The sequence below is a fragment of the Aphelocoma coerulescens genome, chromosome 11 (assembly GCF_041296385.1).
Source record: "Aphelocoma coerulescens isolate FSJ_1873_10779 chromosome 11, UR_Acoe_1.0, whole genome shotgun sequence".
Taxonomy (NCBI): domain Eukaryota; kingdom Metazoa; phylum Chordata; class Aves; order Passeriformes; family Corvidae; genus Aphelocoma; species Aphelocoma coerulescens.
In genome coordinates this window covers 9,784,889-9,850,503 of record NC_091025.1, presented here as the reverse complement: position 1 = coordinate 9,850,503, position 65,615 = coordinate 9,784,889, and the positions used below count along the sequence as shown (strand labels likewise).

General features: G+C 40.5%; 2 protein-coding genes across 2 annotated transcripts; both read left to right on the top strand.

The window, feature by feature from the left end:
* The first annotated feature begins 24,240 nt into the window (after positions 1 to 24,240).
* On the top strand, positions 24,241 to 54,166 carry LPCAT2 (lysophosphatidylcholine acyltransferase 2). Its single transcript, XM_069026736.1, has 14 exons — positions 24,241 to 24,394; positions 29,065 to 29,204; positions 30,232 to 30,449; positions 31,670 to 31,782; positions 34,403 to 34,463; positions 35,480 to 35,538; positions 36,723 to 36,757; positions 38,618 to 38,672; positions 41,841 to 41,923; positions 42,461 to 42,586; positions 43,702 to 43,855; positions 50,284 to 50,382; positions 52,114 to 52,255; positions 52,537 to 54,166. The coding sequence occupies exons 1-14, from the start codon at positions 24,275 to 24,277 to the stop codon at positions 52,779 to 52,781; spliced, it is 1,650 nt and encodes a 549-aa protein (XP_068882837.1). The 5' UTR covers positions 24,241 to 24,274; the 3' UTR covers positions 52,782 to 54,166.
* CAPNS2 (calpain small subunit 2) lies at positions 43,872 to 48,301 on the top strand. The gene has a single exon (XM_069026737.1). It carries the CDS (start codon positions 45,165 to 45,167, stop codon positions 46,032 to 46,034), a length of 870 nt encoding a protein of 289 aa, XP_068882838.1. The 5' UTR covers positions 43,872 to 45,164; the 3' UTR covers positions 46,035 to 48,301.
* Positions 54,167 to 65,615: the final 11,449 nt, after the last annotated feature.

The window sequence follows — 65,615 nt, the reverse complement described above, 5'->3', positions numbered from 1 at the left end:
CACTACCCTCCCTGAACAGTTTACACTCCTAAGCAGAGGTTTTCTTACTGTGATATTCTGAAAATATACTTCTTCTAAAATGGCTGCACTTGCCAAATCACCTTTCAATTGCAACCATCCAGATATAACTCCACTTTAGGAAGCTGTCAATTGCTACAGACAATCCTCACCTAGATAGGCCAGCACTATTTTTACTTATGCCAAAAGAAAAGATGGCTTATCTCCTCCTCAGAATACTCATTCTCTTTAGAAATCATTAATCGCCCTCACAATTACTCTTGCACCAGACCTAACAAAATAAAGCACAAAACAAAGTAGCTGCAATTGCAAAATGTTAGTGTTGCAGATTTTACAAACACCTGGCAACCTTCCCACCATAGCAGGATCCATTTCAGGGATGTATGATCTGTCCTGATCATAAACATCTTCCTGCACTAGTGCTGAAAATATTCTCTGGCTTTAATGACTGCCAGGCATTCATTTTGAGCGCTGCAATAATTTAAGCTCTGTTTTAAGAATCCCCAATAACCATCCCCTGAAGATTTTTATGGTTTTATGTCAGTACTGCCCCAGCATGCCTACTCTAGCATCTGTATTTAATATGGAAGGGGTTTGAAACATAGATATAGTAGAACATTTGCAATGGGCCTTCCAGCTCTGAACTTGCTAAATCACATTTCTACTGATTACTGAAATAGTTTCCTTTTCCTCTGCAACTTACGCATGTTTTGCAACATTGGCAAATCTACCATCTTACGTTCTGTAGTAATAACACCATAATCCTACAAAACTCTGCACATCTGGTGGGTTTAAGGAGTTCTGCTCAGATTCTCCTTTTGTTCTTGCCTATGTAAACCCATTCTCCAATGACTAAATCACTGGCAGAAAACCAGAAATAAATTTTCTATCCTTATACCAATGCTCACTCCTTTCAGTTCAGTTTCAGACTGGCGACTTTAAGATTAACACGGGTCATTTATAAACACATCTGTTTCTGTTCATCAACTGTAACATTTGCCAGGTTATCACTTACATACGTCAGACAAGCTGGAGGAGTACACTGACCTTCTCATTAGCCTTTCACATCTGACCTGGGAAACACTAAGTTACAAAATGTGTCCTGAAAATGTCTTTGGGTCTAATTCCACTTATTGAGAGCCACTTCTAAAACCTCCCTCTTCTTTCCTGTTTGTAATGAGTTAACCATGAGATGGAAAGTCCTGCAGTTCAGCATATACCTGGCCATGTCCCATGCAAATCTGTCCCACTTGCTTCCCTGTTTAGATCTGTCCCAACACTATGGACTTTTTTGATGATCCCTAGACCCTTGGCTGAACTGGATTACCTTTCCCAAGCTTCTCTTTTCACCTCTCTTTGGCACTTTGAGACTGTGCCCTTGTCAAAAAGGACACCACCCTTGCCTTTCCTGCCCTCAACACATTTCTCCCAAGACATTTTCAGAACAGAACCAAAAGTTTTTACCTACCTTCTTTAAAGAGGAAGAAACAAAGGGGAAAAGCATAAGAGTTTATCTCAAAGCCATACAAACCCCAGTACAAATCAAACCTTTATTGAGCTTGTTTTACTTCTTTACTTTTATTAAACTGAAGTCTGGTTCACAGGGGAGTTTTTGGTGTCAGGGTAGAGTTGCACACATGCTGCACTGGAGCTTGTTGCAACATGGAGACAGTTCAGACAATCTTGCTCCTTGAGTTGAAGGAAATCTTCTACCAGTTATGAGCAGGATGGGCTGCAGGCCCCCAGCAGGGCAGCTCCAGTCCAGTAGGGCAAAGGGCAGTGGTTTAGCAACTGCTCCATCACAATACATAAAAAGCAGCCTGAACTGTGAATCATGCTCAACAGTTTGTGTTTCACTAACACTTTGTATTTGCTAAAAATACATTTTCTTCCTGCTACTCTGTCTTGATTTTACAAAGCGGCAGTTACTCAAACTTATGCAATTGATTGTAACTGTGCTGTTCTTAAAATCGGGAAGAAGTAGGTCCTTTGGGTCCATTTTGGACAAATTATTTCTATTCACAAACTTGGACATGCATGTTTTTAGCAGCAAAGACTAAGTGAATGAACATACTTCTGCTTTGGGGAGAGCTGAAGTCAGCAAACAAGGAGGCATTGGGCTCTGTGGAATCACAGAGATGGATATGTGCAAGGAGAAACACTTGTTACAGACCGGTTATGTAAAACACTCAAGTATTAAGGTATTTCCAGGTAGGGAACTGCAGTAAGAACAAAAACAAAATCAGAAAAAAACCCTCAAAACAACAACAAAGCCAACAACTACGTCTTCAGAACAAGACTCCTTGCTTTTTCAGAGAATATCCTTCATCAGACGTTATTTCTGGTGTTTTTTGGGAAAACAAATTCCCAGTCTGGACTAAGTGGGGAATGGATTAAGCAAACCAATAGTCTCTTCTAGGCTAGAACTGCCTTAGGCCATGAAATTATTTTATATAATTTAAGAAGTATATATAACAGCTTTTTTCTAAATTACATATTAAATATATGCCTGTATGTGTACATGCAAATGCACACACACAAAAATAGCTCAAGGCTATATTAGAATATTTTATGTAATATAGATGTCAGAATAGAATATTTGGGCTTTAAGGGACCTATGACAATCATCTAGTCCAAGTGTCTGAAGACTAATTGGCCTAAACCTGCTTAGCACATAACACCATTTGTTTCCTTCTCCAGAAAAGATATCACAGTCTGAGCAAAGGAAAACACAGTGAAATAAAATACAAGTGTTCAAGCCTGCAGTGGTGTTCTTCCCTGGTAGCCCTACTGGAGATAACAGCCAAGAAATCCAAGATTATCAGTAGTTCATTTGTTTTATTGCTCAAGCACTTTCTCCATAGCTGCAATAGCTTCATGAGGCCACACCAGCACTTGCAGGTTGGTCAGCCTAACCAACACTGGGAAAGCTGTATCCACACTGCCTGCTTATGTTATCGCTGGATCATTCTTTCACCTCATTTTGCAAATCCCCAAACTCCCAGGATGCCTCTAAAGTTCAGCTTCAGCCAGATTCCCCATACTCATGCTCAGAATCTTCCAGACAACCAACGAGCCAGCCTGGAAGAGGGACACAAGAATAAAAGGCCTCGTGACACTACAGGTCTGCATTTCCCTTGCAAACCCTGCTGCACATGCTCTGCACAATGAGCCAGGGTGACAAACAGAATCTGTTGAAATTTCAGCTGTCTTTTACAGTCCTTTCCTCTGGGACTTCTCAGAAAAACTCCCAAACGACTGACTGACTTACTTTGCTGTTAAGAATTTGTTAGCATTGCCAAAATAAACTAAAGCTGTAAGAGGATAATTGTTTTAATTTAGATTAGCCTGGAGTTTGGCAGTCTGTCTCTGGAATTATGTGGAGGTGGTCTTAGGAATTCACAATATTAAGCTATCCAAGTGGGCTTATTTTCCACGTCTCTTACCACTGCTTCAACCTTGGACTGCTTCATACCTTTATTCTGCCTTGCCTATGCCTATTACAGCACAATACTGCTGCCAAAAGGGCTGAAGCTTGAAAGCAGCTTCACACTCTGCAGTTGGGTGCCAAGCAACGATGCCGAACCAGCACCTCTGCTGTGCAAATTTTCTAATCACCACTAGCCAAGGAATTGGGAAATTCAACCACAGGTCTCCCATCCAGTGTCACATCATACAGTTACTTCAGCCATGGAGACATTTCTACTGTGGTTGCACCTAAACAATTCCAGCCACGGCCTCTCTCCACTGCTCTCCTTTTCAACTCCCTGAATCTGACTTAGTGGAACCCCCCCACAGCAGAGTTCACTGCCTCAGGACAGCAGCAGAGGAATGAATAGGGCAAACCAAGTAGAAGCACTTTACCAGAGGCAACTCCTGCATGCAAAAGGAAGACAAGGGCTCTGCTTCCTCTCTGTGGTCAATGCACTGACTGTTGAACCCAGGCCTCGAAAGAAAGAAAGTGATTTCTCACTAGCTGAAGACAGGGCAAGGCTCATTAAATCCTAGCATTTTCATGCTTTTCTTTTCCATTAAGAAAATGTACTTTTCAAGGCCACTAACAATTCTATTCCTCAGCAGCTCAAAAGAATGGAGTAGGAAGACCTACACTGAAAATCCTTTTGCTGTTGTTTCCCATATTGTCGAAGGGGCTTCTAAAATCCTCATTTGTGGGACTTTCATCCTTTCTTACATCTAGATGCCTTCCTGTGTAGCACTGCACAGCATTGTCTCAGTCCTCAAGCTCTTGTCTTGTATCACTAGTTATGTGTGTAGAATTATGGCTTGATGCTCAGATAGGTAAATTCCAGTTCCTCTCACTTTCATGCAGTATTCTTCAAACTGTGAACATCTTGAAGTTAAAAGGGAGTAAGTATCCAACCCAAAAGGTAGGGCACCTGCCTACACAGATCTTCAGCTTTTATGTTTTGCTTTGGCTTTTGCTTCAGGCAAGTCCTTTGAGAAAATGCATAATATATCAAAGCACTCATGGCCTTTACAGGTTTGTCTCGGTTTCAACTCCACTTTTATCACCTCTTCTCTCGTTTGTTCTTTCAGCTTTGTTTTTTACATAAACAACTAGACACTTGGATCAAAACAAAAGAAATCAGCAGAGAGGAGTTAGTCATCACCTGTAAAGGGTCAGGTCAAAACTATTCCAGGAAACAAGAACTTTCCCCCTTCAAATATTTTTTCTATAGAAACTCTTCATTTTTTCATGCAAATTCTGTACTATGGACAGAAAAATTGGGAAATATCAGACACCAGAAGTTTCAAACAGATCCTGTACTTATTGTGGTTTTCTTAGTGAAACCATGAGCTTAAATAGAGCTTTTCCATTTAAATCACAGCATCTCCTTGGCAGTTACACATCTGCTACACAGACTTTTCATTTCTACTTTTGATTTCAAGTTTAGAAGAAGCTTAAAAATACTAATGTCCCAGCATACTTTACACAGGGGTGACCAAATCCACTGGAGACACTGTGTTACAGACAATGTTCAATAAAAAAATACTTGCACCCTCTAAGTAAGTTCAGAGAACTTATTTGCAGTAATTGACAGAATGGATGACTCCAGCCGGGATTCAGTCAGGGAAAAATCCCATAACTAGATTCACAAATGTGAGAAGTACCCAAAAACACAGGAAAGAATACTGCTAAAATTGAAATCTGTGTGGATGCTGAAACCTCACAGGGCCTCTGGGTGTGAAAAATTAAAATATTGTTTTTAATTATTCTAGTCCATGAAAAATTCTGCTCCATAAATTCTAGCTAAGCAAAACTCAGTGTGGTCTCTGAAAATTAAAACTAATATCACATAAATATTGCTAACCTATACTCAGTTTCTACGGCACACTGGCAGCTTTAAGTATTCCTGAAAAATTTGTGTCTATTCAAAGGTTATTACATGCTGGTAGTGAAGTCCTGAATTTATGGGGAATTTTTCTTTTATGAAGTTGAAGTGGTCTAATGTCAAGGGAACACATCCTTTCTCATATTTTTTAACTTTACAGGTAAACACCAAGCTCAATTCATCTTCTTCATCTCCCTTGGGAATATTTCATTCCTCCTCATTAGTATTTTAATCACTCCTGGCAAAGGCTATGCTCTATGGAACCTCAAGGGCTTAAGAACACAAATTACAACATCCATTTAGTTGCTCATTTTTGAAATTAACTTGAGCTTTCTTCATGTGTTGAACTGGCCTTGGTTTCTCTACTGACAAAATTAAAGATAATGATTGGCATTTTGTCTGCAACTGTACCATGAATCCTAACTACATATTTTGTTATGTAAGTGCCAATATCTCTCAAAGCCATAAAAGAATCCAAACCCCCAATTCTAAATGCCCTCTTCAGCACACCACAGCCCCATAGGAGAACCTACCTTCCTACATTTCCCAATCAAAATTTTATGAGACTATAGGCCCTCTTGGGTTTCACACTCTTTGTGGGAATACATTTGAGTTTTTCAAAAGTGAAAAATCACACAAAATGGACCAATGGGAAATGCACTGTTGGTTTTGGGTATATCTGGAATGTTATGATTAGCAAATTATTCAGAATTTCTATTCCATTTTCTTGGAGAGAGATACGATAAAATTAACTGCAGCAGAGAAAGCTCCCTGAAACAAAAACCAGTGTTTCAATACCTCTATCTCCATGTAAGACTGTTTGCCAAAGCTAAAATTCTTAGGAATAATATTTAAATAATGGAGTATAATCTGAATAACTGTGACATGAGCTGAGCTGATGTAGACACTACAGGGCACACTGTGAAAAGGCAAAAGGACTCTCTGCAAAAATTATGGTGGAATAATACAGCCAAAGTTCGTGAGCCTTACTTTCTCCTAAGTCTGGAATTAGGCTCACTAGCCCTACATACAATCCCAAAGTAGGCTAATTCAGAAGAACATTCATGAAATGTGGATGTAAACTAGAACCATTCCTGGAGTTCAAGGGGATAAAAGCCTCTGAGCCAAGTGGCTTTACAATAACTGAAGGCTTTAAGGCAAACCGAGGGAGAGTTATTGCCGTTGACACAGCATTGCTTCCAGTTGGATTTTCCTTCCAGACTCAGCAGGAACACTGGGGAGCTCTTGCGAAGCTCCCCGCTGTCGGTGCGTTCCGCGCTGCCCGGGCTCAGAGCGGCCCCTGCGGGCAGCGCGGCCGCACCGCACCCGCCCCGCGGAGCGCCGGCCCCGGACCGCGACAAGGCTTCCCCGAGCCCAAAGACGCTCGCTCCGCCCTCCCAGCACGGCCCCAAAACAGCCCCTGCACCAAAGGCAGCACAGAAAACAGCTGCTTCCTTCTGCGTCCTCGATGCACTGTAAGAGACTGCCAAGCAGGAGGCTTGAAGGATTTTGTTCTCTTTATGCCCATAATTTTGGGGTAGTACCAAGCTATTAAAAAGATAAAGGGTGTTTAAACATCAAAAGGAAAGCATATTTTGTTGGGAATAAGTGTGAAAATTCTTTTACAGAAGCATTTCTGTAAAGAGAGGGAGAACTGTTGTATCATGTCCCACACCTCTCATACCCGCTGCCATATATACACTCCGTATTCCTTTAGGGGAAGCTTTTTCCCTGAGTTTGTCTGTCTCTCCCTCCTCATGACCCTCAGGCTCGGCATTTTAGTCACCATCCCTTAAAGCCAAAGGAGGAAAGTCATCCAAAGCCACACAGCCTTCAGCCAGGACAGGGCAGGAAACGACTGAGCCAGGTTCAAGGAATTTCCTCATTGAAGGAGGTAAGTCCCCCACAGCAATTCCTGCCAGTCTGAAGAGCAAATATTGTCTTTAGAGCAGCACAATGTGCTGCCAGTAGACCTCTAGCCACGTCTCAGCACTATCTCAGCCACACACTATGGGTATTCCAACCTATTATCTATATTTTTTCCAGACTTGTTAAAGTCTTTGTTCTTTAAACCGATACCACCTGAACGTAATTTTAACAGGTCACCTTAGTGCAGTTCTCTGGTATAATTCAACACCTGAAATGGTTTATTTAACTCTAAAATTTTCTTTAAAAAGTAATTTTTTTGAGCTCTTGGCATGTGACAAGTACATCAACTTCCCCGCTCAGAGAATGGAAAATTAGGCAGGCCTTGCCTCTACAGATAAAAGGTATGGCACAACTATGGTGTCACAGTGAAAATATAGCCTGAAATATCTTGGTGTCCTTGAGAACACAGGAGATGAGTGAGAAACCTTGCTAATTAGGAGTGATGACTGCTGCACACTAACACCCCTAACACACAGCTTTGGGAGAGTGAACAAGGAGGATGGGCAGTGCCACCCAGTCTCACATTAACAGTGCAGATACAGAGCTACCAGCCAGTAACTCCACAGGATTAACCCAAATGTGAGAATGGCCACAGCAAAAGAGCAAGGGAAGTGGTAAATGAGTAGGTAAGTAGCCACATGGTTCATCTTCACAGAGATTATGGCTCTGTTTCACCCTTGGGAAGCCAGCACTGGCCTCACCTCCGCTGTGCCATACCACCTGAACATCACTCAGCACTCACTCTTGGAGAGGCAGCAACACAAAGCTACACTCTGAGTCCAAAAATTATTCTTCTTAACCAGACAGCTGTTACAGCTGCTACTGCTCTTAGGCAGATACCAAAACTTCAGGCATCATGGAAATATTAATGATGTATTGCCAGTACAAAATAAATATGCAAGCAGCTCAAAACTCTGAGATGAACTACCTTGTCATTAGAGAAGCAAAGCAGAGGTCTTCCTTCTGCTATTATTTACAGGGGGGAAGGGGAGGGATCACCAGAAGAGGAATAATCATAAGCAAGGTAACAGATAAATTATTACTAAAGACAGAACTACTGAATTTCATTCCAGCACCTGGGCATGTTTCACACAACTATGGAGAGTTATCAGTATATAAAATCAATTCAAAACATAGACCATGCTCCTGGCAGGCTCTTTACTGCAGCAGATGTCTGTCAATAAACAGAAATTTAACTGTACCTCGATGGCATTTCATTATCTGGAGCTGAAGAATACTACTAAATACTTCACATTTATACAGATTAATCTATTCTCACTTACTGTCTATTATCCATCACAATCTAATCTATGTTGGCAAGACCTCTTCATTTCCCTGATGGGATGGGTGTGTACCACTAACATGAACAGGTTTTATCTGTATCATAGTACTGATGGCTATTGGTAAACACACTTTCAGTTTATCAAAACATGAGGAGTAGTAGTAGTACTAGTAGCAAAAAACATTGACCTGGAGATAAACACAACAGCTTTGTATTGTGGATAAAGAAGGAATGTTCTTTTCTTCCTATTTGCAAGGCACTTTAAAATAACTCAGCATTCATGCTATTTGGGGAAGGGAGGGTTAAAGTGAAGGCCCCTCCTCCCCGCTCAGAGTGTTTTAAAATAGTAGATACTCTTTTCAACATAAACATGGTACCTAAAATTCTGATTTTTCATGTGCTCAGTAGTGCTTTTGTAGCTTTTACTTTTGAAGGAGCATTGTGATAATTTAGCCTCTTCTCCTTAAATGTCCCCTCAGATTTCAACCACTGATTACTACATTGATCCCCATCACTTTTACCCTTGATTTAAGGGCTATAAACAACAGAAAATTTACCACATTCAATGACTGTCTCCTTAAGTAGTTCCGTTTCCACAATGCCATGAATGACAGCTTATTTTTCATCCAACATGAAGGATATGAGGAAACCACAGGACATGACTGGGATCCAAATCATGCTGTTTACAAACTACGTGCAAACATACAAACCCTGGTATCCAAGTGTCTCTCCAAAGCCCTGTATCAGACCTCCAGAGCCCAGGAATGGCACTGTTTATACATATGCACCAGAATTTCATATCCAGTATAGAATATGCTTTCAACAAATTTGTCCATAACACTCTTTACTCTTCAAGATTATTGACTGCAGATGTGTTTTTGAAAACATGCTTCAGGTTTGTTCATTGATGGAAACTTTGTTTTATAATATTCACTAACTCAGGCTAACCCTGGTGCCCTAAGCAGAAGCTAGAACTACTTGGTCCTAGAAGCAAAGTATTTAAGAAGGTTAAATTCCCATTTTCAGAAGTTAAATTAGAATAAATTAAGTAACACAGCTATTAATTTTTTTTTTTTTAAGTGTATCCATGATATTACTGTGTCCATCTTTTCAGGACATGTTTGTGGTCTGGACTTGTTAAGTTCCAGTAAGACTCAGAGCCAATTAAAGGACTCCTCATTAGAGGGAGAAGGAAAAAGCTCTTGTTTTCATCAACTTGAAGTGTTGCATGTGATCCACAGACAGTGAAATGCAGAACTTTAAAACAGACAGACAATCAATTACTCCATAGTAACACATGTTCATTTTACCAGTTACATCATTTGCCCACAGCAAAAACTACTTCTAACCTGTCCAAGGCTTCTGACACAAAGCAACGCAATAAATGAGAAATAATACACCTTACATATAAGTTGATTTATACTTCCTTTTTCTTAGAATTATTTGTGAAGACAGCAGAATTTTTTTTCCAAAGTTTCTGTACCACATTTACTCTAAAAAACAACAAAAACCGTTTTCATTAAGCACATTATAGCCAAGCAACAGAGACAGACAAGGAATTTCCTGAAGAGCTAAGCAAAAATACAAATACAGCCTATTGGCACAGGCTTCCTCAGTCTAAATATTTTCAGTCAAAGCAGCGCTGTATGCAATTAAAAGTAAAATCAGAATAAATCTAAATATTTTAATGTCAGGCAACTTCCATTCTAAATTTTTTAAAAAATATTTTAAAATTTTATGTTCTTAAAAGTCAACTGAATGGTAACAGGAAGCCATTAAGAAAAAGTCACTGGAATTGAGAAAATGGGATTATTATTCTCAGGATACACATTTTTTGCAATTAAAACTCTTCTATCTCTTTATCAAGAGGTTGTTCAAGAGTTTTGAGTAATAATAACAACACTTTCTACATCAAGATATGCTATACACATGAACTAGTTAACCTATGGGACACTTCTGTAAGCTGAGGAGTTTGTTGTGGAGCTGGGGAGTCAGCTGGCACAGGAAGAGGCACCAGATCCAGAACGTCACCTTCTCTGAAGAACTGCAGAGCAACCACAGGCATCTGCTAATCCCTCCCCTTTGGAAGATTTGTATGGCCAACAACAGGCAGGGCAGAGTAAAAGAAAGCATGACTGTACTCATAATTATGGAGCTTCTTCATTTTGGTGTAATTATGGACTGCTAGTGGTACACTCCTAGTGCCAGCCCAAAAGCCAGCAGCACCAAAGAATCTCACTGGGGTCCTGACTGCCTTTGTAGGAGGTGTAGGAATAACAGAATACAGCCTCCCTTTCAGAAAGACAAGATCAGAGTACCCCGTATACAGCATTATTGATAGAAATTACTCAATTATTTATGGGACTTCTGTCCAGAAAACATGATAAGAACTTCTGCACCTGTGGCAGTATGTTTTACCCTGTTACATAAGGCATTCCCAAATGGGTAAGTCAATCAACCCAGAGTGCAACTGTGCGGCCCAAAACAGCAATTAGCTTTTTCTGGATTTCAGTAAGACTTCAGCACTTGCTGTACCAAGGCTCTGCCCAGTGGCATTTGATTAGACCATGTCACAGGACATCAGTAATCCTTTACATTGCTTTAATGAAGCACAACAAGCTCCATGCACAACTGTGCATGCTAAAATCCCCAGCCTTTTATCTCAAAGTTCTTTAAACATGTTTATTCTCCCCTCAGGTACTTTTAAACTCAGCCACAAACTTTGTGCTCAACCATGCTATGACATAGTCTGTTTGTTTTAAGCTATCTAAGGATATTCAGAGGCCTTGACATCCAATTCAGTTTACTCGTGCAAAGACAGAACATTTACTTTGGGACAGAGAACAGGAAGATAAACTCTCAAAAAACCCAAAGAGTTCTCCAATGTTTCCATTCTTCCACCATTAAACTACTTTCTCCCATGACATTATCTCCATGGGAGATGTGCCCTAGCTCTGTGTTAAAGCAAGCAACTTTGCTTTCATGGGTAGGCATTTCAGTTTCAGCCAGAGAGAAATGTACCTAAACCAGCTTGAGAACCAATCCAACCTCACCAAAAAAAACGTAAGTAGATTTAAGAACACTGCAACTCCAGCCTTCTTCTAGTGCATGCAAAGCTGAACAATCACATCACTTAATGTAATTCAGGTAGCACTACTGTTATTGTACAAGTCCCTTACAGCGATCCTCTTGAGAAAAAAGGAGAAGAGAAAGAGAGAGCTTTGCATGACAGATAACAGTTCTCTTGCCTGAAAAAACTACACAAAAGCTCTCCAGTGATATGTGGAAAAGAGTAGTACAAAAGCATAAGCAGAATATAAAACTGGAGACTCTGCCTTTCATTCTGAAAATAGTCAAGTGATATTTCTGCATAGGATGGAGTCACAAACCAGTCCTGTTACAATCTACCCTTTTCACTTGCTTCCTGCTTGGTTCCTAAACTGGCCCCTAAGAGATGCAAAGGAAACTTGCTGAAATGACTACTCAGGAAAATCAGTTATATTTGCAGACATTTGTAAAAACAGTTAGAGATACATCTTCAAACTTTCAAGACTTAAAGCCTGACATCTTAGGAAACTAAAAGTGGTGACTGGGAGAGTTGGTAGAATTACTGAGGAAGACTTCAGTCAAGGACAGTGCTGGTCTGGCATTTAGGTAAGGAAGTCCTTTGACACAAGAGACAGCAGCTCTGAAACACAACTGCCAGCAAAGCATTAACACCTCCAGCAGCCAACTTTAATGCATTAATGGTTACACTAACCCCTGCCAACCTCTGAGCAGCCTTCTAAGGTATACCTCAGGGTAAAGTAAGTGGATAAAAATGCTATCAAGGAAGATACAACTAGAAAGCATTCTTATGGAAAAACGTAAATGCTTTCTACTAAAGAGTGATAAGTGCTCAGAAATAAATCCTGTGCCATACCATCTCTGTTGAGAGTGAAGCTATAAAATCAGGGGCAAGGCATAAAACAATGAAGAGGCAAAATGAGCTTATTAGCACCCTTTCATGGATTTTGGCTTCCTCCCTTCTCTCTTATTTTCAAAACTTGAATATACATAAAAACATAGTGAAAATCAGTTCTCTAAGGCACTCTTGCTGTATGGCCACAACTGGCAACCCAGTAAGCACAGAGAGAGGTTTCAGAGATTTTATTCCGTATCTCATGGCCTAAACTGTGTTTTAGTTTGCTTGTAGGATTTACTACTGCAGTGGAAAACAGTTTTTAAAGAAAAGGCAAACACTGCTATTTACATAGAAAACACATTTCTCTGCCTACTGAAGCACAAGCTCTTAAGAAAGGTGTTTATTGAAATTTAAATACAATAAAAGCAGTGGTTCAGTAGATTTCAGATATTCATGGCAGTACATTTTCTTTCAGAGGTTCTTGGTTTTGCTTTATCATTCCTGACATTTCATACAGCATGTTATAAGCTTTTGCAGGGGAACAACACTTTTATCAGAGCAGCAAATTGCACGGGTGGAAGAGGTTGATGCTAAACATTATTAAAAGAACTTCCTTTCCAAAACAAGAAATGAATGCAAAAGCATAAAATCATGTGGGAGCACAAATTCTTTAGAAAAACATCAGAAATAAATATGGGATATTCTGGTTTTTAATAAGAAAGTCACCTGTGCATCTGCCTGTTAACTCTGCTTACTATACATGTCTTCAATGGTCAGATGAAACACTGCACTGTGATTTAACAAGACATTACATGTAGTTTAGAAAACTTCCCAGATTTTCCAGAATTTATATGTCAAAAGACTCCAACTGACATAGCTACAGCATAATTTTCTAAGACCATTTCCAAGGAGTTTTAAGGCCCCATAATAAAATCAAAATCAGATTTTATTTAAAATACAGACATTAATATTCACTTTTGTAACAACACTGAGATTACCACTACTTCTAAATTCTGATAATGGCAGTTTCTGGAAATGATTTGTTGTTCTGCCTCTCCAGCCCATTTGGTGACTGCTTTGATATATAAATTGTTTGCAGAACTATACATACTGAAATTCTTCAGAGAAAATGCCATCCTTCTTGTTCAAGTTCATAACTGTCACAGGCATTTCCCAAATATCAATACATTTTCAATTAGATTTACATTGGGGTAAATCTCCACAAGGTTTTTTTTTAATTTGTGTTTGTGGAGATTTTTCTATTTCTTTTTCTGTTGGTTTCTCCCCATCTATTGTAACTCTTCAGTTTCCACAACAGTGGTGCACTATGTTTATTTCTATTTCTTTCTTGGGCTATATGAACCATTTTAATGGCACACATCCTTTTGAATTACTGTCCTCTGTTAAATTAACACATTTTATGTTCACTTTCTGCCAAAATGCCCAGGGTATACAAACCTTCTTCACTCTACATGTTTTCTTTGCAGACAGCAATGAAGCTAGCAGTCTCCTTAAAATTTCAAGTTAATAAATCTCTGAATAATTAATTGACAAAATGTCTTCACTATACAATTGGACTACCAAGGCGAGGACTGGCACTGCACAATTTAGCCTTCCAAAAATCCCAGATCCTTAGTCTTGGAAAGCCTTGTGTTTACCTAATGCCTCTTGATAAAGCAGCCTGATCCTCTTCCTGCTGAAATCAGTGATGGACTTGCCAGTGACCTCAATAAGAACAAGGTTCCAACACCACTACCCCAAGGCTTTATTATTTCCAATTGTCTCGGTACACATCACAGGCATTAAGAAATGTGTCTCCACCTCAAAAGTAAATCCTTTGGGTGTGCAGCAGTAGATAAAGCCACTTTGCACTGAGATAGCACTTTCTGTTTCAATACATTTTACAACTGATTATGCCTTTCAATCCCTTCAGTAAGATAACCACTTCATATTACAGACTGGAAAACCAGCACAGAGTTGCTGTCGTTTGCCCAGTGAAGCATGGGTGAAATTCCAACACCCAGCCCCTTCGGGTCCATGCCACTCTGCTGCTACGAAGGAAGCTCTGTAACTAATCACCATTTCTCTTTATGAGAACTGAGCTACAGCTCCATAATCCTTTGTTAACATCCACATCTGTGATCTGAATCCACAGAAGAAAAAGAGGTTATTTTTACTGTTTAAGGGCCCATCTCAGTTTGTTGAACCTGTCTCACATAACAGTGTCCAAAAGCTTCTCCAAGCCAGCTGTGTAGAGCTTAGGCAGTGTTTCTAACCCCACAGCACATTTCCAGACTCAAACCTTCTTTGAAATATGGAATGAAAAGCTTGGGCAAAGCACCTGCAATCAGCATCTGAAATGTCCCTGTTACACGCACACACTTCCTCAGAGTTTCCTCTGCCTTTTGGCTGGCCACAGACTTTGGCTACAGTCAGCAGAAAAAGCAGAATGTTTATTCTTCAGGCACAACTAGCAGCACATCTCTGAAAACTGCCAAGTTATAGTATTCACTCTTTTTTTTTTTTTGCAAGACTCATTGTTTCCACCCTTCCTGCCCTTTTTCTCTAGAAAAATATCTCTTTTAACCTGTACTCCAAAGCTCATAATAGATCTCTGCTTTGGGTATCATAGCAAATTTCTAGGCTGGTCTCTATGTCAGATCAACCTTATTTTATGTGTACCTGTGCAGAAGAGACACTGCTGTGGTCTTCAAGGGTCCTGACTGCTAAACAGCAGGAATACTTGGTCTTGCTTTAAATTACCCAGTATCCTCACCTTCAACATTTGAAAATGCAGTGGGGCTCAGGGCAGATTATATTAGCATTAACTGAGCTCACACACCTGAATTTTCCTGTTCTCTTTAACAATCTTGCAGCCACACCTGTCATATTAATAGCATTGGGATGGCTTCAGTGTTAGCACTTAAAAAGGCAGAAACAGATTTGAGTGAAGCACATACCTGCTAACACTACAGAAGGAATAGGTAGGAGAACTCTTCCTCCAGTTGCTAAATAAAAAAGGTTTATGGCATGCCTTCCACTCCCCCCTTAATTCTAGTTACCAAGTTCTTACTCTCATCAGATACCTCAGTTGAGTCACAGTTAGTGGGTTGGTTGGAAATGCCTCATTTAGTCTTGCTTGTTCACTCTCAACCCCTCTTTATTTCTTGAAATTATATAAAAAGAATTGACCTATCTGCATACTTACTCTCCTGCTATTGTGGTGTACTTAAAACTTTAAATAATATGACAAAATATGACTTAAGTATCTTTCTGACATATGGATGGAGTTCTGGAGGGCACATTTTTGTGGTAAGAAGAGTTTGTTTTCCTTAGCTGGAAACACACGAGTTATACATTAGCGTAAGGCAGATGATATTTACAATTGAATGTGCCCTATTAAGATTCTCATACCCCCAGATGCACAGCAGAGCCAGGGCTGCATCTGCCAAAGCAGTCAGGAGACACTAATGAAGCACACAGAACTCTGCTGCTGTCCGGAGGAAAGCTGATAGTAAACCAACAGACACAGTCACATGGGCTTGTTATATAATTTTGGTCTTTACTAAAATAGCCAAAATGCCTGGCTGTACTGAGAGAATCTCTGTGAAGGAGCTTGTGTTTACAATGGCACTCCCAACCTGGGAACTACTGACTGTAAGACACCCATTAAAACACCCTGGTTTTGGAGTTGATTTAAAAAAACAGTGAAGAGGCCATAGACCTCATCTGGTGATTAGGAAAGGGACGGGGCAGACTCTTAATTTCTTAAACAAGGCAAATTTTTCTTGCCAAAGCTCCTATCTGCATCTCTCCTCAGCTGTGCCTGTTGCCCAGTCCTGCTCCTGTTTGCATCACAGTTGCCAGAGCACACAACCAGTGCTGTGCTCAAGGACAGCTCTGCCCTTGTGCTGGTGCAGCCCCTGCAGGCACCGCTGGAGGAGAGGTGGAGGTGAATTGTGAAGGTTGCTACAGGCAAGATAATATCAAAACAAATAAGCTATCAGTAGCCCTGATTTCTAACAGCTCCCTCGTACTGCAGGCCTGAGGTAATCAACAACTGGGCAAGTGGCCAGGCAAGACTGAGTCTCTGCAACCAAAGACAGCTGAAGTTTTTGAAAGACAATATAAAGGTGTTTTTGTCTCAGGTATCTGAGACAGCCCCAGAACTCCACTGAGATTGCAGAAGGAACCTCAGGAGTCATGGACTTGTCTTATTATTTGAGGAAGTCACAGTAGTTGACGCTCTTAAACTCAGTTGGATGCTGTACTAACACACTGAGCAAATGCCTCAGTGTGTTACTAGAGACTTCTAGCATTTATTTATTTTTCATATTAAGATACAGAGTGAAAGCATTCTTCAGAGGCCATACTACCCTGTAAATTATTAAGAATTTGTTCTAATACTGACAGCTTAAAAATTGCATGGGCTGGGTCATGGAGCTTTAGAGCCGAAAGAAATCCAGTTCCTTCAAACACAGGAGCTGGAATGAACTCAGATAACATCAAGAGAGACATAAAATTTAGTACACTAAACCAGTTGTTCTTTTTTATTTCTCTTACTCCTTATTCCGTGTAAGACTCCTGAAATCATTCTTATTCTACAGTGTGAAACAGAAAATATTTAAAAGAGATAGTGGATATGAAAGTGAATAAATATAAATATTGGAAATGTAACAGCATGTTAATAAACTACAAAACTGTCAACACAAATAGAGAAATCGCAGTTCTTACGGCAGCTCTCCATAGTGATATTAGCACCACAAAAAGGCTTGTATTTAGAGGAAATAACATTTTATTTAAAGGGGAGGTTCAAGACAATAGATAGTTCAAGAGAAAGATTAACGTTAAGAAATGGAAGGTTCTGGTTACCAAAGAAAGTTTCACTATGAGGAAGAAATAAACATACAGAATGTTTAGGCTATGGGAAATTCTCCTGAATGCTGTGTTCAAAATCACTTTTTTATTATGTGCTTGACATTTGTCTGAATTTAATACCTGTATGTGTACCATGAAGAAAATACTTGTGGGGCAGGGTGGGGGGGTGGAGGGACGGGAGGGGGGAGATATTATAAATAACTTTTCCACATCTAGTTTCTACTCATGGTAGGATCTGCAGTGGCATGAAATAAACAGAGCATAGCTTAAACTTCCCATAAACCAAAACAAAAGACATCACAATATTTTATACAGATCATATACATATATATCAGTTTTCTGACAGCAAGCTGGTCTTTATGACATTTTGCAGTGAGGTACTGAACGCTTACTAGAGGCTGCATAAAGATGACTGGGGATTTATCGCCCTCTTGTGAATAGAGGAAAAGTTACAATCTTCCTGAAAGTGAACGTGCAGTTGTTGCTGCTACTAAAGAATCCTGTAGTAAAAACAAATCTGTATAAGTAGTAAACAGAAATTCAGATTACTAAAAAGATAGGACCGCTGGTTACTGCAATAATGTATAATAATTTTATCAGAAAAGGATAAATTGCAAAATTAAAAATAATTCTAATTCAAATCAGAACAAGCAAGATATTTTTCTATGTAAGCAGGAAGACAGTAATCTAAATTCCACAAAATCACTGCCTAAAGCACTGATGTCAGATGCACAGACTAGCTCAAAGGTGTGTTAACGCTCCCTGATTGCAACCCCAAAACATCCTTCCATTTCAAATGGAGCAGGAGGATGAAAACACCTATTTTTGCCATGCAGAAGATGTGGCCTTTTAACTACAAAGAATAACCGTGGGTGTAAATCCAAATTTGTTTGCAGAGGCCAGTGATGTGTGCAGTCAGGAGCAGGTGTGTTTTGGTCCAGCACTCCACAGCAGCTCCAAAGGAAACAGGCTAACTCAACGTTGGGAAGCCATCACACTTCTACTGAGTTATTTTTACAGAACTTCCTCTTTGTGGTACTCCTTTCTTCCCTGTTGCTCTGCACCCACTCAGGGTGTCACTGCTCCTCTCCTTCTTCCTCTCTGTCTACTGTCCCTCTCCTTTCCCAAGAGACCATTGCAATCATGGCAAAAGCCATAAAACATTCAGGGAAAGTCACTCCCCTGCCCTCATCTGACAAAACTCCAAAGCCAAGGAGCTGCTGGACACTAGGGTTTCCATTTCACACCCTGCCCTAAGTATGGGCAGCTACATCATCCCTTCCTTCTACCCTTCCCTTCTTCACGCACCCTTCACTAACTACATGCTCCAAAGGCACCCCTTCCAACCTAAACAACTCTGTGACTGCCCACTCCCACACACTTCCCTATGTTCCTCATCAGACAGAGTGTGACCATGCCCTACCAGTTTCCTCTCAGGCTCAGCCTAGGATATAACCACAGGCTCTCCCAGGCAGGCACGGGCCCTTCCTGAGTGCGTGCACAGCACACCCAGTGTGTTAATACAAATTCATTCTGGTCTTCTGTCACCACACCTAATAAGAAGACAGCTCTCTCCTGTACATCTGCAACTAAGAAACCTTACCAAAACTCTCTCCTGAGATTATTGTCAAGGCATGATATCAAGAAGCCAAGTGTCATTTGATCACGAGTAACAGAGGACCCTCATCCTGAGAAGCAATAATAACAGTCTTAGAGGAATCTGAGAGCTTCTGTTTGTTTGTGCTGCCTTCCCTAATTTAAAATAAAGAAAGCATAAATCCTATACAAATGAAGGCATCACCGAGTCCTACTAGCACAACATAATAACCATTTCCCTGAAAAGCTATGTATTAATACCACTTAGCATAATAAATATTTAAAACGATACTGCAGTAAAGAATATAAATCCACCTGTCTTTCCTCTTCTTAGTAGTGACTGGTAATAAACACAGCTTTATAGCTACTATATTTAAATGCAATTAGTTCCATACATTTCCAGCTTAATAAGAAATAATACATATTCATTTCTGCTCATTAACAGTCAGTATATAACTCTTAGCTAATGAACATTCAATTATGTTCTCTGAATACATTGTGAGATAAATTCTCTTTTTGTTGCTCATATCAGTTCACTTCTATTCAGTTGCTGCTAATTAAAATTCTTTTGCCTCATGTAGACAAACCTGGGTTTTTTGGACTCCCCAGAGATTTTTTTAAGAGTTCTGTTTTATCTTTATGTACAGTCAGCTCCCTAATTAATGCTTTAAATAGAGTAAACTTTACTGAGGCTCCTGGGTTCAGTTCAAAGGAAAAAACCCCAACTGTTAATTTTATATCTCATTCTCACACAAATCACTAGAGTCTCTCTTTTTTCTTGTAAATCTACTTTTTTCTTTTGTTTTCAAGTGAATTCAATAATCAGGGAAGGTGCCAGTTTGAGAGCACTGGGAGTTGGAGATGCCCCATCATCAGTCTAGAGCTTTTCTTACCCAGAGGAACAGAAGAGAAATTCTTGTCAAGTTGTCTACTTCTGCAGCCAGCTCAGGTGAGGAAGGAGGATTCTCCAAGGGGACATACCCAATGGACTCCCTGAGATAACACCACCTTTATTTTCGCTCAGCATCAGCAAGAGCCAATGCTATTTTTTCCTAAGTTGTTATCAGAGCTGCCTCAGCAATCTATCTGCCTGTCTAGGACCAAAAATCTAAGCAAGTCCTACGGACTCCACTGAGACTAACACCACGCAAGCTAAGCATTTACTCAAGTGCCTCCCTTTGCAGAGGCCATTAACAGGTATGACTTGCTAAATGAAGCGATTAAGTTCTTGCCTCTGATTTATTAGCCTTATGTCCATTAAGCATTGCAAAGAGAAGGGAATTCAGCAGAAGAAGCTTCAGGGAACTTTCAGTGTGAAGTTTTCCTCTTTGCTGCAGCACACTAGGACTCTTTTACCTGCACTTATGGGCTGGCATGATTAACACACTGGGGACAGCAACTTCACTCTGATAAAAACAGCTAGAAACAACTCTCAAATTGAATGAAGCATTTGAAAACTTACCAAGCAAACACTGTGAATCTTATGTGCATCAACATACGGGACATAACACAAACACAGAAAGTCTAACATTTAAGGAAGAAGGGACAGAGGCAGAGAAATAAATGTCTGTAAGAGAAAACATCTAGGAATACCCAAGAGAAAGATTAGCTTTAGGGGTATTTCAATTCTATTTAACATTAAATGAAAACTCCAAGATACATCTATCTCTGCACCTGTCTTAGAAGAAAAGAAAACGTATGTCTGGGTTTGTTTATATATGCATGCCCCATGTGCCTGCTTGGATGGGTGCATGCATGCAAGTCAGCACCTCCTCCAGTTCCCAAGTGCCTGAGCACTGTGAAATGAACAGTCCAGAACTGCTTTCCTTGCTTGAAATCTCACTAAACCTGTGAATTCTACCAAGGGACGTGCAGAGCTGGATTCCCAGGAGACTGAAATGGATTGACAGAACCCTAATGAATTCCACCTTGTGTTACCCAGCCTTACCACAGTGCCATTTATGTAGCATGAGACTGAGGTTGTATGTTGAATGGTCAGGGCATAAAGACCTTTGAGGATACACAGGTTACCAGGATAATGTTGGAAGACTGTCCCAGGTGGAGAAAGACAAACTTCATGTGACTTGTATTACACTTTTTGGCTGCCCTGATTGCTGGAGAGAACTGTGCTGTCAGCTGGGCCCAGGTGGGCACTTAGGAGGCTGTTAGTAGGCATTGTTCCAGGAGGGAGGCACAAACTGAACTGGCATTAGGGGACCACGGCCTAGACAGCAAGCAAGCAAGAAAGCAAGCAAGCCAGAAAGAATGCCAGAAAGCAAGCAAGCAAGCAAGTTATTAAATTGACAACAGAAACACACGGCAATCTACTGCTGTCTTCATACCCATTACTCACAAGTACTTCACATTTAGTACCACAGAAAGAAACTGGAAAATCAGAATGGCACCTTGCACAAAGAAGGTTTTTAGCTAGTTCTTGAGGAGTTGTTTTTCTTACAAGCAGTGAACAGATGCTCCCCAACTGCTGCGTGCAGCAGCATTACACGGCCGGGCCAGGAGATGGCAGATTTTTGTCAGACACCAGCAGGGAGCAGGTCAAACCCGAGCAGGTTTTCAATTTCTGTATCAAAAATGCTTTCGTACACATTTTTTATAAAGGTAAAATAACAGCCCTGATCAAAAGAGTTAAGCAGATAAATGTTAAAAAGGTCAACTTATTTTAGCCTCTGATTCAGATTAGGAATTACTGACAGAAGAGTTTAAAAAAATGTTTGCAAATATTTCATATTCTGCAGTATATGTTTTTGCCTACTGCACATTTTATGATAAGAAGATAAGCTGTAGTATATTTACACAAAAATGAGGAAGAGAGTAAACTGTCCCAAAGGCAGCTACAATAAGACAAATGTCTTAGTCCATTTTAAACTGTATATATACAATTTATATTAAACACTATACAGCTGCATACTCTTTAAAAAAAGCTGTGTCTGTTTATGAGAGAGAAAAATTCCTGTCATACACTATGGAAATGTGTACTGGGTTTTCATGTATCACTAATATGATGCATTTGGATTATATACAGAAGCTACACCTGTTCCAGAACCACTTTTCTACAGTTTCTAAGCAGAATCAAGGTATAGGGTAAACTCTTGAGGAAAAACATACATTGTCCTAGTGACCTAAAGAACTAAAGCTGTAGCTTCAACCTAGAAAAATAGTGAGTAGTGAGCTAACGCTACTATTCCCTTGATGTTCATCTTCAGCACTGTATGAAGCTTTTGGTGAAAGAAAGATTCCAGATACCAGCTTTGCAAAAGCTTGGTGGTGTTTTATGTTCGTGCTCCATTGATCCAGATTCAATTTACCATAGATTCAGACTAGAAAGGAATTATTATTCAAAAGAGATGCTGACTCCAATTTAGCCAAAGATTTACATATGGTTGCATCTTCACACATGTTTTGAACATTGAAGGATTTTTTGCACTGTGCTTGTATTTTGGTACTTGTGATGTTAAGCTTTTTAAATGGTGCTATGGCTAATCAGCCTTAGAAGAGCAAAAATAATCAACATTGTTGTTTTTAACAAATGTACAAGTCACCAGAATCATTAATCTACATATGAAAAGCATCATGTCTGCAAAGCCACAGTGTGAGTCATGGGATCAGGCTAGTGGCAAAAAAACCCCAGACACTATTATATAGTGATATAATAATATAATTTGTCAGACACAAATTAATCCTTCCTGCCCACTCAGTTGCACTGGTCAGTCCTCCTAGCAGTAGTATTTCCAGTTTGGGTACCTCAAGAAAGATATGGATTCACTGGGGAAAAGACAGAGGAAAGCTTTAAGAATGCTCAGATATGTAGAAACTATGACCAGGGAGAGAAAATCTAGGAACATTAGCATGGTGAAAGCATAAGAGAATCATAACACTATACAAGTGTGCAAAAACTAGCTGCAGAGAGGAAAGGGAACAGTTCTCACATCCACTGAGGATGGATATCATCTGCAATGAGAGAGATTCTTCTCAGATACAGAAAAAAATCATTCCAAGACTTTACCAAGGAAGTGCTGGAAAGGATCAGCTAGGGAAGTCATGGGGTTTTAAAAAGAGCTTGTAAAATCATCTGCCAAGAGTGATGGAAGGAGAATTGATCATTCTCCTCTGGAGCTCCCCCCAGCCTTACTTTCTCTTATGATTGTGCTGATCCAGTTTGTTCACAGCTCTGGGCTTTCTCAGAGGACAGTGCTGGTTTCAAGGACTGGCTATCACAAGGAAATCGTGGAAACCAGCCAAGAGAAATCCCTACGCTCATCAAGCTTCCATTATAGGCAGGCTTCAGTTAGTCCAAATATATCATTATGAGTACTCCTTAAGCACCTGCAGTTGCAAAATACAAATAATAGTTTTATAATAATTAAGTTTTATAAATGCTGATGGTATCTTTGTGGAAGCAGAGACGTCAAAGTGGGAGCTGAACTATGTGACATTTATAATTAGGTTCATTGCAGCAACATGAACAGTCCAGCAACCTATAGACAACTGTTGTGCTAGGAAGTACCAATATTTTTGTGTGGTGGAGAAATGGAAAAGCACCATAGCAGAACAAAGTTTTTGAACCAATGTCACGCCAAGAGGCCAGTGGCCTGAGCCCAGCACTTGCTGCACAGACTGGCGGCTCAGCCGCACCACTGGACAGGATTTCTGTGAGAACCCAAAAGCCGGCTTCCTGAATATGGTCAGGGTGGAACTTCCTCTTGGGTTGAAACCAGCAGCTGCGGCATTTACACCGCCAGGCAGGCGGCAGAAGGTGCCGGAGAACGGCGTCTGACCGCGCCGCCGGCCCTGCAGAGCTGCTCCTGGAGCATCCCTCAGGGCAGGCGTGCGGGAAGGGATCCCATGGGCATCCGGCGCGCAAAGAAAGGCTGCAGCGGATCTGTAAATCTCACCACCAGAATTACTGTACCAGCCTTATGCAGTGGTGAAAATGCACTATTCTCCTAGGAACGACCTCTGCCGTGTGCCATGACTGCGCTTGCCCCTCTCCCCCCTCAGATAACGGCCCGCATTGCTCCCAGTGCTTATGAACATCCCAGCGAGCGCGGCTCAGCTGCGGTGTCTGCAGCGCGCACAGCCCTGGCCAGCGCGGGACAGGGCATGGGCAGGGCTGCGAGGGCAGGGCTGCGGGGACAGGGACCCCCGGGCCGGACGCAGCCCCTCAGCAGCCCCGCGGCGCGGCCAGCGCAGGCCCGCCCGCCCTCACCTGCCCGAGGCGGGGCTCCCGCGGTGGGCAGGGCCGGCCGGAGCCGCTGGCCCCGGGCCCCGCCGCTGGCTCATGCGCAGCCGCCGGGGATGGCGGCGGCGATGGCGCCGCGGGTGCTGCCGCTGCCCAGGCAGCACTCCTTCAGCCCGCCCACCGTCCCCAACCCCTTCGTGCACCCGGGCCGCCTCAGCGCCGGCGACAAGCTGCGGGTAAGGCTGGAGCGCGGGCGGGAAAGGCTGCCGGGGCCGGGCTGCCCGGGGCTGGGATGCGCACGGGAGAGCGGCGGCGGGGCGGGCACGGCACCCCCGGGCGCGGCACAGCCCGGGCGCGGCTCTGAACCAGCGCTGCGTGCCACGCCCCGAGCCTCCGCGGGGCTGTCAGCAGTGCCGGCTGGGGGACACTGGTCGCTTTCGAGCCCTCCGTGGCAGGGCAGAGCGTGGTATGAGGGATCGAGGTTTGAAAGTGCCGCCGGCAGCCGGGGCTGCGGGGCCCGGCCTGCCCAGCACCGCCCGTGCCCTCGCGCCGCGCCCGCAGCAGAGCGCAGCAGCCCCGACTCTGTTCCACATCTACAGCTCCTGGCTTTGCCGGGAACTGGCTTCTAGTGAGAACATTTCCTTCCCCTGTACGGCATAGTTTGCTTCCTGATCTAATCCAGAAAGCAGATACACGAAGAAGTTATGTAAACGGTCAAAGATGCAAAGGGTGATCAGCATTAAAAAGTCACTGTTTTTTGAAATTAAGTTCTTCTGCCTTTCAGAGTCCACAAGCTGCATGCTTGCTCAGTGCACAAACAGATGCTTATTGACTTCAAATTTAAAACTTTTAACACAAGATTTAAAACAAAAGCTTGCATTTTTAAGTTACTATTACCATTTTAGCTATGATAATATATCCTGTTTTTTCCCTTCAGGAGAAAGGGTTGGATACAACATACATTCCATGCAAAACTCCATAATGCACCTGGAAGGAAAGGCACCCATCTGGGTCAGGGCCTGGTGCTAGTGAGCTGAGGAGCAAAACACACACAAGAGAGAACCTTTTTTGTATTGTGGGTTGCTCCCTTCTGTTCTTTTCCTACTATGGTCATAAGGTCTAGGATACTTCCTATTGATTGCTTTGTCCTGTAAACCTCTGCTCCTCTCTTGCTCAGCACTGCCAGTCAGATGTGCTGGGAATCAAGGCCTTACCGGACAGTGTTACTATGAACTTCAGAAAAGGGAAGTTTCCCTTCTCTTTCCATTTATGTCAAGTATAGTGTTCCTCCATTCTTGCATGTTAAAGGATTGTCTTGTTATGTCCCCCCATTCTGTACTATTCCTTTAACATACACCAATACAAACATACGATTTCAAAACCCTCTTTGGGAGTCCACAGCACGATTTACATATGTTGGGGACCTGGAATGTAAAGGCTGCTGTGTGCCTGATGAATGGAGCTTGTAACTGAGACAGGGTAGCTATTTGCATTTCATTCAGCTTTAAATATGTAAACATCCAGACTGAAAAGTGGAATGAGAAGATTTTACAGTTTCTTGCCAGTCCTTGCTAATAGTTTACAAGCCAATGAGATTTTTGTTATTCTTTCTAATGTGCAAAGCAATGATCAGTTGTGCTGTACTAAACATCTTCATGTGCCAAATAAGATTTTAAAACAGTTGTCAAATATTTCTGGTTTCCGTCCTCTAATTGAAGTTGGCTGCAATTCATTGTTGAGATTTTTCCTGGGACTTAGTTTTAGTTCTTTTGTTCCTGATTGCTCACTTGCTGTCCTAACTTCTGAACTGCAAGTGCAAAGCACAAATTCTAGTTAAGTCATTACTGGATTCCAGCTTATTCAGAAGAGATGTTCAGTGGACTTCTGCAGTGGTTAACTATGTAATAGCACAACCAGCATGCTAAAAGCAGTACTTTTAACCCCATGCTTGGAAGCAAGCAGCTGGACTGCCTGGCAGAGCTGTGACATCCTCTGGATGCTCATGGAACACAGTCTTGCCCTGTGTCCTGCTGTGGGGGACAGTCCATCTGATCACATCTTCAGATGTCAAAGTATTTCAGTGGGAGTTGGGCTTCATTCCGGTCCCCAGCCTGCTCTGCTGCTGCTTCCTGGATAATTTGACAGCAGCTGAACAGAATTCCTAATGGAATTCTGTGGCTTTTTGATAGACCTGCTTTTCCACTTTCCAGGTTCGTGCCATCAGTGGAAGTATAATCCCATGTATTGATCAAGGGTCTGTCAGCAATGGGAGCGGGGCCTGGACTGCCAGGACTACTGCAGTGACAGGATATGCAGTTATTGCAGACACAATTAGCTGAAAGTACACAGGTGATTCAGTACATGGGAAAAGATTCTTTGGATGACTCAGAATAATTCTATCTTTGTGATTACTGTACAGAAACTGGAATGGCTTTGATCCTACTCAGTAGTTACTAAACTGTATTTTCTTCTGTATGTTTTTCTCCTGTACTTTCCCTTTTCTAGTCTATCTTGACCTTTCTCTTTTCTGTCCTTCTCTTACCCTACTCTGCTGCTGATGGAGCAGAAACCAACTCTGCCTCATTACACAGTCACGTAGGAAGCCAATAGCTTGCATCAGCAAATCAGTACCACCTGTGCATCTGCCTAGAATAGATTAATGAATTTATTAAAGTTTTGAAGAAGGAATTCTTTTGCTTTTGCTAGTGCATCCTTTATTTTTCATTATAGGTCACTACATATGTATTCTTTTTTTCATAAAGAAAACCATTATTTTAAGTCAAACCACACTGATTTATGTTTATGCTGCCCATTTTGGATAACTGAATGCAGCTGAAATGTTGAACTGGACTATAGATGCTAGTAAAAGAAAACGCACATCGAGAAAAAAAACACCCACATCTGATTTTGGGAGACAAGCAAGGAGTCTTTGTTGGTTTATCTTCCTACCTGACTTTTCCAGATTTGCAACAACTGGCACCAGAGTGAGTGGGAGGAGTAGATCTCTAGGGTCAAACCTGTCATGCTCATTTCTGTGATCAGGAGCAGTTGCCTGTTGTCCGTAAAGTTATGGTTAAAATTCCATAGCTAGTTATACAAAATTGTTACATAAAAGAAAGAGCTAATCAGACCTAAGTGTTCAGATCTCTCCTGGAAACATGTTGTATGGCAATGCTTGCAGAACATAAACATCAACACAGTGTACCTGCTTATCATTCTTACCTTAATTTACTCTGTGTATCCACTCTCATGTTTGGTCTGTTGTCACTGTGCCTGTGGTAACACAGAAGCGAGTCCTGAAGTTCCCAAATTCATCTTAATCCTCGTCAGTGTCAGAGGCTTTAGAGCCAGATGGCAGAGCCTCTCCTGAATATTGACAGGAGGAGGGTGGGAGGACATTACATGAAGATGGAAAGGATTTGGTGGGGAGGGAAAGGACTGTGTTGGTGAAAGGAAAATTAGAAGCAACTGACTCTATCAAAAAATTGGATGAAGTATACACTAAGATGCTTATTTTCAAATATACTACACTTGTTCCTTCTTAAAGAGAAGAGGTAAATTAAAGTCCACTGTGATGTTAATAATCACAGCTCTAGGAAGTTGCAAACTATTTTGTAAAACTGACTTCCAAAAAAGCCTTCCTTTTTCTGTACAGTAACAGGCCACTGTTAAAGAGCTGACCAGAAAGGTTGATTTTGAGAGAGGAACACTTGTTCAATTTTAGATTTTCTTTAAAAACAGTAAAGTATAAAACGTAGTAAGCTCACAAGTAGATGTTAAACTCACTTAACTCTCCTTCAGCACCTTCTCCCATATGCCTGAACTGGTGGAGCTGTCAGTCTATGACCAATGACACACTCTCAGATAAGTTTTGAGGGACTTGAAGAAACAGCTCAAATACATTTTTAAAAATCACTATTATAGTTCTTTTGTGGTGTGTTTTGTTTTGTGCATAGGTTTACACACAAACTGATCCTCATCAGTGAGTGGCAGCTAAGCTGGATTAGTGCCAAAGGGAATTGAACTCTTTACTGATTTTCCAGGAATGCTGGGCTCTGACCTGCTCACACAGCTCACCTGCCTCCCAGCCCTGGCCTTGCTCGATCTGCACAGTGCTTGTTGCACCATAAAGGCCAACCTTCAGGATACAGTTTCTAACCTAATGTGCTGGAGTAAAACAGTTAAGAATTTCTTCCTGCCTTGCCCTGTGCAGAGCTGCCTGTGGTACAGCATTGCACCAATACACCTGTTTCCTGGAGCTATGCATGAAACTATGCAACCTAAAGATTCCTTTGGGAGGGCTGGGGATGATGTTTGAGGATTATTTGCAACTAGGACAACTAAAACCTTGGTTTTGCTTAAGTCCCAACTAGGGGAAGTAGTTGTGTTGTGTGTGCACGGCTCCCTGAAGCAGTAGTGAGGATCACTTGCAGCAATATTGTGACTCAACATAAGATTTGTCATTTGAAAGGGCAAGAGTACAATTAGTCATCTTTATGATCCCACTTGACTTCTAGATAGACAGCTAGTGATAGAAAGCTCTGTAGTGGAGATATGTGTCAGCTGGGCAGACTCATCTGAGCTGGTTGTGTGCTGCAGACCAGGACCAAATATAAACTGGAGCCAGAAAACTTGGTTCTGTGTCTAGCTACATCCAAGCCAAAAACTTAAATACTCTGATATCCCTGTTCTACCTGAAATGGGAGCTCAAAAGTGAAAATGAAATACCATGAATTCTCTTCTCTACTGTTCTTCCTGTAAGAGCACTGGAATCATTAAAGCTTTCCTTACTAAATCACAAAGCAATAATGGTAGTACTTTAAAATCCTTGTAAAGTAACTACACAGATAGCAGTGTCATTTCTGTTGATGCCATTTCTTAAGATTTTTCACCTCTATTTTTCCAGTCTGTTCTCCAGGGGATTATTTTGCTTCCCCTCCGTGCCGTATGCATCACATTTATTTTACTGCTAGCTTGGCTGGTCGCATCAATTGCAACTTCCTGTCAGCCTGGAAGAGGATTTCAGCCACTGGAAGGATGGAGGAGGTAAAAAAGTGACGAATATTTGTGAAAACTAAGCTTTTTTTTTTTTCCCTAATAACACAAAGCTAGGGTCTAAAGCCTTTTTTTCCTTTCACTCCTGTTTGTGATTGAAGAGGATTCCTCAGTTTTACCCATTTATATGAAGCAATTTTTTAATGAGTGTATTTTACAATAGTGGAGCTTTATAAATAGGTAGATTTTCAGTTGTCTTGAGGCTAAAAAAAAATTTGTATTAAAATATTTGTAGACTGTCTGTAAGCCAGGACTTACTTCAGTAATAATACTAACAGGAATATTTGAGAAAATAAATTCATTAAGCAAGTATTTTGTAACATGACATAGGCTGAGCTCCTGTGTAACCTTTGTCATTTCTGCTATGCTATGGTTCTATGACAAAATTAGCTTTGAAAGCTCTCTCAGCTGCATTGCCCTTGAAGTGGTATTTCACAGCTGCTTCTGTGGGTTCTGCATTTCAGTCACTCCTGACCTCAAAGTACTGAAGTTCCCTTCTAGCCATGATGCACTGCAGCAGGAGGAGGAGATCACACAGGAGGTGAATTCTAAGACCAAAAGGTTACAGAGAGTCCCTCCCATGAAAGGAACATGTCCCCTACTGTGGGAAAATGTTCCAGTAAGGCAACATTGTCATTTAATCTTTATTGTTTAAAACTGATAGTAAAAGAACTGTATTAGTTACCTAAAATCTTACAGAAAGGACACTAAATCTGCTAATTACTCCCCTCACAACAGTGTTATGCTACAATGCCATAAAATACAGCATGAGAAATAGTGTACCTGGCAGGAGGGTTTCACAAGGTGGTGTACATTGCCTTATCTTTCATCAGGACAAGGTGATGTCCCCTTCCCCACTTCCCCTTTACCCATACATTCTCCTGGTGAGTAGTATTGCTTCCCTGTGTGGGGCACCAGTGCTGGTTAGAACTAGGAAATCTGTTAGGGGATTTTCTTTTAAAGTAGAAAGAAATCCTGACTGTAAGCTGGATGGTATTTTTGTGGTTTTTTTTCCAAGGAGGATGATCCAGACAACCCTCTCCGGCCTGACTCGTACTGCGTACTTTGTGATGGGATTCCAAGTTAAAGTGAAAGGGAAAGTAGCGAGCCTACCAGAAGCCCCAATCTTTGTCGCAGCTCCTCATTCAAGCTTTTTTGATGCCATTATTTGTGCCCTAACTGGAATGCCATCAATAGTGTCTAGAGCAGAGAATTTGTCAACTCCAGTATTTGGCAGTAAGTATTTATAAAAAACAATTTAAAAGTTACAAGGCAACAACTTGACATGGGGCCAAAAAATTCACTGAAGTAATTTAAGGGCAGACTTTTAACCTCCATAGGTTCCAAAGATACTGACAAATTATTTCCAGTGAAATCCCTATGACACATTATCTTTCTGAATTGGTAAAAATGCCTAGAAATTATGCTGTTTCTTTTCAGGTATGAAATATAGTATCATTTTGAACTTGTTTTATACTGAAAGCATGTTTTGCAGCTACTCAGGCTGGAAGCTTTCTCTTTAATTCTCCCAGCAGTAGCTGAAAAAATCTGTTCCCCTGCTGTCTTTTAACAGTATGGCCCACAAATGTGAGTGAAGGTTATTTCAAAACAGACCCAAACTACAGTAGTCTGGAAAACGCCACATTTATAAGATTAACCTTGCAGGCACTGTTATGGATTTTTTTAATGGGAGCAAGACCAGGAAGGAATAAAAGAGGAGTTACTCAAAAAGGAAATGCAGGGAATGGAAAAGATCAGATGAGTCATGCTTCTGTTATTTTCTCCTCCTTTTGGCACAAAAAGAATCCCTGTTTGTATTAGCTGTAGACTTTCTGCTGGCTGTACAGTAACCCCGAAATAAATACAGTAGACAACACAGCAAAGTGTCTTTGTAGAAAAGAAATGAACAGAGAATATATTGATTTTAGCTTAAAAGCACAGGATTGGGACAGAGAAGATAATTCTTGGCCAGGTTTCCTATCACAAAGGACCACACATTCTGATGCAGACTTCTGATTAAATAAGGAGGATTTTTTCTGTAATTTACATAGAAGCTGTGCATGGTTTGTAACTGAAAAGGGATGGCTAAAACTACATTTTGGGTGCAGTCTGCATGAGTTAAGCTTGAGCAGACACAGTCAGGTCACTTTCATAGAATTGTGTGGAAATGCTTAGTGAAAAATAACAGCAATATTATTAGAATGTTGGGTGAATTTTGCATGTTTATATCTACTCTAAAGCTCCTCAGCTGGCAGGCTGGGTATGTCTTCTGTGTCTTACTTCCCGTTTTGCAGAAAGAGGAGAATAATAACACTCTTATCAATTTAGTTTGAAAGTTGTTTGTGTGCAGTCTGTCTGCTAGTATATGAATAACAAGTTTTTGCTACAAGGAAGCCTTGAACCCACGTGTTTTCTAAGCACTAGTATAAGACAATTTTTTTTAATCTGTTTCACAGCAATTTTAAGTTCCCTTCAGCCTGTAGCAGTTTCTCGTCAAGACCCTGATTCACGGAAGAACACGGTTGCTGAGATAACCAGGCGGGCATTATCAAGAGGCCAGTGGCCACAGGTAATAAACACACTACTTACTTCTCTTCTATCATGTATTCCTAGTCCCTGTTCATTGTGCATCACAGTATCACAAGTGCCCAGCTGGATAGGATTCTTAAAATGTACAGAAATAAAGTCAGCTCTCAGGTATATTACTGGGTTAAGAAAGGAAGAGTCTGGTGCCCAGAAGGAGTTTTGTTGTGACAAATGGATCGGTTAAAATCCAGCCAGTACCAATTCCTGTTGCAAGTGCAGATGCTCTTGACTTTCTGTTTTTCCTTTTTAAGTCTTAACATGCTGTTTTCAGTGTAGCAGATGAATTGCATTGGTATGTGTGGATCAGTATTCTGAAGCTAGATTATATAGCTGTGCCCACACCAGGTAGGGGATGAGCAGTTGATGAGATGGGTAACTCAGATTGTCCAAGATCCAGTACAAACAGTACTTTAGCTCAACACATTAGTTTCTTACAGAGTGTAGCTGAGGTGAGGCTTGGTTCTCTCTTTAGGTTAATAATGCACTAAAGCCAAGATTTTCTTCACAGTGTTTCTTTCCCATGGTCATTCCTCAGCAGCAAGCTCCTGTTCTGCTTCCAGGTCATGGATGGTTTTCCATCTGGAAGAGCTAATGGGGCAGGGGCTGATCAGGAGGGAGGAAAGTGTTGAGGCAGCAGCTCTGCTGCTTATATGAAAAGCAGAGGGCTGGGATGCAAATCCACATCTTTTGGAAGAAGGAAGGCTGGGAGTAGTTGTGCATCTACTGACATCTCATTTGGCAGGGCCTTTCTGCTTTCTTCTTGGTGCATTGACTCTGGTCTCACACTGCCTTCACATACTACAAATACGATGTCATTGCCATGGTGCTGGACAAATCCAGTCAGTGATACAAGACCTTTCTCCAAATATCTTCTGTGCAAATTAGTGTATAGACTCATGCTTTGTGTTTTGAATTACTTCTTGACTTGTTTTCTTGGGGGTTAGTTTACTTAAAATAAAAACAGTAAGTGACTGGTTGAGTAGCTGGAGTTACAAGGTCTCTTTAGTCATAGTTGGATACCCCCTAAATGACTAGAAAAGTTAACTTTTCTTTCACTTTTGGTCCACTGAGTGGCTTTTGAGGAAAATTAAGAGGCAAGTGAAGATACTGGACTTCAGTAGCAGGTACCTCTGTGACAGGTAGACCTGCTGTGTACTGCTCTACTTTCTGAACAGTCTCTAGAAACAGAGACCATTCAAGCAGGGAAGACAAACACTTGCCATTTTTTTGTAATGGCATTATTTACACGTCGTACATTTTTACTTCATAAGTACCTTACTAAAAGCTTTTTTAACATTTAGGCCACTTTAATTTGACTCATAAGTGCATTTTTGTAAGCTGCTGTAAATGATATTAGAGCCTCCATTATTTTTTAAAATTTGTCAGTTTAACATGCACATGCCAATTTTTTTTTAATACTGGGCTTACAGACTACACTGATGCTTATGATTTGCTGAATTGTTATGGGTGAATGCCCTGATAGACGTAATCTCTGCTAAAAGCAGCACGGGGAGGAAAGGGAAGTGGGCTCCTGCACCAGTGCTGCACTTGGGATGTAACCTAGATATGTATTGTGGCATAAATAGATTATGAGTCAAGTAATCTGGGAATCTCAAGACTGAGTCAGCAGTACCGCTGAGGGTGTCACTGGGTGATTCCTAGTCCTGTGCCCTGGCCACACTTTCTGATTACAGGATATATAGGGGAGGTCTGGCTGTAACTTGCTGTGTGCAGCTGCCTCTGTAATACCCTCAAACAGTCCGTGTCCCTTGGGTGTGACCTACTGAGGCCTCTTTCACAGCTAGCCTTGACCCGTTCATTCAGACTGAAGTGGGAGCACACACCTTTGACACGTGATCCAGACCATATTTTGTGCTGGGGTGTTTTTAGAATGCTGCTTATGATGATATGAGAGTGATATGAGAAATACAGAGCTTTCTTGTATTCCATAAGGGGCTGGATTCAGTGTGTCACATTGCAGTGCACAGTGCACTTAATGTACTGTCTCAGACACGAATTCAGAAACCTTCTGGGTGTTGGTGTGTCTGAGTCACTGAGGTTCAGAGGCTGCTGTGGTGTGTAAATGCCTTCAGAGCTCTGCCTCACAGCACATGCCTCCTCTGCCTTTTGCTCTGCTACTCAAGCTGTTATCACAGCTGGCATCTCACTGATAGGAGCTCTGCCTGTAAATGCCCAAGTACCTCATGCACTTCCTTTCAGCCCAGGCTCTTACATTTATACACCCAGCAGCTCAATAAGGAACTGCTGTCAGAGGAACAATTCTATTATTACCAACAATAAAATTACAAGTGAAACACTTAAAGCCTTTTGTATCATATTTCTGAACTGATAAAGGCCTTTCCCCAGAACTCTTTCCTTAGAAAGCATTGGTTTCCAAATCAAGATGGACCAGGTTAACATATTGTGAGCATCCTTCCTTAATATGTTTGTTTCCTTCAGAAACGGTAATGGTATTCTTGTAATACAGTACAGCAGGTCACAGAGCTTGCATAATGTCAGCTTGTGCATAGCAGATACTAAAGTATAATCCTTTTATGAAATATATGTGTGTGTATATATATTTCTCTCTCTTTAAATCCAAGATACTGATTTTCCCAGAAGGCACCTGCACAAACCGATCTTGCCTGATCACATTTAAACAAGGTGAGAGATTTTGTCCCATTGTTGTTGGAAAATAATATGTGATGTTAATTTGATAGTTGTAGTAAGGACTGTACTTGTGAAGGTACATCATCCACAACAGTGCTGTAGTAATTACTTACATTATTAAAGTTTCAGTGGCACTAAACCCACTCTTTTATACTAGTCAGCTTACTTCTCTGGCTTGTGCTATTGTGTTGGATGCAAAATATCTATGACGTATATGGTTGGTTAGTTGGGGGTTTTTCTGGGTACAGTTTTCATCTAATTTATTTACTGAGAAACTCAACAGTGATTATTATGAGATGAATGGATGAACTTACTCACATGATGTTCTTTTATCTCAGCTAACAGTTGGGTTGTCTTAGATTCCTGTAAATTATGCCATGCAAGACTTAGAAACCAAGTTATGAAATGTCTTTGCATAGTGCTTAGGAAGCCAGGACAACAAATCATTTTTCACACAGAAGCGTAATTCATTGCATGGCTGATCATTAGATTGTTGTGCTGTCCTTCAGTTAAGAAAGGAGAACAACATGACTTAACTGTTTTACAGTATCTTGGGTAGAAAAGTTACAAAACCACTACTACATGCTCAGATCCGTATCACTTGTGATGATCAGAACACAGAGTGAATCAGGAAATGCTCAACAGCCTTGTGAGCATCTCATCCTTTGAAATTAATGCCTATCAGTGGGGAGATAATGCGCAGAAAATGAGTTTCAGCAGTCCAGGAATCATAGGCAGCTTTCTCCTTGAAATGGAGCCAAACCCTTTTCTGTTGTGACATCTTGCTAGTTGTGCTACTGATCTAAAATAAAAAACCAAAAACCCAACCTACAATATACATAAAACCCAAACCGAACAACAAACAAAAAACTGAAGAAGAACACTTCTCATTCTCCTTGCATTTTTAAAAATGTCTCCTTCCAGGTACCATGTCTGAAATAAATCACTTAAAGCTCCCAATTGCTGTATTAAGCGTAGTTGTAACAATCAGTTCTAATTTGTGGCTGCAGGCGCCTTTGTTCCACAAGTCCCTGTCCAACCTGTGTTACTCCGATACCCCAACAAACTGGTAAGCAGAACATTCTTCTCTGACTAACTAATAATACAGAAGGCAAAAGTCTGACTTAAGTGGTACCCACAATAAATACTTTGCATTGTCACTGAAGTGTATATTGTCCTGAGCTTTAGCATTGAAGAGCTCCTGGAAGCAGCCAAGCTTCCCAAGTGCTACTGTGGTGTAGTTGCTATTCTGACAGTGAAAAAATTATTGCTGGACTTCTTTGGCTAAAGAGGGGAGACAGGAAAGTATTGCAGCGGAAGTTGGAAACTTCCTGCAGTGCCATGGAGCCTGTACTGTGAAGTCTGAAATGGACCCAACTTCCCTATTAGTCATCATTTTTGGTTAACCTCAAGACAGTCTTACTGCAAAGGGGCTTGCAAAGTTTCTGAACAGAGGCAAAGCTGAGCCATGCAGTACATCCAGCATCCCTCCTCAGGAGGGCAGCTTTGCAGATGTTCTTTTCACGCAGCATTCCTTGTGCGGCTCCACTTTACTCCACGTGTAAGGCTGGGACCTTTTCAACTTTTTTAAAATTATCTGGTCATTCAACAAATCCAGGAAAGACCAAACTTTCACTTCTAAATGTTCTGTTAGGATTAAAAATATGGTTGCTATTGTTGTTATTTGCAAAGACTCCTTTGTATAATCCTTTTACAAATGAATTTCAAAAATGAACCACTCAAGGGGATTGGTATCACATTTCACTGATAAGATTTAAGGATCTGCCAGTACACACTGTAAAAATAATGTATAAGAAGTAATAAATACAGAGAGAGAAGAAAAAATTTAAAAAAATCAAAGAAAAAGCAGGATAAATTATGCAGAAATGTCTTTAGGAAGTAAATGAGACATATTTATGGGAATGCCTCTCTAAAGGGATTGGTAAGGCTCACTGAAAAAGTCTTACTAATTTTTCTTTTCCCTACTTCTGTTGTTTAGATCAGAGTGAATGATTTACAATATCTAACTATAAATGTTATTCCCAATTGTTTATAAAAGTCTGCCATACTTACTTCCAAATTTTTAAGGCAAGGAATCCTATTTGCCTTAACACCTTTATTTATTTTCACTACAGGACTATAAAAACATCATCCACTTTTACCAAACTTGTGCCTGTTTTAAATTGTAACTTATCTGCTTGCTAACTTTCATCTGGTTTTGTCATACATTTCTGTGTTTTATTTTTTCCTTAGGATACTGTGACCTGGACATGGCAGGGCTATTCATTGTAAGTTTCTTAATCCTACTGAAAATTACATACAGAAATTTTTCCCCTGTTGCTAAACAGTCTGCCAAACAAATTCCACTAAGCCAAGGCACATGTTTTTCTAGATGTGTTTTTATGAGAGGGAAATACCTGGGGATAATGCTGTCATGCAGTAGATTTCATATCTGAATGGCTAGAGAAAGGGTTAGCAAAGGAAAGTATTATTTCCAGTTCTGCCACTCTTTTTTTTCCCTCCTGTTTCGTACATTGCACTACAACAGAGGAAAGAAAAGTATTAAAAAGCCTTCACAACTGCACTGAAAATATGTCAGGAAAATACTTTTCATTTTAGAAACATTCATTAAAATATGCACTTTCAGAATCCATATACCTCATTTTCATGGGAATATGTAGTGTATCTAAGTACAGTAGTTCCGATTTACTAACTAACATTTATAAGGCAGCTAATTTTGAAACATCTGGACTAGTGGAGCAGATCATAAGCACCTTTTAAACTATCATTATAAATATATATATATAAAAAATCCTAACATCTGCACACTTAGACAGTGGAACATTGCAAATTCAGAACATACTACAGATTTCCTCTATGGAGGATTTATACTGGAATATTAAAATAGAGCTATATCTTCAGTTATGATAGATGGATAGGATTGGCAAAGAAAGAAATGAAATCAGAGGTATTCCCATGGGAGGGAGGAGGCTGCCCATTCACTCAGAATGGAGAAAAGCTCTAAGCCTGGTGGCTGGATGGTGAAGGCTTAAATCAAAACCTGTGAGCAGGTGAAAGGAACTGCTTAGTAAAATCATGAGGAGAGAAGGGATGGATGGAGAAAAATCTCGAGATTCTTAACAGAACTAACTGGAACCAGGAGAAGAATATCCCCTGTATAAACATGCAAATCACAAAATGCAGAACTGTCTCACTCTTTGTAAAACTTCCAGGATATTGCGTCCAGGATGGGACAGTACCAGTCTCCTTCTCAGAAACCTCCTGACACGGTTTCTGCTTTTACTTACTACTTCTGTCTTACTTTTGTGCCTTGCTGGGAGGAATACCTAATGTTATGTGTTAGAAAACCAAGCATTAAGAGTGGACTTGTGCAGAAGATAGACAGGATCCCATAGGTTCTCTTGCCTTTTCCCTTTCCTTTTTTATTTGGTCCAAAACAAGACTGAGAAAGACTTGCCTGAAGGTTTTCTACTATAATATACCTGATATAAAGATCAATGTGCATTGCTGCTTAAAAATTATGGTGAAAAGAACAAGTCAGATGTAGAAGTTACTGTGCTTAACCTCTTTAGCAGTTTCTTCCTCCCCCTGGCTTATCTGTTGATCCTAAAATTTGTGACTTTTTTAAAAAGCACTGATGGTTCTGTCCATACTGAGACCTCATTAACACATCTAAGTAAATGCTACTGTAATTTGCAAAACGACTAGCAAATACTAACAAATCCAGTTCTGCATAAGGAAATTACTGGTCCTGTTTTGTTGCTGAGAGAATAACAGATAAAGTAAAGCTACTTCTCAGAATCAAAGCTCTTAAAGTTTAAAATCCAGTATCCATGGACCTCTTCAAAGAGGGGGAGACATTTTAGTGGACAAAGAGCTGTACAGAATTGTTAATGTGCATGAGAGCAGACAAGTTGCCTGCCCTGTGAGCAAGCAGCAGCTATATGCAGAAGCCCTGTAGAAAAAATGTGAAAAGCAACTTTTTGGGGAACTTCACTGCAAGGTACTTAAAAACCTTGCCTAATACTGGCTTTGGTTTTTTGTGCTTTAAAAAATTTCATCTACTGACATGCAAATACTTTTGTATTGAATAAGTAAAGCTTATTTTTCTTCCTCTTTGCCTGCAGTAAAGAGCTGTGCATAATGACACTGTGTCAGATCATCACAAGAGTAGAAGTTGAGGTAAGAATTGGAAATATTTTTGTACTAAGATTCAGCAACCAGGGAATTTCTGCTTTAATATAAATGCATTATTTGCATTATTAGTCACTTTTAGTGAACAATAAACAAATGTCTCAGAAACAAGAACAAGAATCACAGTGAGTAATAGATTTAATTTGTCTACATGTATGTATCATTCTGATGAGTTTCTAAAAGACAGCTGTAAGAAATGTCTTTATTCTTAAAGCATTATAGAATGACTGTTAATTATCACCACATGAATTCTACAGATGTTAAATCTAAGAATTAGAATACATTCTGTTAAAGGTAACATCTTCTTTTTCCCACCTCCCCATTTCTCTGATTCCTTAAAGGAACCTTCTCTTCCTCACCATCTTGCCACACTGGACTCTCATAGATTTCTACAACTAAGATTTCATTCAAGTACTTGTGCTAAGCCTTGTATAAGGAACCAGTTCCTGTGCTCATTAAAATCCACTGCACAGCACAGAGACAGATGAACGACAACTGAAACAACATCCACACTTCTTAATGTGAGCACCCACACTCTTAACTGCTCCCTGTCAAAGAGGCAGCATTCAAAACACATTCCTTACCAGACAACAAAGGATTGTCAGTGTGGACTAAGTTGGTTTAGGAACCTGAGGAAGGGGAGAAAATGACACGTTTTGCTGTTTATTTGCAAAACATAGAATGTAGCAAACTTGTCCAAAGCTTTGTGAATACAAGCAAGTGTTGTTACTGCTAACAATTGGCAACATAGTCTGTGTTGTGGAACAATGAAAATCATTTTAAGGGAGCATCCTGTTACTGTATAGCGCATGCATTAGACACATATTTGTAGAAGGTGTAATCAAGAGATATTTCTCCTAATAATTTTCTTCAGAAGGGCACAGCTATGTGATTTATATACGTGGGAGCAAGAAACGGTTAACGTAGCCCTTCCAGTAGAAGGAAGAGCTTCGTTTTCCCCTACCTCAGAGCTGAACTCAAACTTCTCTGTTAGAAAATAAAGTTCATGTTCCAAGAGATGAAACTGAAACGTGAAAAGATTTGCAGTTTTCACAGCAGCATGCGTCCTCAAAATGAAATTTATTTCTTAGCATCAGTGCTAAAGCCTTTCAGTTTCTAAAAAGAGAAGGGACAGGTTTTCTCAGGGAAGGAGGGAATCCAACTACTCCTTTTAGAAGTGGACATTCTGTTGCTGTCCCATCCTGTGAGCAAGTAGCCTCTCCACTCCCATCAGTCTTGCACTGTCTCTACCTGCTGTGCAGAAGCAGTGATGGGCTCCAGGGCTGTAAGTCCATGTCCAGTCCAGCTCTAACACACTGGGATATTGAACATGAAACTGAACCTGGCAGTGAGTTTTAGGGCTGCAAAAGATACAGCATTTGGCAAATTCTGTAAGAAGACAGACTAGGTCACAAGCAGATCAGAGAAATATTTTTGCTGCTGAAAGAGGTGTGAAGAATTTTTCTTACAGGATTGAATTTGACTGGGAAGGTGTACTTGCAGATAAGCAGCTGAGGGTATGAGATCATGCTGCCAGTGCAGGAGGTCAAGAAACCAAATTCTTGCTCCTTAGCTGTTGTTTCTGGCAAACAGGTTTTATGAATAATTGTAGGGGGTTTTTTTGAAAGGGATGAAGGTGGTGTTTAAGCTGCCAGGAATTTACGTTGCTCTGTGAACAACACCTCAGCCACAAGTGAAGTAATAACTACTTTCAAGACCATGACCATGTTTGCATAGATAAACCTGGAGTTACGACGTCATCTCACCCAGTGACAACAGAGTTTTCTGTGTCTGCACTGTGTGCCTGTGCTTTCTCAGTTTAAGAGTAACGTGACTTCTGAAGGGGAGTTGTAATAACCAGGAACCTATTTCAGACCTTGAACAAAACTGGCAACTGCTTGCAGAAGGAATGAAATCTCTAATGTTCCTATGAACAGCTGGACTCCCCCTGTCCTTACAGGGGAGACAACTTTTAATTATAAACATAAAATTGTTACGGTTATTTGACAGATAACCAATTCCATAAACTCACTGGTTTTAATCATGAAGAGAAAGCATTCCTTAAAAACAAACTTTAAAAGACTGTTCAGGATGAACTGTGTTTATATGGGACAGTTATCACTATAATAATGCATCACCAGCAACTGCAGTATAACTAAAGCAACATACTGACACATAATTATCAACTGTCTTCCAATGAACCATGAACAACAGCTTATTTTGAAATTGTTGTATTCTAGGAAATAAGGGGAGGTTGCAGAGCAGCAGAACTCCGATAAATGATAACCATAGCTGAGAAAAGGCACAGTAAACAGGGCTGTGAGCAAACACTGTAGACTGAAGTAAAAAGAGCAAAGCACTCCTCCACACACACTACTTTGCAAACAGATGCTGGCTCATGCCACAATAGGTAATTGTTCATCTAGAGGCTATTTTAGTGAAAAGGTACTTCCAGCTTCTTACATATTAATATTGAATAAATCCTCAGTAGTAAACATGTTGCCATTTAGATATCTGGGGTATTTCCTCGGTGTGGGAGGAGAGGGGGTTGTTGGGATTTTTTACCTTCTGCTTGGAGTTCCAAAATTTTACAGTATTGTATCCAGTTAGTATGCTACTTACAACTCAGAACTATGATTCCTTAATGTTTTTATCATGGAGGAAAAATGTACAGGAAACTTAGCAGTCACATGCTGACAGATACAGTTAACAGGTACGAGGTAGGACTGCAGTGTGTATTTAAAAACATTAAAACTCTTACATACACTAGTCCAATATATAACATCACTTATAAAGAAAGTATCTTTGAAAAGAAGTGTGCAGTATTTCAAACTCACATTCTTACCAGTGCAGCATTTAATCTTCTAACTAATTATGCATTTATTATACTTTCCTTCTTTGGGGGGTTGATTTTTCATATTAAAGAAGCTTCTACCAATCCTTAAGAGGTAGTTTTGCAGTAAATCTTATTTGTGTGGGGAGGGCAGAAGAGCCAGAGCAGTTTCTAAAGCGTCTGAGACCTCTAGCGCCCAGTCCCTTCATTGCATGGCCGATGTTTTTCTCCTGTCTTTCCCGACTCAAACAAAAATAAGAAGTTGCTCATGTTCCTAATGACGTGGTAACTGTTAAATTGATTGGATAACTCATCCCTTTCAGTTTCTGCCTGTTCATGTTCCTACTGAGGAAGAAAAGAATGATCCAATACTTTTTGCTAACAGAGTCCGACAAACCATGGCAAAGTAAGTAATCAATCATCAATAAAACCTTTGATAACTATTCTTTTATATCCAGCAATTCCACATATAGTCTAGCCATACAATACAATTTAGTGAAGTCCCAGGTATTATATATAGGAATTGCTCTACATTTTCACTAAGAGGTGTCAAACTCCTATATTAGATTACCCTGACTGTTTTGACATAGAGCATAAAGAAGGTTGTCTTACATTGGAATATAGTATGTTCAGTTCATAGAAAACAGGAATAAACTGATCTCTTCTTGCTTGGCAAGGCTAAGTGGGTGGTGGTTTGTTCTCCAGCATAACTGGGTTGCATTTACAAGGTGGTAAATGTTAAAACCTCGTGATGCTGCCATAATGTAGTTTCATTGTGTGGTTTCAGTTTCACAAAATGAAGTGTATTGCTTTGTCCTACTTGCAGCAGGGCAAGAGTGAATTACCATTCGTTTCACATATCAGAGAAGAGAAATGGTCAACAAAAAGTAAAGTAATTTTCATATAAGAAATTTATTTTGCTTTTTCCTTAATTTTATTTCAGTGCTTTGAATGTGCCAGTCACTGATCACACTTTTGAAGATTGCAGACTGATGATTTCAGCAGGGCAGTTGACTTTACCCATGGAAGCTGGGCTGGTGGAGTTCACCAAAATTAGCAAGAAACTCAAGTAAGGGAAGTTTTACCTGTTGGTAGGGTAATTATTAAAGTGCTGCAGGTGTTGATGGCCATCTGCCAAAGGTTAAATAACCAGAAAACAGACTTGGCCTTGTATAATACAGTGTATTTATGCATAAAAATTACATAAATTATAAGGAAATCAGAGATGAGGAAAATCCCAGTAAGAAGTAATCCCAAGTAATTTTTGTCACCAGTGTTGCAGGAGGAAAGATTGTTCTAATCTTTTATGAACTTATCTCACCAAAGGGTGAAAGAAGTAGAGCAGCACCTATTTTAAGGACTTGATGGTAATCTTGGTGCAAATTTAAAATGCTTTAGTGGTGAGGCACTGGCAGCTTGTGGCAGGAAGTAAAAAGCCTTATTTCCAGCCTGAAACTTCAGCTGATTGTTCTTAGGTTTACTGTGTAGCCATGTGTCAGTAGTGATGTCAGCTTTTTCTGTCTGGATACAGTGGAATTTGAGGACTGAGCCATGCAATTATACAGCAACTCCATCAAATAACCTGGCATGGCTGTGGTGAAATCTGGATGTGTGTACTAAATCTTGACTTATTATTTATGTGCTGTATATCCATTTATAGAACTCAATCTGGAATAGTTACCTGGCAATCCTAATTATTCTTACAGAGGTGCAATGGTGTGTTTCTGCAGAGATCAGACACTTCTGGGGCTCTAGCAATACTGCTGTTTGGGTAGAGAGTTTGCTAATAGAGCTGAGACCTGCTCCCTCTGTCAAGGAAATACTTACCCTAATGCATGATGCAGCAAAATATTGCTACACCTGAATTTATGGTAATGAAAAGCTCTCTGCTGGAGTAGCCTAGTAACTGGACAGACAGTTCTAGGTTTGGGAAGTTACTCTATGGAAGTTTGACATACCCAAGCATAGAACTGCCTGCTTTTGATATTAATAGCCAGAGGAGAGCAGTCCTTAATTGCTGATTTAAAGTAAAATATCTGGTCTGAAGTAAAGCATTAGAAATGCTGTACACACATGCCCTGTTTGGCAGTTTTCATCTTTTAACACTGTAATAACTCCTACTGAAATTCCATCTGTCCAAGTACTGCTGTATGGAAATATCTCTTCTCCCTCATGTTTGCATAGCCTAAAATGGAATCATGTCAGAGAGCAGTTGGATACTTTTGCTGCTATTGCAAGTGCTTCCAAAGGGGGAAGAATTGGAATTGAGGAGTTTGCCGAATACTTGAAGCTGCCTATCTCAGATGTCCTCAGAGAGCTGTTTCTACTTTTTGACAGGGTGAGTAGTTGGTTAACTGACTTTTTGACAATATTTTGTTAGAAATCACATCCCAAAATGGTATTTATTATAATTCATTATGTCCAGCATAGTAAATGCTTCTTGGTTAGCAGTTTCTGTAAGCAAAGTAGGTGACTCTTACAGTTTCGTTCATAAGTTTCGATGGAAAAACATTTATCAGTTTCTGCCTTGTGAGATGGCAGCCATCCCTTGGACCAAGTTGCTGCAGCAGTATCAGACAATAATCTTTATGCTGGTAATAGCTGAATATTTTACCTTCCACAGATTTTGATCTTATGTACATTTTGATAGCTTAGTTCGCTGTTGTAATTAAGTAGATAATTTAAGGCAGAGTGAAGCTAACGGGATTGTTAACTAGAACACTGGTGTTTCCCCCTAGTCAGTGCTAATCTCTCCAGTTTTCTACTTCTCTCTGAGGATGATAAATATGGCTACGTTTCTGACTATACCAGAAGCATCAGTGACTAGAACAGAGATAGAATTCATCTTCCTTCTAGGCCTCCACATGTGCTACAGTGCACACAGCCTGTTGTCTTGAAAGTGTCTGGAAAGTGGACTGGAGGTTTCCTCTTACCGTAAGAGCTTTCCCAACTCACCATCACTCTTCCTGATCAGTTAGCCTTAGCAATACACCTGTCCTTGGGAGGCTACAGTCTATGCTGTTTAAAACTGTTTCAGGATTTTTCCAGATAAAAAGTTTTTTACAGGCTCTAAAATAGGAAAAGAGTCAGATGTATTTCCTGAACTGCTGAATGCCTTGAAGCTGTAGCAGAGCTAGGTACTCTTCCTTTTGTCATTCCTGGCTCCCCATCTTGGACCATTGGCTCCTGAGGCACATAGTCTGAGTCCTGAAGCACAGTACATACATCAGAAATGTGCTGTGGCAACCATAGTAATTAAGGGCAATCAAGACTCCTTTCACTTTTTTTATATGGCACAACATCAGTGAATAGAACTAGTGAAGTAATGCTCAATTCACTAAAAATTTAAGGGAATAAAAGACTGTAAAAACAAACAAGTGCGAGGCTGCATTCACCTTTAAGGAGATCAGCACAACTGAGGAAGAGTCACGCTCTTGTAACAAGGCTGTTTCCCAATTGCTTCAGGTATGAGCAAAGGCATTCTGAAAGTTCTGCTTTGTGGCTTTCAGCCTCATTATTTTTTTCTCTAAAATGGTTCCTCAAATCACATAAACATAACTATGCAAAGAAGAAAAGAAATAAAGGCGTATCAACACCTGACAGAAACTAGTGAGACTTAACTCTGGCAGCCAGAGACATGCACAGACATGGTGAAGTCTAAGCATGCAGATAAGCTGTGTTTTGCCCACGCCCAAGTCAGACACAAAACAGCTTCGGAGAGCTACAGAAGCACTGGATCTCTGAGGAACTCTCTTCAAAAAATCTTCACCATGTTCCTTGCTAAAGCTTTGCTGAGCGGAGGAAGTGGTAGCAGTCGTGGAGGGAGCCTTGCACGTGGGCTTGGAGGTCTCCTAACAGGAGGTGGAGGTGGAGGGAATATTGGAGGACTTGTTGGAGGTCTCGTCAACCTTATAAGTGAAGCAGCAGCTCAGTATAATCCAGAGCCACCTCCACCTCCTCGCAATCATTTTACAAATGTAGAAGCTCAGGAGAGTGATGAGATCAGACAGTTTCGGCGCCTGTTTGCCCACCTGGCTGGAGATGATATGGAAGTGTGTGCCACAGAGCTAAGGGACATCCTGAACAAAGTCCTTTCCAGACACCAAGACTTGAAGACGGATGGCTTCAGCTTAGACACCTGCCGTAGCATGGTCGCCGTCATGGACTGCGATGCAAACGGCAAACTGGGCTTTGAAGAGTTCAAGTATCTGTGGAACAACATCAAGAAGTGGCAATGTGTGTACAAGCAGTACGATACTGATCAGTCAGGTACTGTTGGGAGAGCTCAGCTGCCAAATGCCTTGAAGGCTGCGGGGTTCCACCTGAACGAGCAGCTGTGCCGGGTGATTGTGCGCAGATACGCCGCCGAGGACGGCAGCATGGATTTCAACAGCTTCATTAGCTGCCTGGTGCGGATGGACAGCATGTTCCGCGCCTTCAAGTCCCTGGACCGAGATGGAAGCGGCCGTATCAAAGTGACCCTTGAAGACTGGCTGCAGCTGACCATGTATTCGTGAAGGCGTGGCAAAGAAGCAGCTTTGTCTGGAAGATACGTGTGGAAGACTGCAATCCTCTGCTATAGAACTGTAGTCTTTCCCTGTGGTCTTTCTACAGCACATATAGCTAGTGGTAGATGGCTCAGCTTCAACTCTAGTGATTCCTCTTGTGCATGCACTAGTTTGCTTTTCTGAAGGGTTTGTGTAGGTTGTTGGTTGGGCAGTTGCATAAGTCTGTCTTCAGAACACTAATTCTAGACTCTAAGGTTAGGGAATATGTTGGAAAGATCAAAGCTTAGTTATTTTTTCATGTAAAGTGGCTTGTATATGAGTATAACTATTATATAAAAAGCTCCTAAGTTTGGTGTTGATGTTGCTGTTCTCATTTGTCAGCAGTCACTAAGCTGGAATAAAGGGCACTTTGCCTGAAGGCAATCACTGGTAAAGAGTCTTATGCAGTTATTTCTAACAAGGGGAAAAACATTAGAGTTGCAATAACTGTAATGATTAGTGAACTTACATAATCATTCCATTTCCTTTCTGCTTCTGCTTTTTCATACTTGGCTGCTGAAGCAAAACCTGAGTGGTCCTGTCAGTTCTATCCAGTGGCCAGGACAAAACTGAACTCTTACATGAGGCTACTTTAGCAATGATATTCTCCTTCCAACAGTTCTATGAACTAGTCTTTTCTCTCTTTCCTTCAAGCCTAAGTATAGTTATAAAGCAAACAACTTAAAATACTCCATTTATATTTAGAGGAACTTGAAATAATTATGCAGTCACATAGCAGACAGACAGCCAAAGTCAGCCTCTGGCTATCTGAGTTAAATTTCATCAGAGTGCAGCATCCCACTCAAGGTAGTTATGCAGTTCTGGCTAAGATGTCAACTTTTGAGTAAAAAAATTTAAAAAAAAAAGTTGATCAAAACAGCTCTTGAACAAGGCAGATTTCTTGGCAAGGCTCTGCTGCTTTAAACGAAAATTGTCTTGGGTGTGTTTGAGCTGGCTGGAATGTGAAAAGATGAGTTAAATAGGCAGCCTGGCTCTAGAAGCAGTCTCCAGATGTGAGAGTCCACCCAGGGACACAGCAGTGACTCATTGAGAAATACCACACAATACCTGCAGGCCATCTGCATGTTAATTGGGTGCTGTGGTTTGGTTTGGTCTGTAGATTTCCATAGCTTTGTTTTCTAAATCTTGCCCTTACACTTGGTAAATAGTGTTTTCCAAATTGATGAGATATCCTCCCTGGTATACTTGCAGAAATCTTTTACTTGAAACTAACTTAAAATTTTTGCCCAGACTTATTTCCTCCTGTACTTTGTTTAACAGCAAGCTGGGTAACAGAAAAATATTCATATTGTCCCAGATGAAAGGGGTCAGTTCCTTCTGAACAGCATTCATCCTTCTCCCAATTCTTCCGTGTGGAAAAGCACACAGTTATCCTTTGTGCCACATAGTGCCACTTGGGCTCTGAGTAATAGAAAAGTGAGCAGGAGGTAAAGTGAGATACCTCCTCAAAAGGATTGATGAAGTAATACTTTATACTGCATCTGGCTTGCAGTCCCTGTGCAAATCTAAATGGAGAATGCTCATGACAATGCAGCTTTCTTGTTTTCCCAAGTCTGATATTTACTGTATTATATAAAAAACCCAACAACAAAACCCCAGTTACCATAGCATGCTATAGTGAAAATAGTAGCAGAGAGCTGGCTTCCTTAAAGAAAACAAGTGTTGTTAAGGTTACATTATGTTTTGATTGGTTTGTGTAGCATAACTACAAATACCCAAATTCTGATGCTCTACTTTGCCATTTAGAGAACTGGAGCTCAGCTCACACGTTGCTTCCTTAAAATGTTCTTGGGTACATAGGCTGCAAACACAGTTAGATATGTGTAGAAAGACAATTGCAAATGCTTTTTGCTGTGGTGTTACACAAGCACTGAAGGTTTTACTGCATTTTCAGTTTAACTCCCATCTCTTTCTCCAGGCAGCAACCTCATCATTTCTCCTTAACCAGAATGCCAGAGCATTTGGAAGTTAGCCAGCGTCCTAGAGTTTAGTAGAACTAGTCACAACATGATCTTGCAAGCATAGTAACTGTATTTCCTACTAAAATGGCTGAAGTTCTGTCTATCAGACTGCACTCAGTTTGGATTACTGAGTTTTAGCACTTTAATGAAAGTAATATGACCCTTATTTTGTCTTTTTTCTTCTAATATTTCCATGTGCAGCCACATCTGTGTTAACTTCTTTCAGAAGTTGTTTTTAATAAATTATTTTAAAGTTTACTTCCCAATTCTTTTCCTGTGATACGTATTCTTAACTTTAAAAATAAATTTTTGAAATATTCTAATCACATCAAACAATCCTTTGCTAAGAATACAGTGTAAAAAACTGTCCAAAATAATATTCTATGGAACTTTGAACAATTATTATCTACACTCTTGCTTCAGTTGTTTTAAGACTTTATGTTTGTAATGTTGCACTTCAAAGTTAGATCTGTTATCTCTCAGAACTACAATGCAGATAAAATACTTAAACTCTGCACCACAAGAGCACAGATTTGTAAATAAAATTACATGTATTGGACAACATTGTCCTTTTCAATGATTAAAAAACTGTCAAAAGTTATAACCCTTAGACACACATGAAAGTAACTTAAAAGTTCATATCTTTTTTCATGTCTTTGCTCAAAAGTTTCCCTGAAATTCACAGGTTTCTGAAGTAGAAGATGTTCAAAGGTTGCATGTCTTCAAAAAAGATTGGTTAGACCATCAACAGAAAGAAAATAGCAGTGGTCTATGCAAAAGAATCCTGCCTTGGTTTTGAAGGCTGAATAAAACTGTATCTTAGAAGTTTGAAATCCTGTAGAATGTATAGCTTGATGATGACAAGTTCATAATACTGATTTTGTTATATTCCTACACATATTTTGTTAATCAAGAACTATCTCAAAATCTAAATTCAATTACTAAAATCCCTGTTTCATAGCACCCAAAATTTTCAAAGCGCTCTACAGAGCAGCCTTAGTATTCTCCCCTGGCATATTGCAGTGTTCAGCAGCAGAAAACCAGGAGCAGAAAGGTTAAGGTTGGTATGCTCAAGTGGGCATTAGAAGTTGGTAGGAGAGCCAGAAATAGAATCCTGGTCTGGCTCTTTGCTGCAGATTTACCCAGGAGATCAGCCCTCTCTCACTTGCCTGAAAAAGTTTTGTGCTGTTCTCAGATGTAGGGACTCCACTTGTTAAGAAAATGTTTTTCTTCTTGAAATGCACAACACATTATCCACAAAGGGAACTCTGCTTTACACTTCAGTTTGCTTTTAAAACATTTTTGATGAGTGCCCTTATTGTGAATATTCAAAACAATGAACTACTCGTCATCTCTATTATGCATCATTAACTGCTCTGTGTCCCACCACCTAAGATTTACAGGTGACTTTTTCCCAGACAGATGTTTCCCAAAGCACTCAAGAAACTTTCCAGTGTGGTGACAGAAACACTACTGACATAAGCATAGATTTCATCAGGCATCTGCCATTCTCCCTATCTGCAAATATAATGTAGCTTACATAGAATAATCACAAATCCCATCAAAGCAAGCTTCAAATGTTTTGTTGATGTAGCTTTGTAGTTAACACATTGAAATGTTTGTTCAGATCAAAACTGGAATTATTACAGAGGCTGTTCCAATGAATTCCTTGCCTTTCTGGCTTAAAAGGTAGGACAGTGCATTGGCTCCCAAATAGCATGTGGGGCAGTGCAAAGGCTTCAAAGGAAAGCTTAAGATAAACCAAGTAGATTTGGTTGTCCTTTCACTGACATATATTTTATTGCTGAAGGTTCAAACTCAAAGCAACAGCCTCACTCTTTGCGTGTTGATTCTGGGCTGTTGCATTGGTCTCTGAACTTCAGCAAGTGCCAGTGCTGCATGCAGTCCTACAGTTAACCCAAACGTGGATTCCAGTTATTCCTAGAGCCTTCCTGAAGTCCTTGTACTAAAGAAAAACTTTTAAGTTGTTTTAAATCTTTGTTTGTAATTTTTTGTTCATAAAATAGAAATCGATATCCAGTTTGTAGCTGTTAAAAACATGTATATTGCTACTCCAGCCTTACCTATTTAGTGAGCTGTTAGGTTTTTCCCAAGAAGAACAAAAACCTCTAGTATTGTAAACTGTCTTAGTGCATGTTGTGTTTGATTTACAGAATAGCTTTTAAAGTGATTTGCAGTATTAACTGTAACTACTGCCATGCATGTTTGGGTTACAGAATGGAGATGGCACCATCGACTTCAGAGAGTATGTAATTGGTTTGTCTATTCTTTGTAATCCAGCCAACACAGAGGAGACTATTCGGATGGCATTTAAGGTAAGTTCAATTTAGTGTAAATCTACAAACCTGACAAATCAAGACTGACTGTAAGTCTGTTAGCTTTCAAATCATAAGTTTATACCTTCAATCTGTTATGCAAATGTGAGTAATTCTCTTAAACCAATTGACATTTAGAGTGTGAAAGGGAGGGGAAGAATTGCAGGCATCATAGAAAAGAGTTTCAAAAGCCATCTGAAGGCACTAATGAATATGTAACTTGGCAGGCTAACTCCAAAAATGATTCAGCAGCACTTGCAGGTTTTTTTGCCTGAGGTTTTTTTCTACTGTGATTCTTCAATGTCACAATAGATGGAGTAATATCCTCTTGTGGGTCAAGCCTCACTAGAGTCATTGTTCGTAACAAAGAGGAGGGGGGAAAAAAATCAAGGGCTGTTCAGGACTGGCACATTCAAAATTGGGCTGCATCTAAGAACTGCTGGCTTCTCCTGTGGTGTCCAGTTGTACAAGCAGTAGCTGCTTTTCCATCTCAGGTACATGCAGGCAGTACATGACCAGGGATGCCCATGTGGTGAATCCTTGGCTCTTTTTTTAGTAGCTCATTGACACAGATCCAGTTATTTCACCCATTAATCTGTTTTACAAACTCTATTGAACAATATATTGCGCTACCGCTCATGTTCTTCATAAGCTGGGTGCTTCTTAGTACTGATGCATACTTGGGAAGTACCAGAGATTTTGTGGCAATCCATTATATCCACTGGCTTCTTTTCATATAAGCACTAGAGCTGTTCAAGGTGATTTGTGGTGTTTTTAGGAATGTTTTATCAGTACAGATTCCTATGAAGAAGCAAGCCTAGCAGCTGTTGTTGCTGTTCCATTGTGTTGTTTCCTAAACTATACTCTTCAGTATCTTAACAGGTGTGCTGATTATAAAATCAGTAATTTGTTTTAATTTCCAGTTTTAGCACAAAACAACTGGTTAAGCTGGTAAAAGCCTTTTTCAGTCTAAAATGGAACTATGGGTTCCTTTTGCTGCTCATTTTCTGTGCCACTAAATGTCTTTTCCTCCACAATGGCAGAGTTTGCTTGTAGCAAGTACTTAAGAATTACAGCCATCTATCCCTTGTATTTCTCCAGGGGTGATTCATAGCAGATGTTTACTGTCACTGCACTGGGAATGATGGGATGATCAGTGTACATCAACTGCCTGCATTCCAGGAACCAAAATTCCTTGTTAATTACAATAATTCCTTAGTGGGTGACCAATCACATACACTAAAATTTAGATATATTATGTCAGAACATAAACTATGATATCAAGTTTAATCTGAGAACAGATGTGCCATAACCTAAGGAAAATGGAGACTAATATCTTAAGATGTTCCAGTATAGACTGGCTGAATCCAGTGGACCCTTAGCATAGCTCATGAGGACAGTAAACATACATCTTTGTTTATGTTTTATCAGTTTTGTATTATTTTGACCACTGAACCAACACTGTGAGGTTTGTTTGTTTTGGCAGAATGTTCTATTCCCAACTATAGCACGGACATTGCTCTGCTAAGTGTCTGCTTAGTCTTATTCCAGGGAAAACGCACAAAATCTTTTGCAAGATGAAGCAGCTGAGATGCAGCCAGGCTCTTGAAATCCCAGGCATTGTTCACAGAGCTCCTGAATGCTAGAAAGCCACTATGAGTGGCTAATGTGCACAGAGGGTTCATAGGCAAAATGATGTCAAAGGACTTCTACACATTCTGTCTCTTCCAGCTCTTTGACATGGATGAGGATGACATTATAACAGAAGATGAGTTTGCTTCTATTATTCAGTCAGCACTGGGACTGCCTGAGCTTGATGTTTCCTTGCTCTTTAAAGAAATAGATGCAGATGAAACTGGAAAGCTTTCCTATGGTAAGTTACGTCCTTTTGTTTTGTCAACAAACAATGTCCAATTGTTTTGTCAAAATTGACAGGAGGTTTCTTTTTTTAATTCCCTGAAATTCCCTGATTGTTCTCATACCTTGTATCTGGGGAGAACTGTTCAAGCACAAACCTAGGTACTTTGTCTGATACTCCTGGGTTTTTTTAGAGGGAACTAACTGGAGATCAGCTTCAGTAAAAGAAGCAGGCACTGAAATTTTCTTTGATTCTGTTGCTGCACTATAGCATCTGTGTTTTTTAATGTTTTTCAGAGGAGTTCAAGAACTTCGCACTCAAGCACCCAGAATATGCCACGTTGTTTACTACATACATAGATCTACAGAGACACCAGTTAGGTATGTTTGAGGAGAATGACACTGAGCCACTCACAGGCAAACGCAGCCCAGTTAGGAGTACAGCCCTAGTCTCAGAAATAACCCCACTTGCAAGAAATAAAGTCTTTCCTGAAGGCAATGAAGAGGATAGCTCAAGTACCTCTGACAAAAAGGATGATTGAGAAGAGTTAAATAATTCAGCTCTTGAATTCTACAGGATTTTTTCCCTAGCTGTTCATAAGCACAACTGATGTAAAATATAGATGGAAGTTACAATTTTTAAAAAGTTCCTTTTTTTATACTTTCATGTCAGGAGGAGTTATTCCTGTTTGATTGTAAGGGGAGAAACCACTGTTCAGTCATTAATGTCAGTATCACAGTACTGGGAATGTTGTTCAGTGTCTTCCAAGTTCATGCTTCCACAAAAGTAACAGGTATGCTAAGAGGGGTACAAGGCTCCAGCACTGCAGTGACCTCTCAGAATGGAGACTGAGGAGTCCACTTGTCTAAAAACAAGTGGAATTTTTGGTGCTGCTCAATTCCTCTACATCCCCACCATAACCTAAGGGAAAAAAATTATGCCAGTGTTTTAATTTGCAATATCACTTAGCCATTCTCAAGTTTCTGAGTTACAGCAACACAAATGAGTTACAGGAAGCTGAGAGTTGAAGATAATGATTTTTGGCTGTCCTTAGATTTCCCTTAACTGCTTATGAACCAGAAAGCCTAAGCTTCTGAACAAGACATGCTGGTTCACTGATGTTAACAGACACCACTTTAGGCCTAAGGGCTGGTGACAGATGGAAATGGCTGCACTTCTAACAACAAAAGCTAATTGGAATTCCAAGATAGCAGCTTACAGTCTAGAGGAAAATGCAGACAGTAAGACCCAAGAATTAATGGACTATTTCAAAATAAATACAATGTTGTTTACAGTAACAACTGTTCAGGATCACATTGGGAGGAGCATTTCAAACTTTAGTGTATTTTTTATTCTCGCAATTATCAACAGAGGAATGTGACCTTGCTGTGCAAAGCTCAAAAGGCAAATATGCTGTCAAGCCATAGTTCTAGTACTTGGTATCTACTCTAAAGTTGTCTCCTAGAAACCATGTTTGCATTACTGTGCCATTACTCAGCGTGTTCTTGGGGTTTGGTTCAAAACCAAGCTCTGTCTAGTCAACGATTTGAGTATGTTTTGCCTCAGTCCTCTCTGGTGCCCTGGAAATTGGGCCTTTACCTTTTTCCATCCTTCCTCTAAATGCACTTTCTGCCATATTTAAAATACATAGATACTTAGGCAAATACTTCTCAATAAAAACTTGGAAAGGATGAAATGAGACGATATTTTCAAATTAAAACTTAGATGAGCAAAGCCTAGACTGTCTAGTACCAAGAATAACCAACTTTCAGCAGATTTTCATATGGGAAATGGTAACCTCTTCCTCTAAGTTATTGCTTGCAGTCTGGCCACAAGCTCATTTCCATGTTTTACCTTTCTCTGTTTATAATTGTGCCTCTCCTGATGTTTCATGTGCTTAAAATAAATGTATATTTTTTAAAAGACTTTACTTGAACAGCTGCGTCTTTTTAGTAGAGTGGGAAGGGTAGAAGGGTACTTTGTCTACCATAAGGGGCTGGGGGGAGGTTTCCAGGAAATCATGCTTAAGATGTCTTACCTTGGTAAACTCAGTGCCACCTGAAGTTGGCATTTTCAGTTCTTTGTACAATGGCATTTTGCTTTATGGTAGGGCTGGAACAATAGGACAGGACCAATGCTCCTCCAAAGTGTTACTTCTGGTGGCTGCCTCAACGAGAGGGAATATGATACAAAGGTCTTAAAATTCATGGAGAGAGACCTCCATTTTTGGATGGAAAATAAGACAGCACCATTTACATATAAAATGAGTGACCTCAGCCGCAGCTGAGATGTAACAATCATGGCTTTGTGTATTGTGAACATTAGGAGTATTTTCTCCCAAGTGGAGAAGGAGAAACAGGAGTTACTGTACAGTTAACTGGCATACATGTTAATTCTTAGGAAGGATGCTTTTACCTAGCATGTTAACCAAAGTCTCAGCTTTTCAACCAGCACTAATCTTTTCAAAGATGATGTCTGTCCCAATGAGTAAGAAAAAAGATGGGTGGGCGAAGATGACAAAGGAAACCACTTCGGGGTCTTGGGATACAAAGGCTGCCTTAGACACACTCCTGCTGAATCCAGCCACGTTCAGCACCAGGAGCTGTGCAGCCCAATAGGCACATCACCTTTAGTGATTTTATAAAAATCTGTAAATCACAGAATCGCTCTGAAGCTAAAAATATTATGTATATAAATCTACCTATCCCAGTAGTTAGAGGAAAGGCCACAAATGGGTTTGGTATGTAGCAGTGATTCAACCATGGTCTGAAGAGAAATTAGCTAAACACTAGAGACACTAACTCAATAGACACACATCTGCTGGATGTGCGGGAAGGGAATACATTAATTTCTAGGCATCACTGTGCCTCAGGGAGCTTTTAAAAGGACCAAACTAAAAGCAGTCTGCAATAAACAGGCATTACATTAAGTGGCAGAGCAGGAACTAAACAGAAGGAGAAGGTTAAAAATACTGAAGAGAAAATGGCTCTCAATCAGACATTGAGGAATGACACCTTTCTGCCTGAGACTTCCTGAGGTGTGAGTTCGTAAGTCTACCGGCTGCTTAAGGATCATTGCAAGTCCTGCACAGCAGAAAGGTATATTTGGTCCCATGTCACCCTAGGTAACATCATTTATTTAATCAGCACTTCTCTGTCTTTCTCTGACATGGATTTGATGATAAATCCTTCATGGATACAAAAATAAGACACTTTAAAATATGCAGAAACTCCAGCAATCTTAACAAGGGTAAGAATCAGACATGGACAAGTCTATTACAAGAGGAAAACACAACTTACAAGAATACAGGCCCATTGGGATGCTGCTATTCATGAAGTTTGATAACTATATACACTATGAATAAATCTCATTTACATTTTTTAAACCTAGGCTCCTTTTCTGAACACATGGAAGGCAATGTCAGGTCACCTAGAAAAGCGAACCTTTGTTCACCCTGGAACAAGGAAGACACAGATACTGTAAATCCTATCTGTTTAAGGAAGGTAAATCAACAGGGTCTCCACTGGCCACACCAGAGGTTTATTTCTGAGACAAAGATCTTTCAATCCAAGAAAATTAAAACTAGTTGTACTTCCTTTGCTCATCAGTGTCACTGCCTAAGTAAGTGGAAACAGAGATGACACATCCAGGTTTCATGTCAGGTTATACTTGTATAAGATCTGGTCCTAAACTGCCAAAATCACTTAATTCCTGCCTGGTTGCTGTCCATCAGCAGAACTATAAGGAGCAGTAACACTTTGATGGAAAGCATCTGAAAATGGCTCTCCTCACAGTCAATAGCTGTGCAGCACCAGTCAGAGTCACCAAGCCATGGCATGACTGCTGCTCCTGAACTCTTGTGCTCATCTGCATCAGAACAAGTGAGGTGCCAAATCATGTTCCCACAATGTTCCTGTGAGTGTTACATCCTCTTCCTCATCAGCTTGCTCCATGGCATGGGGGATGCAGGGGAGGCAAAGTTCAGTGATTCCTAAATGGTTTGCAGGGGAAATTTTGCATGACAGTTGTGTGCTCTATCTGCCTGTTCATCCCTTCTCAAGAACCAGCAGGACTAAGAGCCCCAGGCGTCCAGCCAAGGGTTGTGTTGTCTGATAGCTCTAATGACCATTCATAGAAGAGGTGCACAGGGTGAGGGCTGCCTGGACACATCTGCCACCTCCCTTGCAATTCCCATCTAAAACAAAGTATTCCCTGGGCATCAGAAGTCTGAGAAACATTTGTCAAGACCTTTCTTCGATGGTGGTCAGCCCACCAGGACCCTATTCCTCAGGCACCATGCCAGTGCAAATGAATACACCATTCTGCCTGAGCAGGCTTCTGGTGGTGTTTGCATAGGTGCCAAGATCTACTCAGAGCCCATGGATGTGGAAAATAGGGGCCTGAAGCTTAGAAACAAAATGTAAAAAATGACCCTACATACACAAACACACCCACACTCTGGACAATGCTGGGAACTGTTTGACCGCAGCCTTCAATGAGGAATGCAGCGTGAGACTTCATGCTGAGAGTTACACTGCTCTCAGTTTGAGAATGCCATAGGAGAAACTCTAAAGAAAGGCTTGGGAGGTTGGTAGCTATGCTCTGTGTGATTTGCTGGAAGACTGGACTATGGTCAGTGCCCTTTGCCTTACCTTTTTCCCTTCTGTTTGGCATCTCTTGAAACAACCTACCTTTCTCTCCACTTTCTCCCTCCACATTTCCACCTAAAAATAGCTACTACCATTAAGTTATATTCCACAATGATTAAAGTTAAATGGGAAGATTAAAAAACAAAAATTACCAAATTCGGTGGGATTCAGGGGCACATGCAGTATTCAGGTAACTACTTTTACTGGCCTGCAGTAAGGGCAAACTTGTCAAAGGTTGAAAGGGATTTTAATGACATTGAATTAATTAATTTTAAATCTTTACTCAATGAAGTAACATTTGTTAGACTGACTACCAGTAGGGAGACGTTTGTCAGCAGTGCTTAAGTTGGCAGACTCTCTGTTACTATACATAGCCAGAGGCAGAAAGTAAACATCTTATAGGATTAGCAGCTCTGTTCATAGCTGAGATGAAATTTGAACATTTCATTAGTATAAGATTGATTCTGACATTTCATAAAGCCAAAATGCAAACAATAAAATGTGTCTGATATAAATACGGTATGCAGCACTTACTCAGATAAAGTTCAAGAAGCACAGCAGGTTTAGTGCCATGACAAAGGAAATACAGAAGGGTCATTTAAGGATCCAGCTTCTGCTAAGCACTTCAGTGTATACTTAATCCTGTAGGTATCAACCAGATACTTTGTACTTATTAAAAGCAGAAAACAATATTGATAATGAGAAAACAGGATTTTCATGGAAAAACTTTCCATGGCTAGTTATTGTAACCATGGTGAGAACAGCATCACGATCATCAAGGAACACAATATCACAAGTGATGAAGTTTTATTTATTGTGCCATCCTCTTAGTTTAAGATACTCTGTAACAACCACAACTTAACTGATGAGACTTCAGACACACATGACAATGTTATAATAGAAAATACTTCATTACCTTAGCTAGGCACAACTTTTTAAGCCCCTTTCTGCTGTAACAGGTTGAAAGTAAATATATGCCCCTCCTCTAGTCTCACATCATGGTTATTCTAGGTTTTCATGGTATTACGTCCTTTACCATGCTGATCATAAATCAGTATTTCCTTTTTTCATCAGTTAACCTTTATTAGAAGTTTTTATTGCAGAAAATTATCTGTTGAAAATCTTCTTTTTGATGTAAAATGAGGTTCAAGCAAGGCTCATCTCTAAAGCTACAGCTGCACGTGCATTGCTTTGTTCTATACTGGGCATAGGTAAGAACATTCATTTGAAGGAATGAGCATTCACCAGATTAGATCTGCCATTAAAGGCCTCCACAGAGGAACACTGCACAGCCTTGCCCATCTAATCCATTGCTCAATATTTTCTGCTGCTAGAAAAGTTTTTCTTTTGGTCTAGCCTGAATACTTTTTGCAGCTGAAATGATGTGTTCGCCTTACTCAAGGAGAATTCATTAATTTCTATTTCTCAGCTGGGTAACTGTTTATATCTGCACATACTTGTACCTAGATCTTATCATCATGCCTGTTTCACTCTTGCCTCTCCCAGCCTGCCTCTCTTCAGCCAAAAAGCAAAACCTCTTTCTTTTTTTCTTCACAGGTTGCACTTTCTAGACTACTGATTATTTTCATTTAGGTTCTCCAGAGAGAGAAGCTCTCAGCTTCAGCTCCAGATCTACCATTCCTCAGTAGACTAGAAGACTTTCTTTCTGTAGTTTGCAGTCAATGTTCCTGTTCATACACACACACTGTTAAGCTTGGCTTTTTTAGAATTCAGCATTGCCCACTATAGAGCTATCTCCAATCTAAAGAACTGCTCCCCACTTTCTCTCTTCCTACAGCTGCTCATTCCTGCCTATTGCAGTATCTTAGTTTTATCCTTACAGAATTTAAAAGACCCGTTTATCAATAACATTTTGATCAGTTCAAATTATTGTTAAAAACAGCTTTCTTATTTTACAAAACTCTTTATTTCCCTTTTGTTAAGGACATTATCTTCCTAAAACTTCAGTAAGCATTTGACAGTGCACTAGAAGCAAAGCACTACAGATTAGAGAGACATGATGAAAGCTTAGAGGCTATAGTTCTTCAAAAAGAATAATTTCCTTTTCAAAGGTAAACATCAGCCTTGCAGACAAAGATAAGGCCAAGTGCACAATTAGATACACAAGTCTGTGTTTCTGCTCATATCTCCTGATATCAAAGATTGCAGGAAAATTCAAAGTGTTTTCTTAAAATGTAAAAAAGAAATGAACAGGAAAAAGTGTAGGAGACTAGAAGGAGTCATACCAGAACTGCCAGCAGCTTTTAGAAAAGCTGTTTTCCTCAATGCCGGAAGTCTTTGAAACAGGAGATAACCAGCCATGAACTACTGCAGCCATTCAAAGCAGAAATCATTTGAAATGTTTACATTTTGCCCACTGGCCTTTCGAATGAAAGCATGCCAAACTCCATAATGTTATTTAATCAAGTCTTTAACAGCCCATCTCTTGTAAGCAGAAAAGTATATTGTCAATATACACAGTGGGGATAGAAACAGTGCCATTTTCACCTAAGTGGTTTGAGTTCAGGTTTGAACTATTATTAACTCAAAGCTGCACTAAACCTAAAACAACCTTTGAAATAAACACAGTCAGGAGCTATTCTTTCTACCTTTGGTATTACCAAATTTAAGGCAAAAGTCTACGCTTTATATAGCGCAAGTTTCTCTTTTAGTAGAAAAGTTATTTAGTGGACCAAAGAGAACCAGCCCTTTGGGCAACAAGTATTAGGAGAAGTTTTTGAAAAAACTCTCCATTGTAATTCATTTTATTAAAATGGACTTTGCGGCTTTAAGCAGAAGAAACAGCCATTGAAGTAAGTATTGTATAAAGCACATAAGAGTTTCTACATTTCCTGGATATTTAACAGTTTATAAGCAGACAAAGCAAAAGGAAAGCAACTACCCTGCCAAAGTTGCACAGGAGGGCACTGGTATAGCAGACATAGAAACACTAGAACAAAGAAACACATAGAAAACAAGGGAAACACAACACATAGAAACACAAGAATTCTGACTCCTAAATTACCCATGGGTGCTCATGGTGTTCCAAACCCTGTAGTCAAATTTGACATCCTTTGTTTTAACACTCCCACTAATTATTTATTTCAGAAGCAAGAAGGTGAACTCAGCATCAGACCATGAAAAGTATAGATTAAACAGATTTGATAGTTATGGCAAGATGATGCATTTAGAGTCTTCTAGCATCTTTTTCCCTGTCAAAATACTTGCGCCTCTTACCTGCAGCTATCTCTGACTTGTTTACTGTCACTAGGCATTTTTGTGATACCAAGCCTGATCCTTTCCACCATGATTCAGGGCATGCCAAGGTGCAAGAGAAAGAGATCTCAGTTCTCTATACAGTTACAGGGGTACATCAGCAAGCTCTGGCCCAGCAGACAGGTCAGTGTCTGACCTTCTGGTGGAGTCAGTCAGTCTCCATTTACTCTTCTTCCAGCCTAATGTGAACAATTTCACAGTAGACAAAAAACTCCTCCCCTCCATCTAATCTCTTATTATCTTCCCTAGTGGAGTCCATCTAGCTTACATCAAAGAACTGGTCTCGTTAAGCCATTGTTTTATAAATCTGCTAATATTTTTCCTATCCATAATACAGAAGACACTGCTGATAGAAATATATCAACAGGAAGACAAACAGGCAGCATTTGACATGCTATTAGTCTAAGTCTGGGTGGATAAATAAATCGTAGATCACATATTCACAAGGGGGAAAACACTGTTTATTTCCACTGGATTTATTACGCACACATCTCCCATACAGCACAGTGACAAAACACACCCCACAAAAAAGAATGTCACAATGTACCCAAGAAAGGACTGTTGATGAAACCGGGACAATGTATTCTCTCCTTAGAAAGTGCTTTGGTCTCTTGGGAATATGTCACACTGGTCACACAAAAATGAAGCCAGCTGGAAGTGTCCTTTAGTTATATCACTGTGTATGGCAGGGTAATTCATCAAGACTGAACCATTCCTAGACACTGGATGTTTCTCTGGAAGTAATTTGTTCTATGAGCGCAATAAATATTAAGTATTCCACCCCTTTCTTTAAAATTTTGAAAATTCCCACGCTATTCTTAGCTGAAAAATATATGCTAATCCTAGTCTGATTCTGAATCAGGCCTACCCATCAGTGTATCCCACCATCTCCTAACTGAGAAAATACAAAATAACTTCATGATGTTAGCCATCTACAGATATTTCAGCTCACCATGCTCTCCATAATAAATGATACTGATACAGCAAAGCTGAACCCAATTTATTTTGGTGACACTTCCTAATTAAAAACAGCAGTAAAGAAACCGCCTTGGCAATTGTTTCAGATGCAACCTTAACTATAAAAAAAGCCAGGATGATAAGGTTAGCATCTCTTCTCTCTGAAAAAGGGTACTTTGCAATCAGGTCACCCAAACTCTAAGGAATAAAACACATACGGATGTAGAGTCTTCAGTTTGTCATTACACAGGTGCCTGTAACCCACTGGTGCCATCCACTTTCAGACAGTGGGGAATTATTACAAAAAAAAAAACAGAGCTCTTTTTTATTTTTTCAGAAGCAGTTGCTTCAGAGGAAGTGTCTCAGGTAAAAATTTACCTTGATCTCTAGATAAATGCTGTGTGGAAGTATTCAGAGACAGAAGGTCATTTTATTTAAAGGGCAAAGGTGTCTTTGTGCCTAATGTACCATGTTCCAAAAGCTGCCTACAGCTCAGAAGACCAAGTATCAATAAAATACATTTTAAGTCTGTTTCTTCAGAAAACACAGTGCAGCTAGGCACAGGGCATGAAGATGGTGTGATAGAAGAGAAGAAAATTTCTATTAAATCCATTTTAGTTGTGAAAATAAGCTCTCTGGAGGACCTAAGCACAGGACTGGTAAGAAAGCACAAACCTCTCTTCCTCCACTGCTTTCTTAGGGCAAACAAAGACTGAGGAGAAGCCAGGCATCCTTCACAGACCTGGTGGAAGAACAACTTTCATCCTGGTAATTAGGCAACTGTAACCACAGGTACAGCAGAGCAGCACGACACAGACTTGTTGGCTTACAGGAGTAAGCCAAGTAATTTCCAGTCAGCACTGCAATGGGGGTAAGGGAAGGGCTTTGGCACCCAGTGCAGCAAACCCCAAGCATTTTCTGTGCTGAGAGCCTCACTTATGCACGAGGAAGCTCATCTCATTTCTATGGCACAGTCCCACACTGAGCAGGTTATTGCTGCTGAGGGTCGGGGCTGGCTCACCAGGCAGCTCTGTGTGTGCTGGCTCTTTTCCAACAATGGCAAATTCTGTTCAATTCTTTCATTATTCAGGGCTGGGTGAGGGAGCACTGCCACGGTGCCATATTTTGCTGTGACCTCCTCTTGCTTACAGGCTTCTAGTGGAACTAGTCAATGTTCATCACCATACTCATTTTACAACTCTGGGTTCTCATTCATTGATAAATGGTTCAAAGTCAGGGCTGCTGATCTCTGAATCCACTCATCACAAGAGAACATCTAATGAATAACTTTAATGGAACACATTCAGCCCTGGGTTACACCACAGACTGTCTTCCACAGCTCGAGCCTTACTTACCAGTCTTGCCACACAGCTGCAATCCCATATTGTTTCCTCTACTCCTTGACTGAATAAAAATATTTTTAGAGATCCCACACCATCCTACTCCAAAAAAAAGAGGAAATACAAACCACTAACCTAAACCGCAGTCTTCCAGGAAATATTAATGCTCTTCCAGCAATATTAATGCTAAAATCATGGTAACTTCAGTTGCATAATTATTTCACTCAATGTCTGACCACTAGCAATTTCTCAGAAGCAGATGAAATGAGATCTCCTCACTACAGGAAAAGGTATCCCTCATTTTTTTGTTTTAGATATCATTAAGCAACCCTGAAACTCAACTGCAACCCTCTAGGGAAAAGTTAAAGGTGATTTTTTTATACATATTAGAGGGAAATGCTTACCCTTACATTACAAATGGGTGGGTTTTCCCTAAGAAACTCTAAATAAAATCATACGTTAATTATGTTGCCAGGATCATTCCCTTACTGCAATTCAGTAAAGGCTGCATTCCCAACACAAGACAACATAGCAAATTTTAACAAATTCAGCAAACTTCGAGGAAGATTCAAAGAATGGCTGCTTCATTCCTGCAAAGGAGCCAATTAAAAGCCCAGCACTAAAAGGAATTTTGAATGTATTGCTCTTGAATGAAACAATGTTTGAAGAAGGAAATGAATTTGTTTATGAGACACATTGTTGGCTTTGCTGAGTTTTACTACCACAGTTTTCCTCCAAGAGGAAATACATTATTAAACAAGAAAGAAGAAAGCGTCTATCAATCCCAGTAAAGCAGCCTTGTGTTAATGTCAGCAATGACATGGCAAGGCTTCTACCAGAGTTTTATTTGGTATTTTTAATTATAAATCCTCCAGAGTTTCCAAGATCCAATCTACATTCAAATTCCTTCCAAAAGGTTTGGATTTTGATGTGAGTTTATTACATATTCTTATCTGATTATTTTTTTAGACTTGAATTCTTTAGGGTTTGGACTGGCCTTTATTTTGGGCATTTTACAGAGCCTATAACAACAGGGGCCAAACCCAACCAAAATACAAATAATAATTTATTCAGCACAGAAACCTGATCTTTTCATGTACATTTTTGGAAGCTGCATTATCAGGTAGATCTGCCAAGAAACAGAACCCAGAAAATAGGTCCTACCAACTGTATACCAGAATCAGAAAATTACATTGTATGATAATGAATTAGGCACAGTTAAGGAAGCATCAATACTGCCTTAGTGGTTCCTAAAAGTAAAAAACTGAATTAGTGTGCCATCAGAGCTGTGCTATTATACCACAGAAACACAGCACGAAGCTTCCAGCACTTCTCTGTTCCTGGCCTCAGACTCGTTCCAGTAAGAAGACTGTGCCCTGCTGCTGCCTCTGTAGCTCTGACCCATTTTCTCCTTCTCCCTGTAGGGTCTGGAACAAAGTTTTGCTGAGATCAACACAGAAGAGGAAGAAAGAATGAGGATAAGAGAAAATAGGGAAAAGTATAAGATAAATAATATGGGAGTCATCAGTGGTCAATGTTAATTATTAATTGATTGAGAAAGAGAATACTGAAGTGCTGTCGCTGCATGAAACCCTGCTTATGCCTCCTTACAGACACACAGATCAAGAGCTGTGGGGGATGAAGCCCATAGGAAAGGAGGATGTTGAAGACAACTGCAGCAATTCTGTACCAAAAAAAAGCAGACAAACTAGTCACTGACCTAGATGTTGTAAAATATGGATAGTTTTGCTTTCAGTAGCCCTCTCCCTGATGAAGTTATTTGCCATATCAACTTCATTTCGTTCTATCTTATTTTTTCTCTTCAAGTCAGCATATACTGGCATAACTATGTACACAATATTCCTTCAATGTAGAGTTTGCCTTCCAATTTTGACCTAGGGTCTCCTAGAGCACAGCCATGATGAAGAAAAAAAAATATGTAGGAAGAAGCTTCCCACTCTCACACAACTCATCCTCCCATCCTCAAACTCTGCCCTCTGATTCCCTTCCTGCTTTATTGAAAGGATGACTACGTGTTTACCTACTGGTTACATCTCAGCTCATTTATTTGAAATGAAGTAAGAAACAACTGATTCCTCAAATCTACGTCTAGCTTTGAAATCAGAATTTTCATTCCTCTTTCTTATATATCAAAGATTCCTTCCTGCTTAGGACAAGGCACAACCAGACAAAATTTGGTTTTAGCTTCAGCAGATCTGTATGGAATTAGTAGATCACAAAAGTATCATTTCCTGAAAGTGGCAGGAGACAGAAGATGTCTGGTGTACAAGAGGGTGGCTGTCAGAGGAATGTCAGAGGCAGAGCCATGTTCTAGTGCCAGTTCTTCTATTCATTTGTGCCACAGCAAAATATTAATTAAAACGTTATCTTAACAGCATTTCCTAAACTTTGCCTGCTTGACTTTGCATGCAGGACTGACCTTTCGCATTGCTATTCACAGGTCTCAAATATATATATGCTTCAAATCAGCACATTTGCTGCACCATTAGGGAAGTTTGGATCTTCCTCATTTTCAAAGCAGGTGTCTTTAATTTCTGTGGGAAACTGCTGAGCTCTAGTCTTTTCGGAGATCTGCAGTGTTTGGCTGGAACAAGAGCCCAGGCCGAGCCCAGGCCGAGCCCAGGCCGAGCCCAGGCCGAGCCCAGCCCCGGCTGCCCGCACGGGCTCGGCCGCGGCTCCAGGCCCCACAGCAGCAGCCCGAGCCGCGGCTGCTGGGCCCTGCCGGGCAGCCCGCGGCCGGGGCTCTCCCTCATGCCCGAGGCTGCAGGCAAGCACATCCAGCAGGTGGAGCTTTAGGGCAATCCAAAAGGCCGCTCTCCGCCTCTCCTGCCGCCGATCACGGAAAGCGGCTCTCACCGGCATCCCCGCAGCCAGCCGGGCAAGGCTTCCAGCCACAAGCGCAGAGCGCTCAGAGCGAGCACGGGCACGATTTTCTCTCTGAGCAGCCCGACAAAGCCAGTCTGGACAAACCCAACCCCCTCAGGGCACCTGGTGCTCCTGCTCTGCGGGACACAGGGAACACACCCGGCTCCAGCAGCCCCGCCGGGGCCAAGCTGCCTCCGCCACCTCGTGTGCCTCCTTCCTCGGCTCCAGGAGCCGTGCGAGCACATGCCCACTTTAATGTATGCACAC

Excerpts from the sequence above, each read along its gene's own strand:
- LPCAT2 (XM_069026736.1), top strand. The coding sequence starts at position 24,275 with ATGGCGGCGGCGATGGCGCCGCGGGTGCTGCCGCTGCCCAGGCAGCAC. Across the intron at positions 30,450-31,669 it reads GTCAACTCCAGTATTTGGCA|CAATTTTAAGTTCCCTTCAG; the intron begins GTAAGTATTTAT and ends TCTGTTTCACAG. Across the intron at positions 36,758-38,617 it reads ACATGGCAGGGCTATTCATT|TAAAGAGCTGTGCATAATGA; the intron begins GTAAGTTTCTTA and ends CTTTGCCTGCAG.
- CAPNS2 (XM_069026737.1), top strand. The coding sequence starts at position 45,165 with ATGGTGAAGTCTAAGCATGCAGATAAGCTGTGTTTTGCCCACGCCCAA.